This window comes from Choloepus didactylus, chromosome 21, assembly GCF_015220235.1.
Source record: "Choloepus didactylus isolate mChoDid1 chromosome 21, mChoDid1.pri, whole genome shotgun sequence".
NCBI lineage: Eukaryota > Metazoa > Chordata > Mammalia > Pilosa > Megalonychidae > Choloepus > Choloepus didactylus.
This window is the reverse complement of record NC_051327.1, coordinates 8618129-8670960: the sequence shown is the minus strand read 5'-3', so window position 1 is coordinate 8670960 and position 52832 is coordinate 8618129. Positions and strand designations below refer to the sequence as shown.

The window sequence follows — 52832 nt, the reverse complement described above, 5'->3', positions numbered from 1 at the left end:
TTCCCAGCAAAAATTCATCTTTGTTACTCTGGCTAAAAAAATAACCAAGATAAACAAAAGGCTATTTATTTTATAGAAATTATGGGAAAAACATTAGGCTTACTATTTGATATGGAACCATGGAAATTCACATACCTTAATGGGTGACCACCATCAGCATCACCCCCCCACCCCCACCCCATCACATCTGGTTTTCAAATGCTGCAAAATATCAATCACACCTTTGATTAATATAATGAAATAAAGTCTGAAGAGTCTTGATGCTTACTAAGTGTTAAGTTCTAGAGAGATTTACTCCCTATAGGGGAGATGATAAGAGGGGAAAAAAAATCTCTTCCATGTGTTTTAGATTGCAAGTCCCTCAGATGTTGTGTTTATTGTCTCTTGTCTCATTTCCAGGTCTTCCTTTCCAAGCTTTGGGCTGAGATGTTACTTCTGGGACTCTATCCAATGCATTCCCCAGATGTTCTTGCTAGCTGTCCTCCTGTTAGTTCCTGCTAAGTGGAAGAACTGGAGGTGGAATGGGAAGGAAGGAGCATGGGAGGATTGGTTAGATGTGGAAAGGAGAGGAGAAGGGACTTCCTTCTTGTTTTCTCATTTACTGTCTGTGTGAATCCAGCAGAAATAGGTATTTTGCACTGGCTAACAGTGTCTTATCATTTCACCACTCTCTTCATAGGTTGAAGCAGCAGACTTTGGTCTTGATAAGACCCTACTAGTACATGCCATTATAGTTCTGAACACTGCTAAGGCCTAATCCATACACAGAGGCTCAGACACCTGAGAGCAACACCCCTTCCTCAAGACTTAGCAGCGGAGTGCAGAGCTTCCTCCAAGCTCTGAGATTCTGGTAACAATTCTTCTTCCCAATTGTCTCCCAGTATCAAGTATAATAACTGTTTTCTGAGTCTAATTATCATTAAATTAGTACATTGTGTATTTCAGCCTTCCAACACCTAAAATTTCATGTACTAAATCCCTCTGGGGATTTTAATGAGTGGACCCTAAATGATATAATACTCATGGCAATGTGGGACTATTTTAAGTCAATTCCTAATTCCTGAAAGTCAACATAGTGCACTAAATTCTTATATTAAGAGTGCTATGGATACCATTTATTCACCAGTGTTTATTCATTCATCCATTTAAAAAAAAAGAAAAATGAAGAGAAATTGAAATATGCCAATGATAGTCAAAGAGAAACAGATAAATAACCCTAGGCCTTAAATATGCAATTTGCACTGATATTAACTGAGTACCTCCTCTGGTCCAGTGAGCTGTTATATGTCTAATATGTTGTCAAAATTTAATCTTAATATAATGCTGTGAAGTAGGCAGTATTATCCAATATTTTAGTTAGGAAACCAAGGATAGGAGAATTCAAATTACTCACCAAATGAAAAATTATGATCAAAACACCAACCCGTGTTTTCATGAACTCAAGCTCACGAGCTCATTATTGGTAGACAGAGAGAATCTTCTTTTAAAAAAGGAAATGTAATGTAGAAACTCACATGAAACGCAATGGAAGTACAGCTAAAGCCTCAATCGGTGCATGTTAATTGTGACTGAGTAGAGCGGTGTGGTTTAGGCATGTTGAGAAAGGGGGAAGAAAGGGCAGCTCAGAGAACAAAGACATGCAAAGAACATGAGAAGAGACTAAGAAGTCCACTTACAAGCCACAGGAATAATTTGATCCACTACAGTTAGATATTAGAGTAACTATGAAGACAAAAAGGAAAACATAAATTGAGACAAATCAGAAATGCTACTACTGATAATAATGATTATACAAACAGTTGCAAATATATATCTTGTGGAAAATAAGAATATAATTTTGAAAAGAATCATAGTTTCCATAGCAGATACAGAAACCAGGTCTAATTCTCCTGAGTTACTCATTAGATTTATGAAGGTTTTATAGCAAACTAAATGCCTGTGTGCTAGCAGTGCTATTTCCCACATCCAGTTAAAGCAAAACAGATTGAAGAAAAGCAAAATATGGGATTAACACTTTGAAATATTCTCAGTCCTATGTCTGGAACTTGAAAAGGCACAAAATTTGCAAAACAAAAGGACTCATTCATAACGACCTAGCAACTGACTGTTCTCTCCATTCTAACACTGCAACCCATTTACTCACCCCTCCACCACCCTCCACTTGGGAAACTTGAGTCCTGTTAAAAGAAACATTCTCTAAGAAGATATCTTGGAGCCCAAATTTTCCTGAGTGCTGCTTTCACATCCTTATTCCTCAGGCTATAGATCAGGGGGTTCAGCATGGGAAACTACAGCATAGAACACCATGGCCACTTTATCAGTTTCCAGACTGTAGTCAGAACTGGGCCTGCAATAAAGAAAAGGATTGTTCCATGGAAGACAATGATGGCTGTGAGGTGGGAGGTGCAGGTGGAAAAGGCTTTTTGCCTTCCCTCTGCAGAGCACATCCTCAGGATGGTGATGAGGATAAACAAATAGGAGGTGAGGAAGGTCACGACGGTGATGATCTCATTGAAACTGGTCATAGCGTACACCACCAGTTCATTCATAGACACATCAGAGCAGACAAGAGCTAACAAAGGGGGCAAATCACAGAAGTGGTTAACCACATTTGATCTATAGTATGGGATCTCAAGAGCTAAACATATGTGAATTAGAGAACACACTGGTGCACAGAGATAGCAGACAGACACCAGTCCCAAACAGAGATTCTGGGACATGATAACCATGTAGAGCAGTGGGTAGCAGATGGCCACAAAGTGGTCACAGGCCATCACAGCCGATAAGAAGATCTCAGTGATCACACACATGCCAAACAAATAGAATTGTACCATACACCCCTGGAAGAAAATGGCTTTTTCCTTGACTAAGATATTGGCCAGCATCTTAGGCACAATGATGGTGGAGTTGCAGAAATCCACAAAGGACAAGTGTCTAAGGAAAAAGTACATGGTGGTGTGAAGCTGAGAGCTGACCTGGATCACTGTGATCATGCCCAGGTTGCCCATCACTGTGACTCCATAGATGAGAAGGAACACCAGGGAGAGGAAGATGCTCAGCTCAGGGAGGTCTGATGACCCCAGGAAGATGAACTCTGACACAGCGCTGCAGTTTCCTTTCTTCATGTCCCCACTTTATTTGGACTTGAAAAAAAGGAAAAAATTAAAACTAAAAGTCATTGTCCATTATAGGATCCAAAATTCAGTTTTTGCTCTCTCCTAAGAACAGACATGAGAATAATTAGGAGAGTTGATTTTGACAGCAAATAAATAGGACATTGCTGTTGTGAAATTTAGGAGGAATTCAGAAATAATAGAATACAGATGTACGAGGTTCACAGTTTACCTCACAGATCATAGAAAATTATGAAGAAACAAATGATGTTGAATAAATAGAAAGAAGTTAAAGTATTATTTAATTTGCTTTATTTCTCCATGATTTCAATTCCATTTCTCCTTAAAAAGCTACATAACTTTCATAACTTTGTAAAATCGTATTTTATAGCATCAATGAAGTGTGAAAACACTTTTTTCATGCATTCAAATTCCAAATGCAGATACTTTTTTCAAGACAACAAAGAATATTTAACCATTTTTGTCTGCAGTTATTTGCTTATTCTGAGATAGACTGTGGGGCAAACTTCCCTAAGACAGAGTCCCTAATGGGGCAAAGGAAATCTGCAAAGCTTTGGTGAACAATGCTAAGATGACAAGTATGAAATTTGAAACTACAAAAGTACATGAGTGATTTCCAATGTGAGATGATTTTGGAACTGAAACTAGGGTTAGAGGACTAAACAAACCTGTAAAATGCAGAGCACATTCTTTTTTAGTCTGACCAGTGCGTTAGAAATGAAAATTTTCCAGAAAATGCATTAATCATCAAATTTATATGAAAATGAGGGCTCAGAAACAGCTGAAGTCTTCTAAAAACAAAATGAGAAATACTACTTTCTCTAGATGCCAAGACATATTAGGAAGAAGAGAGTATAATAGTATCACAGAAATAAAAACTTAGGTCAATGGAACAGGAGGAAGATCAGATAACCAGAAGAGAAGAGAGATCGTTGAGTCAGATCCCTTCCAATTTTATCAGCTGTTAACAGAGACTTGAAAATGAACAAAAATGTGGATACTATAAATAAATTTTATTTGCAAGATAAATATATTATCCGCAGCACTTTTGGCAATACATAATCATTTTTAACATGATAGGAAGGTACCCAATCAAAAAATCCATCAGTACAGAACTGAAGGTCTGAACCCTTGGGGAGGCATCAGATTTGAAGATTTCTGGATAGATGTGTGTTTGTGTGTGTGTGTGTGTGTGTGTGTGTGTGTGTGTGTGTGTCATAATCTTAGATGAAGTTAAAGGGGATTCTTCAAAGGACAGTTGGGGAGAGTACTAACTTTTGTCTCCTCCAAAATTAATTTTGTATCATTTTAGACATGCATCTAAACATTTTTAAAGTAGATTCCTTATTGCAAGCTGAGAATTTTAATATGGTCATTTGCTCCCAACTCCTTTTTTGTTGTTGAGGGCACTGCGGTCTAAAAACAGGAAGAGAAGAAGGGAAATAACTAGTAGGTAGAAATCACATTTAGAATCAAACCCTCCAATTCAGTTAACTTGGAAATTTACCAATAATTATAATTGAATTTAAATTTTAAGAACAAAGACCAGTAGATCTCTTAATTTTATGAATTATTTTAAAAACATTTTCCTTAGAAAAAGTTCTAACCCTATATAACTCTAAAATGAAACATACACATATATACTCAGTAATCCAAATATTAGAAAATATACATGCACTTCCATCAGATTGATTGATAGATTCAAATATTAATGGCCTAGGACCTTAAGAGTTGAGTTTTAAATTACTATTTCTAAAATGCATCTATTCACTGTCCCTTTCACTTTCTAGGCGTGTTTCCTCATAGGAAAGATGAGTTTGTGGAATAATATTATTTGAACAATCCTTAGAAATTCTAGAATTCACTGAATTCCTGTGAATGTTAACAAGTGGAAAATTGACTGGTGGAATATTGTAGGATAAATAGTGACTAGAAATTAACAAGAGAAATTCTTCATTTCTATGGCCTTTTTCACAGCATCCTTTACCTCTTTGTTTCTCAGACTGTAAATCAATGGGTTTAGCATGGGAATTGCCAGTGCATAGAACACAGAGACCACCTTCTCCTGTTCTACAGAATACTGGGAGCTTGGCTGAATGTAACTAAAGCTTAGGGTACCGTAGAATATGGTCACAGCAGTCAGGTGAGAGGCACAGGTGGAGAAGGCTTTTTGTCTGCCTGCTGCTGAGCAGATCCTCAGGATGGCAACAACAATGAACATGTAGGAGATGATCACAATCAAGAAGATGGCCATGCAATGATGCCAGAGAAGGTTAATAGCAGCAGTTCATTCATGGAAGTATCAGAACATGACAGCTTTAGCAGGGAGGGAATATCACAGAAGAAGTGGCTGACAGCATTCGGACCACAGAAGGGCAGTCTCCCCAAGCTTATGGTGTGTGTCAGTGAGTTAATCACTCCACCTGTGTATGACCCAATGACCAGCAGTACACATTTTTTCTTAGACATGACTGCAGTGTAAAGCAAAGTTTTCACAATGGCCACATAGTGGTCATATGCCATCACTGACAGCAAGAAGCCTTCTGCTGCACTATGCAGGCAGAGAATGAGATGGATTCTCTCACAACAAAGAAGTTGATTAGCATTTTGGGTGCAATGACTGATGAATAACAGTCATCTATGAAAGAAAGTCAGCTGAGGAAGAAATACATGGGTGTGTGGAGTTTGGGACTGGTTTGGATTAAGAAGATCATGCCTAGATTTCCCACCAAGGTAATGAAATCAATCACCAAGAACAACAGAAAAAGCACAACTTTTAGTTCAGCATGGTCTGTCAGTCCCAAAAGAATAAATTCAGTAACAACTGTGAAATTCTCTTCAGCCATTTGTTAAATCCTTTTCTTGAAATCTGGTGTGGCAAACATAAACAGATTAGAAGGGATATAGGAGAATCAATTATATAATAATATCAGATGGAAGCATTTATATTCATCTTGTTGGATAAATACATTATTTCACTAAACATAAGTTTCCATATTTATAATGATAGGAGACTGACTAGATTGTCTCAATTTCTTTTCTGTGCTAATTAGGTTTCTGTCCCATTAAGACAGGTTTGAAATAGTGTTTCAGCTCACAAAATTTCAGACTGCTTCAAAGTGTCTGCCTCCATAGGATGGTGATACCAGCATGATGAACACTGATGGCCATTGAAATGAGGTTGAAAATAGAAATTTAAGCCCTTTGAAGAACTGACTGTTCATTTTGGATATGACTGGGGTAAATGAAAAGATCTAACATAAGCTCTTCTATTTAGTTAATCCACAAATGACTATTGCATAACTAGAGAAGTAGCAAGCATCAGAAGATGGGCAATGTGTCCTCCAAAGATGATGACGTGATACTCTAAAAACATCAAAATATCTGGACTTTTCTGATGCTTCCCTGTAGACATAATAGAGAAAGACATGTCATGGACACCACAGAGACTCACACAAACACACAAACATATTTGAACTAACCTCACTTCAAGTGCTCAATAATCATTCACTGCTAGTGATGACCACATTGCACATAACAGATTATAAAATGTTTCTATCACTGTAGAAATTCTTATAGGTTAAAACTATCTTCTGACATTCTGCTTCATATTTTTGAGTAACAACTGAATAACATTTCCCAAAGAAAAAATTATCATAAATAATTTCCATTGCAATCACATCAAGGAAATGAAATATCCAGATAAAATTTAGAAATTCAATTGTATTACTTATTCTGGTTTGCTCATCCTCTGCAAAATTTGAGATGAAGTTGTAAACAGAATTGGATGATAGGATGTGCAGTTGGAGTAAATGTCCTCTAATATTCTCAACACTAATATTATTGTACCAGATTTACAACTTAAACTTTGTACCTGATTTACCAAATATGAGGATTTTAAAATAAATAGGGGAAAACATTTTTATAAAGTAAATTAAACTTACCAAAATAAAGGATTTTAAAATTCAAGCCTTAGAGCCTTCATGTCCATTTCATTTCTACCTTTACTTAAAAACAATTTTAGTTACTGATTATCTGATATGCTGAATTATTAAGTACTTTAATAGTATGTAGCTGAAGATAATTTTAGGTAAAATAATTGAAAGTAAATCTATTCATTAAAACAAATAAAACAGAACAAAAAATAATAGATATGTTTTAATATATTTATTATTTCCTCTAAGAGGACAAATTTGGAAAAAAGGGACAACCATATATATATATATATATAAACAGCACACATACATACATATTGTTTTTTACAATAGCCACTAATGAGCTCTATCACTGACTAAACATTATACTGTCCAAGTTGAAACTTTGGAAGCACTCTATTTCTTAAGGGAAATCACATTTTCCCATGAATCAGCTCTCTCCCTAAAGTGTACAATTTACCAAATTGTTATAAAGTGCTTAGGAAAACAAGAGAAAGACAGGGAATTTTCTGATTCAATAAAAAACCAGGAAAAGAAATAATCAGAAATAATTGGCTTGAATAGAACAAAAATAACAAATGGTTAGATGTTACTAGGCTAATTCAAAGTCTGTCTTTAGACCTACATGAATGAGAAGTATTCATGAAAATTGCCAATATTTTAAAGACTTCTTTAGAGGCAATACAGACGCAGAAAGTAAATATATGAATTTCTGCCAGTTGCCTATCTCTACTTTCATTTCAGTGTGCAGCTTTTGCAATGGAGGAATTCTATGACAAATCAGGTTTAGATTCAATATTTAGATTCATTAAACTAATATTTGCTGAAGGATGATATACTCTAAGTATTTTGTTGCCTACTATCAACAAAGGGATTGCAAAACATTCTTGGACATTTAAAATTGATAGTTTAAATCACAGGAAAAAATGAATAATCACTATGAGAGTAAAAATAAGAAAGATGCATAAAATTAGGCTAAGGGATTTGTCAATGTTTGTAACTGGTTTGGGGATTTAATAATTCTGCTGCTGAAAACAACTGGATAATTGGAGAAAATATATATAGCAAATATTCTTAGACACTTCACAAATGTCAGTACAGGACTATTATCTATGAGAGAAGGTAGACATCCAGTGGTCACTGACAAGGGGTGGGGATTGGGCACAAGGGTAGATGAGGAGACAAACAGGAAATCTGGAATATGTGCCTGGAATACATGGAGATGAGTAATGGATTAGGGAAAATTAGGCAGCAAAAGATGGAATATTCTGCAATACAGAATTTAGGGAATAATAACTAGATCTTAGTAAATTTATAATATTCAAAATCTTACCGAGTGCCACATCACAGAAGAAGGCAAAATCAAATATTTGAGCTGTCAAAATCAAGTATTTTGGAATGCTGGAGTCTCGTCAAACACTTGTAATAATGAGGGGAGGGCTGGATGAAGAAATAGCCTGGCAAATTTCAGTGAACATTGGTGTTTTGCATAATAGTGCCAAGCCCTAGCCCCCCAGCCCCCAGCCCCAAGGCAGGCAGCTAAGGGGGTGGCCACCTGCATTCCTGTCATGACTTGTCTGTTCCAGGATGGACAGTAAGGTCCTAGTTGTCCAAATGTTGGTGCTGTGTGTTTTGTTCTGACTTATGATTCACTGAGTAGCTGGTACAGAGCTGGCCATTGTTTTAAACCCCTCAGGATGAAGCAGCTACTGAGAAACATCCCTTGAATGTCTCTTTAAAGAGACAGATAAGGTTTTATTTTTCTTTCTTATTGAAACCAGGAATCTAAGGAAATCATTGTTAGATCCCTGGATAGCCCCAGAGATAATCAAACAGAAAGTTCAGTGACCATACATGCATAAATAGTTTAGAAAATCACTAAACAAACTGGCATCTGCAGCCCACAACTAGGCTCAACATGGTGGATAGGGAAGAGAATTTATTTCCAGATTTACCACATTTAATATTCAAAATATCCAATTCTCAAAAAATTACGGTGCATAAAATGATACATGAAAATAAGATCCATTCAAATGAAGAAAATTAATTAAAAGAAAATGTCTCTGACGAAGCCCAGACATTGAACTTACTAAACAAAGGCTTCAAATTAGCATACTTGTCCTTCTGTTATCAGTCATTTCTACAGTGGTAAACATGTCATGTTATCTATGCTGTACTCAATTATGCATGGAATAGACTTGACAATTTTTATACACTAGCATCTGATTTTATTTACTTCCTCCTGAAATACCTAGTGCCCTAAATGATGATTTTATGGCCATAGTTCATACGCATGGATTGTAGTTAGCTCAGAAAGGAATTAGTGGCCAAAGTGAACAAATGCAGAGAACATGGAGTATAAAAAAAGAATAAAAATAAGATACTTAGGTTATGTGAATGGAAAGAATAAAAGGTTTTTAAAGGTGATTATTCATGGATAATATGATGAATTAAAGCTGTTGTAAAAACCAGGAGGTAACCTGGGCATGATTTCTAATATTATTTTAATGGATTTTGAGAATGTTTTATTACTAACAAAGGAATAACAACATGATTGAGGACAAATTACCCTAAGATAAAATATTTTTATTGCAGAGAACCCAAATAACTCAGGAGAGCCACTGTATGGGAAATAGGATTTTCATTAATAGATGATACATAAAAGGATGGTAAGTTGAATTCTACTCTATTAATATTTACTCTATTGACATACTTTTCTCTTTATTTCTCTTTATTTTACATTTAGTCACTATGAAACTCTTCTCTCTTTCAAACAAACAAAAAAAACAATAAAATAATTTCCTATATTTTATGTTTTCTCCATTTTAGTGATCTAATAGAAGAGATAGGGGAAATTCCCAATCATAGATTGTTTTTTCTATTGTTTTGTTTTCTGTGTTTTTTTTTTTTTTTTGAGTTATTAAACAAGATTGCTGGAAAAATACAAAGTAATTAAATGTTAGCATCATACTGATCATCCTTAGCCCACCTGTTATTGTTGTTATTGTTATAGTCTTAGACATTTGGGCCATTGTTATGGTTTGCTTATGCTGCTGTTTTGCCAAACACCAGAAATGGATTGGCTTCTATAGAGGGGGTTAATTTGGTTACAAATTTACAGTCTGAAGGCCATAGAAATGTCCAAATTAAGGCATCAACATGAGTATGCCTTCACAAAAGGAAGGACAATGCCATCTAGGAAACCTCTGTTAGCTGGGAAGACATGTGGCTGGCATCTGCTGATACTGAGTTATGTTCCAGCTTCTCTCTCAGCTCCTGTGCATTATTCAAAATGTTGCTCTTGGAGCATTTTGTCCTCTCTTAGCTTCTCCAGAGCAAACTCTGGGCTAGCATAATTTTGCTTTCAACAGCGATCTCCAAAATGTCTCTTTAAGCTGCTCTGAGTTTCTGGGGTAGTGTGGTTTTGCAACAATCTTTATTGTGGAAAGCTAAACATTTACTTTATTTCTTCTGTAGTTAGTTGGTAATCTCTGGATAGTGGAAAAAAAAAAAAAGGCAAGCTCTGAAGACAGGAAACTATCTCCCAAATCCCTAAGATTATATTATTTTCGTTTGGATCTTCCACCAAATGCCAAGTGGTGTACAGTTAATCAGAATTCCAATGGTTTCTAAAATGAATTGTTTTCATTATTTTCTATAATCTTGCATTTATTCTGTTTCAAATACTCCATTTATATTTATATTTCCCAAATTTACCAATATCTTCATAAGGATCCATGTCATTTCATAGATGCTACCTTTATTTGGAGATGAGACCAAAGCAAAATACTAATGTGTCTCTTTCAGTACAGCGTGCCTCCAACACAACATAATGCCTCATCAGTAAGAAGACTGTCCCTCACTCTGACCTCCTGTGTTTGGAGGAGTCTTTGAAATGATATCAAATGATCACTTGAATGACTGAATACACGTATGACGGAGATGAGAACTAAGATTAAAACATGCATAGCTATGGGTTTAAACAAATAATGCTCCTTGCAAACTTGTAAAGCAGGAATATGTATTTTCCTTCTCCATATATTCTTTCTTTCAGTTTCCACTTTAAAGACAAAAATAAAAACAAAAAACATATTAAATAAATGTATTGAAATATTTATTTTCTTCATTTCTCATTATAAAAACACATTTAGTGTTACCTATTTAGCATTGAAAGTTATATGGGAGAGCACTGGGGAATAATTTAACTTAAACTCACCTCATTACATAATTTTATACTAAATGTATAATGGTAAGCCCTGTGCAAAGGATTTTTTTTTATGTTTTGAAATTTGATAAAATGAAGATGTAATTTTCTTGAAAAAATACAGTGTTAAATCAGAACCAGGTCATCTTCAATAATCATATAAAATAATGTAAATAACCATATTAAAATTTATAAAAAATTTAGTACTTTAAATAAAACTCTAAAGATGATGAGAGTAATGTTTTTTTTTTTTTTTTTTTTTACTTATTTCTTAATCATTTTATTTCCAATGCTACCTTTGAGAAGACACTGAGCAGTTCCATTATGTGTTTTAAATTACATTTTTAGTCATTAATACATAGGCAAAATGACGTCAGGACCAGATCACGTATCTGTTGGGAGCTGAGGTTTGCGGTGATGGCATCTGGGCACCTAGTGATAGATAGAACTGTATCACCAACAAAAATGCATCTATGTTCATTTTCTCAGATCTTTGGAGCTGCACATGGTTTGAGTAAACATCACATTACTACTCCGTTGTCCTACTTGTGTTCACCATTTCATCCAAAGATCATTCTCCCCATTTTGTTTTGGTGCTGGCAGGCAGCATACCACTAGGTTTTAGCAAGAAGCAGAGTTCTGTATACATCTTTCCATGTCAATGTGGTCCTGTCCCTGGTCTTTGTTGAGAGTAATGTTTTATGTGTTTTTCTCATAATTAAGGAAACTGGTATTTATTGGCATGGTTTGGAAAAGTGCACACTTGTTCTACTTCTAGGTAATTCTGCCAAACATGTTTAATACTGATTTCTTTTACATTCACTGAAAATTGTCCCTAAATGCATCATTTCTTGAGTATTAAATTCAGCATCCCTGACGTACATCATGTAAGATAGTTAATAGCTTGGCTATTACTTTCATAAGTCTGAATGCAACTCTATGTTTTGATTTACAAAGTACCAAATCACTCAAACCCACTGCTGCTGGGTTTTCTTCATTTATCTACATTTTTAAGTCAATTCTTACTATGAATATTTTCAAACATAAAGGAAAATAGAAAGAACATTACTATTGTAATCCATATACCAGCTCTATCACTTAAGTAATTACTAAAATCCATCCTGTGTATGGGCATAATGTAATGTAGAGTGACAGACAGAGAGAGATTAACTGGCTGGAGCATTTGAAAGCAAGTAACAAACATCATTAAACGTCACTCTCTTCAAATATCAGCTTTGATCTCATGACTAAAAGCTTTCTCAGCCTTAATATTTTCACACTCAAAAAAGTAACACAACTTCCCTAGTGTCACCTGATTTACTGCTCTTAAATGAGACTCCATTAGCCACATGAATGTCTTTTGTATGAATCAATTCCGTCTCTCTCCCATCCTCCCTTCCTCCTTCCTTCCTTCCTTTCTTCCTTCTTTCCTTCCTCCCTCCAGTCCCATTCCCTCTCTTCCTCTCTCTTTCTTTCTCTTTCTCCCTTTCTTTCTTTCTTTCTTTATCATCAGAATACAATTAAAATAATTAAAATTTCTTTAGAAGGATTGCATAACATTAATGATTATTAATGAGGTTAACATCTTTTTAAATGCTATTAAATGTTTGAAGTGTGATGAGGCTTGTTATCTCCTCAAATGTTTTGGCATTATTTCTAGTGATATCTACCTTGTTCCTCTGTCTACTGTATTGATTTTAAATTGGAAGTAAGCTATAAAGTGCTAAATATATTCAGGATAAAAATCTTTGCCAATAACATTTCATAATTATGCTGGGCTGTCCCTACTTTAATACACCAGGAGCCACAGGATATCAGGATATGGTAAGTTAGATGGCTAGAATTCTGATAGTAGTATCTCTTCAAAAGTATGATTTCTGTTTTGTAACTAACAGGTTAATATTTGAAATAAATTTTTCACACATTATGATTATTCTATTCAAAATAAATTTCTATCACAAATAATAAAATTATTGATTGAAATATGTGATGTATTTTCTGTTGCATTTGGACTTAGCGTATATTCTACTTATGCTGTACTTACATCAGTCTGTATTGTGGTAATTATGCCCTTCATTGAAATATAATATTTACTTCATATTACTTATCTAACATTACAAATATGATATATAATTTACTTTGATGTTATGAATTCACAAAAAATAGTATTTTTTCTTAAATTCAATATTAGAGGAGGGAATTTCATCAAAACTCTGAAATTGATGTTTTATGCAAATATGTTATTATATTATATTATACTATATTATATATTATTACATTGTATTTTTATAAATATTACATATATAATGAGAGTAAATGATCATTCTTATATCCTTTCTCAGTATAATTTCAGAGAGGACTAGATAGACAAGCAAATTTAACAATGTCAAATGAGTTCCTTATAATAGGAATCACAATCTGCCCTGAACTGCAGACTACCTATTTTGGGCTCTTCCTCATTGTTTTCATGGTTTCCATGATAAGTAACCTGGTTGTTGCGGTTAAGTTCATGTTTTAGCTTGGTGACATTATGGTGCCCAGTCTGGTCAAGCAAGCACTGGCCTAATTGTTATTGTGTGGATATTTCATAGGTTAAATGATCAGTAAGTTGATTGCATCTGTGGCTGATTACATCTACGATCACCTGAGGAGATTGCAGTCAATAGTGACAGAAGTTTCATCCAATCAGTTGAAGGCCTTATAAGAAGTGGTAATGTCAGCAGTCATAAGAGAGAATTTCCATCTCTATTGAAGCCAGCTGCTTCTGCTGGTAATTCATCAAAAACCTTCTTCAGAGTTCCCAGATCGCAGCCTGCCCTACAGAATTTGTACTTGTTCAACCCCATGGTAGTGTGAGACAATTTTTATAAAAACCTCAAATATTTGCAGATGTATATGTAAATATCTCTTGTCAGTTCTGTTTCCCTAGAGAACCCTGGCTAATATACATTTGGCTTGATCATCCTCACCGTGATATTCTTTAAGCCACACACACACCCACGTACTTTTTTCTCAGACATCTGACTTTCAATGATCTTTGTTATGCAACAGCTGTAGGACCCAAAATGTTAATTAATTTTATTGCAGATCAAAATACAATCTTCTTTAATTGGTGTGTTACCCAACTCACTTTCTTCGGTATGCTTATCACAAGTGAATTTTTGTCATTTTGGTCTATGACCACTATGTGGCCATCTGTAACACACTGCTCTATACAGACATTGTGCACAAGCAGCATGCCACTTGCTGATTTCTTATCTCTACAGTTTCTTTTTGTCTTTGCCGACCATTATAAAACTTTTCATTTCTTCATTTTGTGGCTATAATGTCATCAGGCATTTCTACTGTGATACTCAGCCCTTGATATCTTTGCTCTGCTCAAACACATATGAAATTAAATTGGTAATACTGATCTTTTCAGCTTTCAATCTGGTGTCATCACTTCTGATAGTCTTCATGTCCTACATGCTGATTTTTATGGCCATGATAAGGAGGAGCTCTACAGGGGGCAGGCACGAGGCCTTCTCCACATGTGGAGCTCATCTGACAGTGGTGGTTTTATTCTATGGAGCTCTGTTCCTGATACAGGTGCAGCCCAAATCCAGTCATTCATTTGATTCTGATAAAATGACATCTGCAATCTACATGTTGGTAATTCTCACGCTGATACACATGATCTACAGTTTGACGAACAAAGAGATGAAAAATGCCTTACATAGAACCTGGAAAATGTGTGCACATGTTCAATTTAAAATTCACCGTAGAATATGGTAGAAATAAATTGTGTAATAGGCAATGTATACTCTACCAGTCATGCCTTTAGCCTTGTTCTTTCTGTGGCAATGGAGATAATCAAGAATTAATGCAGGAGGAATACCAAGATCCAGAAATTTCTTCCATATTTTCAAACTGAAATCTATCCTGGGCTGTACTAGAATCAAACTTGATTGTGGTTACAAGGAAGCTCAGTACAGTGTGGTGATTTGAAGTACTCAGTCACTTCAACTTGACCAAATGCCCCTATTCCAAACCTTACAGTCCCACTCTTTCCTTATCTGTGCCTTTAATTTTCTGTGTGACACCAAGAGAATCTAGTAACTCAAAATACTTTGCAATGCTGCAATCCACAGTATGATCTTGGCATCTCTCTCTCTTTCTTTTTCTCTAAATCAGCCCATTGTTTTCTATATCAGTGGATATGACAATTAAGGAAAATCTATAGAGGTTAATAAGAGAAGCTTCCTGAGTTTTACTTTTTTATTTTTCCTTTCAGTAGGATCCTGTTTCCTACATGCTTATATTGTCATATGTATTGTTACCCTTCCTCATCTCTCCAGAAAACAATTTTTTTTAACAAAGTCTTTCACCAGTTGTTTTTCATATCCTTGCACAACAATTCCATTTGTGATGAATTATGTTTTTTGCCTTTCTTCCTGTGGCTGTCTTTTTTCAAATTGGGCTCATATGAGTATGTACTGTATTTTGATTAGGATCTTTTGTTAGCATTGATTTGATAATCTTACTTGGAGGAAGAAAAAGGAAATGATCTCGTGGTTTGGACTATGCTGTATTTCTAGTGAGAAAGGGGCAAAATATGTCCCATTTTGTAAACTTGTCATCTACTGGATATAGTTGCCCCATTTGTAAATTTTCCCATGTAATTTTGTTTATAGTTTTTTTACTATTCATAGGAATTCATTTACATGATTTAGAATCTGAGCTGTTTGCATGGTCCACCATCATGGAATAAAATTATCAGCATAGTCAATAAATGTTGAATTAATGTAACTTATTTGAAATAAGAAAAAAACATTTACAATATATGGTCATGACAATATAAATATTACTAAATACTTCACATGGATGATTTCTTTTTAATTTTAAGATAAAATTATATTATATATATAAACATGAGTGGTGGACATGTGAATATAAAAAATATTTTTAACCCAAGGAAAAAAATGTATTTTGCAGAGAGCTAGAGTGAAATATTATTAGTTATTGTTGGTAGCTGAAATAATGGAAATTTCTCAGTTTTATTTTGCTTATATGACCTCCCTAAATAAATCATAAATAAATCATAATGGAAAAATTATAGAAACAATAACATTTCAGAGATGTCATTTTCAAAAAGCTGAAAAATAAGTAACCAGAAGCCTAGATAGGATATATCTCCATGTATTCTTGTCTGTGTAAATAAAATGGAAAATAAGAAAAAAGTGAACACATGGATGATAGAATTAATAAGTTAAATTACAGCTTGATAGTATAGAGAGAATGATCAGGGTTGTGGGTAGAATTATTTATTATTAAGATACAGGAAGAAATCTCACGTTAAGGAATCATGAAGAGTAATATTTGATTCCTCAATCTTTTCTGTTCAGTGCAAGATATAAGATATTGAACATGGCTTCAATGTTTGCAAACTAATAACATAGTCACACTTTTATAAGATTGTGAGGAAATAAACATTCCACAAATGATGCATTGTGCTGGATCATATCCATAATTTGCTTTTCTCTCTCCCAAATGATTGCAAAGTTTATCAAACTAAAGGCTTGAGTTTAGTAAATGAGTTATACTATTGCATAATAGGGATATCTCACCCTAGGAGTTGTCCTAGCTATCTAAATGCAGTCCTAGAAAATAATTCCTTAAAGTCAGTAACCACTTCTTTTCTTGTCCAAACAGATGAATTTACAACTCTTACATGGCTCCTGAAAACTTCATCCGGGTGACAGTTTATTCTCATTGGTGTCTCAGTGTCCAGAGCTCCAGATTTCCCTCTTCCTGGTCTTCCTAGTGATCTATGGGCTGACAGTGGCAGGGAACCTGGGCATCATCACCCTCACTAGTGTCGACTCTCGACCTCAAACCCCCATGTATTTTTTCCTCCAACATTTGGCTATCATCAGCCTTGGTAATTCTACCATAATTGTCCCTAAAATGCTGATTAATTTCTTGTTAAAGAAGAAAACCACCTCCTACTATGAACATTTCACCCAACTGGGTGTTTTCCTGCTTTTCATTGTGGCTGAGATTTTCATGCTAGCTGTGATGGCCTATGACCTCTATGTGACCATTTGTAATCCCCTGCTCTACATGGTGGTGGTATCTCGACGGATCTGCCTTCTGCTAGTATCTCTCGCATACATCTGTAGCTTTTCTACAGCTATTGTGGTTTCTTCATGTGTATTCTCTGTGTCTTATTGTTCTTCCAATGAATCCGTCATTTTTATTTTGATAATTTTCCTCTATTAGCCTTATCCTACTCCGATACTTAACTTCCCAGAAACAGTAGTCTTTATTTCTTCAGCTACAAATTTGTTTTTCTTCATTACTATAGTTTTTAGTATCCTATCTCAACATTGTTTTGTCCATTCTAAGAAACATTCATCAGGAGGAAGGAAAAACCTTTTCTACCTGTGCTTCACATATGATGGCAGTCACAGTTTTCTGTGGGACACTGCTATTCATATATTTGCAACCACAAACTAACCATTCATTAGATACTGATCAAATGGCTTCAGTGTTTTACACCCTGGTGATACCCATGCTGAATCCCCTAGTCTACAGCCTGTGGAATAAGGATGGGAAGGCTGCCATAAAGAAACTCCTGAAAAATTCATGCTCTTCCTTTAAATCAGTGTCATTTTAGAACCCTACAAGTAAATGAAGACATGGTTGAGGAAGGTTGCCATTATGTCACTGAAAGTCAAAGTTTAGGAGCCAACTTAAAGTTACAAGGAAGACTGGGAATTAAAAGAGGTTAGGATATTGAGAAAATCAAATTAAAAAATAAGCTGAAGTTCTTGAAATTGTGCAGTTAATAAACAAATGGGGTATTCACTAACTTTGCCCATGAGTAATCAGGAAGCCAGTTTTGGAATAAATATTTCTAGGAGTCAAAGGAAACATAAGTTAAAAAAAATCAAATAAATTTGAATAGAGCAACAAAATATGGATGAGAAAATTAAAACAATCTTATTCTTTTGTTTCCTTCTTACCTTGTATCTATATATGGTTTCTGAGTTTCTTTCAAAATCTTCACAAGTTTCTTTAAAAAATCAAGAGTAAATATTCACCAATCCTGTCTGATTTATAACTCCTCTCTGCTTTCAATCAGGGGAATTAGGTTTCATCTGTTTCTTTCATTTGTTGTTTGTGTTTAAAAAAGTGTCACATTAAAAAAAAGTAGGAAAGAAAATTCCTAGAGGAATTAAGATGAAACCCTGCAAAATCACTATATCTTTAACTGTATAGACACCCCTTTTACCAAGTAAATACTAAGAGGTAGTCTTCTAGGAAATATAGAGAGAAGAAATGAGAGGTTAAAGAAGGAAGAAGCATTTCCTCATGCGGGTAATTTAAAAAAAAAAACATATTGTTTCATGTCAAACAGAATGATAAGAGAGGGTATGGTCAAAGGTGGCATCACTTATGAAAACAGAATCACAGTATGAATGGGGTGAGATGGAAAATCAAAACAGGATGAGCTGGAGAGTAGAGGGGTTGCATGAAAAAGATACGGTATAGTATGTGCTATGCTGTATTTTCTATGTATTCATGGCTTAAATATCACTTAAGGATCATACATAATCAGAAAGACTTCCTAAAACAGCAACATATTACAGTGACAAGCAACACAGCACAAAAAACCACTGTGGTATTTCTGGTATGTGACTTGGGCACGTTAAACACTGAGGGAAGGAAAGAATCAGGAATTAACATATCAAACAGAAACCTCTCCTGAAAACTGGTGGCTTCTAATGTCCAGCCCACTCATCAGAATCTGCCTATTACTATAGTGGCCAAATAATTCCCTTAAGGAAAGAAGAAGAAAAAGATTATGATCTGTGGAAAGACAAAGTTGAAATGATTCTTAGACCAAAGTCAAATACCATCACAATTCCTAAAACAGGAAAACATTATGAGCTATTTACCATCTCCCGTGACCACAGTTTTGAGACAAAAAATCCATTTCTGACTTGTAAAATGATTTATGGCAAAAGTCTTAATAAAATCAGTAGTAAAAATGGAAAGGATTTAAATTTCCAGATGTTATATTTTTTTAGGAAGTATTCTATATTTCTGTCAATGTGCTAAGTAATGTAGTATAGGCATTATGTAGTTGAACGATCATAACAATCTATTCATTCTTTTAACCCTATTTAAAATAACATTTTCATTTTAAAGCACTTTTGCAGGTAAGGTAACTGAATCTTTGGGAAGATTAAATAAATTGCCAAGGTCTTACAACTGATAAATAGCACAGATGGGATTCAAACCATGAGTTTGACTCAAAAGCCCACACTCTTAACCATTACATAAAACAGCATAGACATAAAATCTAATTTGGTTCATAGTTTCATTACACAAAATTCAGCTGTATTTCAATATTTGTAGAATAGGTGAAGTGATAAATAGGCTACAGATTTTATACCAGCTGAATAAATTGAGACTTAATCATAACATCAAAAAAATCACAATATAGCTACTTTATGGTGCTTTTAACGGTTTTCTTGAGGTTTAATTTATATACCATAAAATTCATCTTCTATAGATAAATGGATTATAAGCAAATTGAGTAAATTTGCAGAGTTGCACACCCATCATCATTATCTATTTCTAAACTTGTAAGTTTACAAAATCAACAGTTTTAAATAATGTATACTCATGTAAAAATAACCATGATCCCGTTATAAAATATTTCTTTCCCCACAAAAATTTCCCTGTTGCTAATTCTCAGTCCCACATAAAGCTTCAGGCAACAGCTGATCTTCATTCTGTCTCATGGATTTACTTTTGGGGAATTTTCAGATAAAAAAAATCATACAATATGTATTCTTTTGTGTCTGGCATCTTTCACTCAGCATAATGTTATTTTGTGTGTGCATTTCATCTGTGGTATAGTATATATTATAAGCCCATGACTTTTTATTGCTGAATAGTATTTGTATGGATATTCTATATTTTTAAAATTTATTTATTAGTTGATGGACATTTGGAAATCAATTATGTAGCTGGTTTCAAGATTTTCTTTCTTTCTCTCACCAGTTTAAGAATGATGTGCCTATGCATGGATATCTCTGTGTTAATAATACTTGGCTCTTGTTGATGTTCTTGAATGTTATAGATTTAAGTTTTTCACCAAGTTCAGTAAGTTTTCAACAATTATTCTGCAGTTATTATTTCTGCCCCCTTTTCCTCTCTCATTTTCTTCTCAAATTCCCATTAGGTCCCACAGGTCTCAAGGCTCTGTTTATTTTCCTTCAATTTTCCTTTGTTTTTAGCTTAATCTATATCCATCTATTTTCAAAAGTCTAATAATTCTTTATTCTACAAGCACAAATCTGCTGGTGTACCCATCTAGGGACCTTTTGATATTTTCAGTCACTTATTTATCAATTTCAGAATTTCAATTTTTACTTGAGGAATCATTGTAACTATACTTTCTTTTGACCTTTTAAACATAATTCCTTTTAATATTTTGAACATTTTTATCATGACTGCTTTGAAGGCTTTGTCTACTAACTTTGGACGTCTGGGACCCTAGGACATAATTTCTATTAACAGCTTTATTTCCCCCTATTTATGGGCTGCTATATTCTTTGAATGTCTTGTAAATTATTAAACCAGATATTTTGTATAATGTAATGTGGATTCTGATCCCCTGATCTTTAGATGCATCAACTGTAATATCACCCAAATATAAGTACTGTTTGCATCTTGGCATATGCAATTTCAGCTTTTCTGTTTTGTCTTTGATCCAGGGATCATGAAGTGAACATATAAAAACCAGTTAGTGTTATAATATTTATTTAACAGGATTCACTTTTTAACTAATTATATTGTATTTTAATGTCAATAAATGTAAACATGCTCTTTAATACCCATGTATTATTTTACTATTAAGGCATGCAATTACTTAGTTAAGTAAACAGCTGTTAGAATATATTTAGGTAGCTGCCACTTTGGGCAATTTTAAAAATAGTTAAAATATTTTATTTTCATAATTTTATTTTGAAAAGTTCACAGCATTAGCATTGTATCTAATGGTAGAGATATTTTATATAAATTCATCATTATATCAGCTTCCTGAAAGCTACCATAATGAGGGCTATTTATAATTACAAACAGCAAAATATATTTTAAAAATTTATATAAAAGTTTGAGAAAGGAATGTGAGTCACTTGTGTGCTGTTAAATGTTTAACAATCAGCTCTCTGATAAATAAGCTAAAAAGCCCTGTTCTGTAGCATTTGCTGATTTCCATGGTGTGAATATTCCAAGCATAGCCAATTTAAATCTCACAATGAAATTTCTCTGAGGTATAGTTGGGTAAACATGAACACAATTGGATCTCAAGAGAGAATAAAAATTGGCTTCAGTATACCTCCATGGTATTTATACAAAAATTGGATTGGCCTTAAATATAAAGTAAATAAAATAACATAGTATGTAGAAAATAGATATTTATCTGATATGGTGTATAAAAATGTGGCCTTCAAAATCCATGATGATAGACTCAAATGGTACCTTGCTCGGTAATTTTAGCATTAGTCAGTGTGTGTGTTCTGCAACTATTTTTGGTCTGCAGTTCTATTGCTAATTTTTCTATTTCCCTCATTATTCCTTCTATGTTTATTATATAGAATTCCACAACCCCAAAGTTTTCACATAGCAACCCCCTGTCATGACTCAAGAGGGAATGTGAGATTAAAAACGGCATCCCAGTGGAAACTTCTAAGAAGAGGTGAGAGTCAAAGCATACCTGTTTCATACTCTCCACAGTTTTCAAATGATGATTAACAAAAGTCCCAAAAAACTGGTAAACTCCACCTACACAAGCCAAGTGACAAACACAGTGTTGAAGCAGTACAAAATTCTCCATTAGAGGAGTTGAGAGAGCACTGAAGTTGGTTAGCAATATGATGTGATTATTGCTATTATTGAAATAATAATAACTAATAATGTGGTCTGGTCTCTGATGACAAAATTAAATAAAATCATCAACCTTCATCTACATGAGAGAACTGAATTTGCAAGTAATGATTGTTTTAATAGCCACATCAAATTCCAAGTTGGCTAATGAACACTGATTATTGATTTAGGTTTCATTTCTTTTCCTGAATCAGACAAAATGAAAAAAAAACATAAGATAATGTACTAATCAACAAAATGACCATGGGCTACATGAAAATTTACATATTATACTTTCTCAAAAATCTTTATTGTTTACTAAATTTGACGAGAACATAACCTAAGTTACAAGAATTTAATGCTGAACAAAGCATTTCCTTCCCTTGTGAAGCTTCTGTTTGAGTGGAAAGTTGGATAATAAAGAAGCTAGTATATAAAACACTATCAGATAATGAGGAAGCCTTATGACTATTTAGAGGAGGAGGACAGAGGCAGTTGCTGTAGCACATACATTGAAACTAGAACATGATTGACATGTTTTAGAAATTGCAGAATGCTAGAGTGTAGTGATCGAGGCAGAGAATTTTAGGGGATGAGTTTGCAGTGAAAAAAAAAGGCACTTTAACATGATGATAAATAGAACCCTCATTCTAGAGCCTTAATCTATGAGAAAACATTGAGTGCCTAGGTAAGATATTAAAACCTTGGTAGTTTCCCATGGCCATTGAGTGCCATCATTGTGTTGACACAGACAGCAATGCGATTTTCACCATCATGTAAGAGGAGTGTGAAATCAATAAAATTCTTTCTACATCCTTTCTTTTACTGGAATGTCTTCATCTATCAGATAGATATCAATGAGAACAGAAGGAACTAATGAAACAGACTCTTAATAAACTGCCCTCTTTTAATTGATAAGGCATCCAACAGGTTATCATCTAAACACCCCAACTTAAGAAGAAAAAAAAAAGTTTTCTTTAATCAGTTAACTAACATTGTGATAAAGCCTTTAGTTTATACTTGGCATTAGCTCATGTTTCCTTTGTTATTTATAAACTTCTAGATGTCTGGCTAGTTGTAAAATGGGCAACTATGATAGATGCTTTAGTGAGCAAGGAGTTCACATAGACCTTTGGAATCTTTTTATTTCTCTGAAATATAAAATATTCTAATTATGTACATAGAATCATAGAGACACTAAAAATAAGAACTATGTATTATCTTTTAGTATAAATTTACTAGTGAATCAAAGTTAAAATATTGTTATATTGTTTTCAGTCTGATGGTAAAGGTGATACCTTTAATTGACTACACTGGATTTGTTATACTGAGCAGCCAAGCTCTGTTCACTGGACATGATCTTTATTACATGTTTATTCATGATACTGTGTACTATACCCTTGTTTGGAATGAGATATGAGAGAGAGAAAAATGATGCAGCAGTGTAGCATAAGCTATGAGTCACATAGGGACACTCACAATGATTAAAACCACTATGAATTAGAAGTCTGTGAACTTCTATTGAATGAGGCCATTGGGTGAGTTTATGCATAAGTCCCTATATAGTTTCTGAACTCTTGAATAAAAAACTGTGCTTTTGGCATTTCATGCCCCTCTGCAGTCTTTATTTAATTGTATAAACTGATTTTATATTTTCAGCCACAATAAAAATGAACTTGGGGATTAAATGTAATTTTTGACTGCTAAATATTTTTATTTCATTGGATTCATTGGTAAGATTTGTCTCTTTATTACATTTAGAATAATATGCCTTGTCCAGGGATGCCACCATGCTCCTGAATTGTTTGTTGTTTGTTTTAAGTATTTTCCATAATTATTGAACTAGTATTTCACTTGCGGGTTCCTCTTCCTCATCTGTAAAATGGGAATAATAATATGTTTACAAAAGGGATTAGTGAGAAAACAATGAGATGAATACTTGCAGAACAGTTCTCATTCTTTCTCCATAAAGACTCACATTTTCAGTAGTTGCAATATTGACATAATTGTGAAAGTTATTAACAACCTATAGTGTCCTCTATGTGGTAACTGATTGAAAAAGAAATATACATGACCGCATTTCTGCCAGCGTTGTGGCAATGTGAAGTTCACGTCTGCACTGGAAGAATGATAGATCTGTCAGAGCCCTGCCAGCACAGCTTTGTTTTCCTCTCTGTTAATAATAGTAACATTTCTTTAATCAAAATGATAGTTGAAACATTCTAAACAAGTCAGGTAGTATAGCTTTAAATAATGTGATATGCAAAAGTTTTGAATAGAAACTAAGCCAATGTGGACTGTTTCACAGCTTCTATATAAAAATCTTGGGGGATAGAATACTCCTTTCCTACAAATATCTCTTTCTGTATTCTTTCCCATTCATAGCTCCCAGTTTGCTAACAATCCCTACATTAGCAACAGAACTCTTATTCCTCATTAGCAGACATCCTGGAGAGACACATGGCTCAGATTAATTGCACTCAGGTGACAGAATTTATTCTTGCAGGACTTACAGATCACCAGGAATTGAAGGTGCCCCTCTCTGTGGTTTTCTTGTCCTTCTATCTTTGCACAGTAGTGGGCAACCTGGGTTTAATCCTAGTCACTATGACAGATACAAGACTCAACATGCCAATATACTTCTTCCTTAGCAATCTGGCTTTTGTCGATTTTGGTTATACCTCAGTCATTATTCCCAAAATGCTTGGAAATTTTTGTACAACCAAAATATTATCACTTTCAAAGAGTATGCTGTTCAATTAGGCTGCTTCCTCACTTTCATGGTGTCAGAGTGCTTGTCACTGGCTTCCATGGCCTATGATTGACAGGTGGTCATTTTTAATCCCCTCCTGTATATGGTCACAATGTCCCCAGGAATCTGCATTCTTCTTGTACCAGCCCCCATAGCTGCAGCTTCCTTATTGCACTGTTCCATACCGTCCTCACATTCTGCCTCTCCTACTGCCACTCCAGTATCATCAATCATTTCTACTGTGATGACATGCCTCCCCTCAGGGTAACTCACTCAGATACTCACTCCAAACAGCTGTGGATTTTGGTCTTTGCTTTTATTACATTTATTATTCAGTTCTGATTGTTTTTGTTTCATAAATGTTAATTATATATGCAATCCTGAGGATGCGCTCAGGTAAGGGCAGGCTTCTCCACATGCGGTTATCATCTGACAGTGGTGGTTTTGCTCTATTGGACCCTAGTGTTTAATTATGTGCAGCACAAATCTGGTCACTCCATTGATACTGATAAAATGACCTCTGTGTTTTACACTTTAGTTATCCCCATGCTCCTTGTTCAATAGCTTAATGAATACAGAGGTAAAAACTGTCTTACACAGAGTCTTGAAGAATGCATGCAACCTTTGTATTTAATATTCATTATAGAATTTTTTCTTAATAAACTGTGGCAAAGGCAAAAGTGTACTTTATAATATATTTAATAGATATAATTTTATTATCTTTGACTCCTGAACACAAACTAATTATAAGTCACAAATAGATTTTTCCCTGATATACAGAAATTAATCCTCATAAGTTAGATAACAATTAAATATCACTTCTACCCCACTGTATTAGTCAGGGTTCTCCAGAGAAACAGACCGATAGGAGATTTATATTATTGGATAAATATTAAGAGGTTTATTATAGGAATCGGCTTTCTTCATCATTGGATTGTCAATTCTGGATTCTGTAGGGCAGGCTGAAAGTTGGAAAATCCAATAAAGGTGATAATTGAATTCCACAGAGGAAGAGGGCTGGCTGAATTAGTGATGACAATTCTCTCTGACTACTGAAATTCTCATTCCTCCCTGTAAGGCATCCAACTGATTGGATGAGGAGACTCCTCTCACTGCCAAAGGCAATCTCCTTTGTTGGCTGTAAATGTTATCAGTCAAACCTGGTTACTATTGCCTTCACAGTAACAATCAGACCAGTGCTTGCTTGACCAAACAACTGGACACTATAACCTAGTCAAGTTGACACATGAAATTAACCATCACACTGATCATCCCTGGCTTCTGATTATATGATTCATTATGTGATTTCATAAACTTCCCACATGCTCTGATGGGAAACTTATTCTTCACCTACAAACTCTGTGCATGCTTATGTAAGTTTTATTTAAGGACACAGATTTTTCTCTATCTTTGTTTCATTTTGTTGCTGACCTTAAAATGGCAGTGCCAACCAAGTTGGAGAGAAAGAGTTATCTGTGCCTCCTGATGACACAACAAATTATTTATGATGATCATTCCTTATTATCTATGCTGTCCTTAAACATGTGTCCCATAGTTTCCCTTTTCCTCCTTTTCTGTTTCCTTTTAGATTAACTAATCATTTATCTTTTTATTGTGGCCTTACGAACTATATTTTTAATATTTTAGTGTTTGTGTTAGGGTTCATGGTATAGATGGTACAGACCTTTTACCTGTTGCAGTCCACATTGAATGGCAATCATATCACTTCACATGCAATTTTTGTCATGCTTTTATTATTATTTAAGCAGTTAATCATCTTTTAAATAATCTTTAAAAGAGGTATAATTTTATTAAAAGATCATATATTTAGTTATCATTTCTGGTGTTCTTCTTTCTTTTGTCTAGATCCATATTTCTATCTGGTATAAATTTACTTCTACCTGAAGGGCAATCTTCAACATATCTTATATTACAGGTCTTCAACTGATGGATTATTTTGGCATTTGTTTCCTGAAATTATTTTGCATCGCTTTGTAAACTGTATCTTCCCTGGGTAAAGAATTCTAGATTTGAAATGGATAGCACAATACACTTTGATGGTAGCACAATATTGTAAGTACACTGAAGAAAGATGACTGGGAATAGGGTTGAAAGAGGAAGGTTAGGGTTCTGTATGACACCAGAAGGGAAGACAGAAGATAAAGACTGGGACTGTATAACATAGTGAAACCTAGAGTGGTCAATGAATGTGATTAAATGAACAAATATAAGAATTTTTATACAACTTTTATTCATGAGTTGCAACAGTTATTTCTAAATTTTGGGATTCTGAGCTGTTTGTGTGTGACATGGTCAGTCCCTGGAGCTTCAGGTGTCTGTTTGGCAGCTGGGACTTAGAGCCAGAGTTCAGCAGTTGTGAGTGTTGGCATTGCCCCATGAATCAACTGTGAAAGAGGCTGAAAAGGAGATCAGACTTTGATTGGAAATATGAATGAAATGGACTTGATTGAGATTGGAGTAGATCAGACTAAAAGGTAGATAATGACATTAACCATGTTTTAAAACTTTGGCTTCTGTGTGAGACCAAAGGAAGAGATAGTTATATGGTGTAAAATCTATATTTTCTGTAGCACACTATATAATTTAACTTGTATGATCAGTTTGCTCAAATGCCATAATTACATGGAACCTTGACTAGGGAGTGAGACCTTGTTGGTTTTTACAGGTTAGCATGAAGCCCCAGTACAACCCAGAGTAATCTGGAAAGAGAATATAAAGTATTTGCAAAGCCATCTTGAGGGACTATGGAAAAACATGGAAATATTAAAGTTCCCCAGCTGGGGAATTCCTGATATTCTTGCAAGCATTGGGGACCACCAGCTTAGTAGGCCAAGCCCTCAATCTTGGGATTTGGCCTTATGAAGTTTGTTATGGCAAAGGAGAGGCTAAGCCTACTCATAGTTGTGCCTGAGAGTCTCCCCCAGAGGGCCTCTTTTGTTGCTCATATGAGGCCTCTTTCTCTAAGCCAACTCAGCAGGTAAATTCACTGCCCTTTCCCCTACATGGGATATGACTCCCAAGGGTATAAATCTCTCTGGCAATATGGAATATGACTCCCAGAGATGAGCCTGGACCCTGCATTGTGGGATTAAGAATGCCTCCTGGACCAAAATGGGGAAGATAATTGAAACAAAATAAAGTTTCAGTGGCTGAGAGATTTCAAATGGAGTTGAGAGGCCATTCTGGAGTAACTCTTATGCATTATATAGATATCCCTTTTTAGTTTTTATTTTATTAGAATAGTTAGAAGGAAATAACTTGAAACTGTTCATCTGCAATCCAGTATCCTTGATTCTCGAAAGTGATAATGTAACTATCTAGCTTTATATGGTGTGATTGTGGAAATGTTATGGCTCACACTCACTTTGTCCAGTGTATGGACAAATGAGTAGAAAATTGGGACAAAAAGTAAATGAACCACATGGAAGAGAAGGGTATGGGAGGTTTTGGGTGTTCTTTTTACTTTTATTTTTATCTTATCTTTATTTTTTAGAGTAATGAAAATGTTCAAGAATTGATTGTGGTGTTGAATGCACAACTGTATGATGAAACTGTGAACAATTTTTGTACCCTTTGGATGATCATATGGTATGTAAATATATTTCAATAAAATTACATTAAAAAAAGAATTCTAGATTCACAGCTACTTTTATCAGTACTTTAATGTAGTTGCTCCACGTTCTTCACAACTGCTTGGCCTCCAACAAGAAATTTTATGTCGTGCTTATTTTTCCTCCTATGCCTTTTTCTCTTTTGCTATGTAAGTTTTTAGTTTTTATTTTTTCCCAATGACTGTAAGGAATTTGGCATGATTTTAGGTAGGTTTTCTATGCATTTTATATTTCTGGAGTTTGTTAATCTTGTGCTTTTTACTGCATTTGGAAAACTTCCAGTTATTAATTTTTTAATTTATAGTTTCTTCATTTAGGAACTTCATTTACATATATATGTGGGCTTCTTGAAGTTGTCCCAAAACTCATTATCACTCTCTTCATGACTTTGATTGTTTTTGCTGTCTGTGTTTCATTTTGGATAGTTTCTGATACTATATCTACAAGTTCATTAATCTGCAGTGTGCAATCTAACTCAGGGATTCTGTTTGACTATGACATTTCCCCCTTTTACAGTGTGGTCTGGAAAATAATTGAAGGTAGTAAGTTTGTTCAGTCCTAAGGCTCCCCACATTTCTTTTCCATAAACCATGGAAACTTTCCTTCAGTTCCTGAGGAGAGTGTCATGGCATGAATATCAATTTTTCAAATATTTGGACTTAGTTTTCCAATTCTTGTTTCAGATGGGAGAGTAAATAGGGTTCCTAATGTTTCCAATTAGTTGGAAATGGATGGTGAGTTCTAGATTTGGCATTTTCACTATTTTCTATTCATTAATCTACTTTTAATAAACCCCTTATATCCTACATTAATATGAAGAAATATCATTGATACTTTCTTTAATACATGTCAATAATTGGATCATTTCTCATAACACGACTGCTTCCATTATGGCTTTAGTCTCCACATAATCCTGAAAGTATGTATAATAAATAGCACTTAGATTTTTCCATTTTCCAATCCCTGCAAACTATTATTTACACAACAGCCACAGCAATCCTGTACCTGAGGATACATCACGTCTCCTCAGTACAAAATCCTCCAAAGTTTACATTTTTCAATCAGAATAAACAGAAATTTTACAATGGCCTATATAGTAAGGTAATGGTAATCGTGAGGTCCTGCTTTAAAATATATCATTATCACCTATATTTACCCATCATATCCTCAGCTCCAAAATTTGATTCTGTTTCTCCACAACATAATGGTCATACTATCATTTAAGAGCTCCTGCAGGGATGTATTTCTCTCAATGCATGTCCTAATGCCCACTCATTCAATTCCTCATGTATTTGCTTAAATGCTATCTTCTCAGAGAGCTCTCCTGGCTAACTTAATTAAAAATGCATCCCCCATTCTGACTACATGTTCTATTTCATTTTCATATAAATCATTTTGTTCAATAATACTGTATAATTCATTTCTTATTTTGCCTATTTTCTGCATCTTTCTATGGGAATATAAGACCCATAAAGACAAGAATTGTGACTGTTTCAATTAATAATATGCATTTGTTGCCTAGAATGGATCAATTCCCATAATCTTTATCAGGAACTATTTTGTAACTTTTTCTTTGGTAGGAACTTCAGATTAAATAGTGAATGGACTATGCAAAGTCCCTAATTCCATGAAGACAATTGTTTAGTGGAATAGATATGAAAAGAGATTCTTTATGAGAAAATGGAAGAATGGAACATAACCCATATTTAAAACTAAATATACACTCATATCTGGAGTTTGAGCAGAAGTTAGTCATCTCTTAGTGTTTGACTTGGTTTGAAAACAAGGAAATACTTTCTGTATTTCTACACATCTTACTGATGGATTCCTGCCTATCCCTAGGCTAAAGAAATGTCACATGTAGTTTTAAATGGCTATAATATAATTTATTGTTACCAAATACTACAGTGAATTTTAAATAGAAAATTAGCACATATTTTCAAGGTTTTCTTCAGGGCCTTTTTCACCTCTTCGTTCCTCAAACTGTAGACCATGGGATTCAGCATGGGTATCACTAAGGTATAAAACACAGAGGCCGTTTTATCAGTATCAAAGGATTGACTGGATTTGGGCTGCAAATACATAAAGAATAGAGTTCCATAGAAGACAGCCACCACTGTCAGGTGAGAGCAACATGTGGAGAAGGCCTTGTGCCTGCCCTCTGCAGAGCTCATCCTGAGGATGGCCATGAGGATCAGCATGTAGGATGTGAGGACTATCAGAAGAGATGACACCAAATTAAAAGCTGAAAAGATCAGTACTATCAATTTAATTTCATGTGTGTCTGAGCAGAGCAAAGATATCAAGGGCAGAGTATCACAGTAGAAATGCCTGATGACATTATAGCCACAAAATGAAGATAAGAAAAATTTTAGGATGATCAGCAAAGACACAAAAACACCATAGAGATAAATTATCACCATCAGCAGGTGACTTGCTCTTTGTGACATGATGACTGTGTAGAGCAGTGGGTTACAGATAGCCACATAGCGGTCATAGGCCATTGCTGATAAAATGAAAATTTCAGCAGTGATGAAAATACAGAAGAAAGTGAGTTGGTGACACACCAATTAAGTGAGATTGTATGTTGGTCTGCAAGAAAATTAATTAACGTTTTTGGTCCCACAGCTGTTGAATAACCAAGATAAGTGGAGGCCAGATGTCTGAGGAAAAAGTACATGGGTGTTTGTAGCCTAGAGTCTACCATGGTGAGGATGATCAAGCCCAGGTTATCCACCACTGAGGCCATGTAAACAAGGAGGAAGAGCACAAATAGTGGAGTCTGCAGCTCAGGCCGATCTGTGATTCCCAGTAGAATGAATTCATTCAGAATTGTGAGATTGTTTGTGTACATTCAGGCCACTCAATAGAAAACCTACATTGCAAATAATTATAAGAAGAACCAATAACTTTAGGGAAATATGATTAAAATATGCACACAAAAACACATATAATTTGCATAACATCAATCCATAACTTCCAAGTCCACAAAAATCTTTCTTCTAATTTTGGTGGCCAAAAATAACTCTCACTCTGTAAATTGACAAAATCATTACATAGAGTAAACAGTTATTAAAAAAAAATAGTTGAGTGGTGTCCTTCACGAATAAGACAAAGATTTTGTAATCTTCATTCAGAGATTTTACTATCATTTTGGGGAAAATTGTTTAGAAGATCATATTCTTACTGTGTCAAATTTTATCCTTCATATTTTTAGTTGAAAATGAAAAGCATACCATGGAAGAGATCTTACCATTAAATCCTTAACATTGAATTAAGTTAACACCAATAATAATACAACAACCTAACATCCTGTGCTTCCTAATGATATGAAGTATGTATTATGCACCATGACTATGAAATATTAGTGACAAAAACTCTTATCATAAATATAATCACAATTGAGACCTTACTTCCTGTTTACAGACAACACAGTTGGTGGAGGAACTATGTAAATTTTACTAGAAATAATGTGAAGACATTTGAGGAGATAATATATCTTATCTTATCCAAAAGTTGATATCATTAAAGAAGAATTTATCATTAATATAATTAATACAGTGGAAATCTAAAATAGAAATCCTAAATGGTTTTCTTGATTGGATTCTGGTAGGAGAGAGAGAGAGAGAAAGAGAGAAAGAGAGAGAGAGAAAGAAAGAAAGAAAAAAAAGAGAGAGAAGAAAGGTGAATGATAGTATATATACAACATATTTTTGTGGCAAATGGCTTCATTTTAATAAATTAGGCATTTCTACTTTGGGCAGTATCTTTTGCATTTGTTCTTTGGTTTGAAAGTGATATGAAGTTCTATGAAGAGAATGTTTTGATTTATGAGATCAATGCTGAAATATTAAGGGAGTGAAATTGAATGAGGTTTGCTGATTACTTTCCGATGCTCCAGCATATCATATCCGTCTAATCTCTCTCTCTCTCTACACACAGACACACACACATACACTGAATTTTCATAATTGTTGAATTGATGGTGCTGGTAAATGGATTACAGTTGAGTTTCCATTTCTATTTTATTTCATGCTTAAAATATTCATAATAAATCCATTATACCTCCAGATAAAATAGGTTAAAACAAGTAATGTCCTTAAAAGTGTTTGAGAGGCAACACAAAAAGGAAAACTGTGACAGATTATTTTATAAATTTTTCTTCTTTTAAGGTAATTTCAAATGACAAACAGAATCTTTATGTTGTACCTTCCAATTAGACACAGAAAAGGCTGAACACTGGGGGATAAAGTAGATCTACAGAGGAAAGTATGATAGCCATTTTTAAACTTTCTTAATGTGGGAAAACATACAGGGGGTTTAACAATTAAGTGTGAAGACTATATTACAGTGAAAAGAACCTGCCCCCTAGCTCTACATATCAGCACCCATATTCCCTTTGCCTAGATTGTATGCTCATGAATCAAACGTGGATGGAAAAGATCATATTAACTGCTTCTGCTTTTACTTTTCCTCCTGTTTGTAGCACTTGTAAAACATTTCTTAAGTTATCATTTCAGATGTTGCATTTTGAATATCTACTATGACAGATAACAATTTAGCAAACATACACATCTTCTTTATCAGCCCTAAATATAATAAATAAGTAAATTAATTTTCTTTGAATTGTCATTTAATCTATGACACACACACACACACACACACACACACAACAAATAGTTTGATGATTTTTCCATAGCAACCATCATCAATGTAGTCTGAGAAAGGTGAATTGAAAAACAATACTTAATTCTTTTTATTTATCCATAAAAACAAAGATTTAAAGTGTGACTATAATTATTTTACTTTATACTAAGGTAGATGTACAACTATTAAAAAGCATGATGATTTGCTTTTTCCTAAAGTCCTCATGTGAATCTCCAGTATTAAAGGTCACAGAGCTATAAAAGAGCAATGCTCAAACCTTAGATTCCTCTGGGGACTAGATGACAACATGAAATGTATCAAATAACCCAGCGTAGGGAAGCAATGCTGACTAAGCGAAACAAAAGTATATGCCTCACTTGCAAACATTAAACTTTCAGTTTTGTTTTAATTTAATCTGCACGGCTCAGACAAGAGATATTGCTACACGGATGTTGTCAACAACATACCACTTAAACTATTCTGTAGAATCTATGTGTTCATAGATTCAAATACTATCTTCCTACCTTTATTTTATATCCATTAAATAAAGACACTACCCCTTGTAATAGAATTGAATTGATGATTGAATTACAGAGGAATTGACAATTTTGTGAGACATAGGTATTATTAATTAAGAAATGCCTTTCACAGATAGATGTTAATGAAAGTGGCAGAGCAGGGAACTCAGAAACCCCAACCTTCCACTAAAGAAGGGATTAAACTGTCAAAAACTGTCATAAAGAATCAAGGTTTTGGGACCTCAGGAATCTAATAAAACATGTCCAGTGTCCATGTAAATACTGAATGAAGTAACTGGTACATTTTGGTTTGAGAATGCTGTGGCACTTCAACTTACCATTCTCCATTCTCCACCTCCAAGACAGCCAAAATGATGTTGGCCCATCCTCCTGGGGTTTCCTGATGGTTCCAGGGGGAAATATTGATCGTATTCTCTAACTTTAGTAGTGTGTCTTGATCTGTCTGATAGCTACCTGAGGGATCAGCCCAAAGGCTTACATAGATATAAAAAATGGATACCACTATATGTTGTCTACATGATTCTCATTTTAATTCCAAAGTCAGAAACAGGTAGAAAGAGAACGGATGAATAAAGATAGTAACCAAAAGAAAAAACTTAAATATATAACCGGGCTAGCTTCGCACTGTCATGGCACTATAAAACCAGACCATAAGAGGAAATTAGGGAAGTCAAATCATTCCCCAGGGCCAACTCCAAATTCCAATGCAGCTTTCAACAATAAAATAAAAATAAATGACCTTACACATAAAGCATAAGCAGCAAAAGAAAAAATAGATAAAGAGGAACTCCTCAAAATCAAAAGCTTCTGTACCTCAAAGGAATTTGTCAAAAAGAAGAAGGAGCAGCTGGAAGGAGGTAAATGACAGGTGGAACTGTAGCCTATAATGTCCTTTGAAATTTGCTCTACAGCTCTCCATTGAACTGTGCTTTGAAAGTCTTCACCTTCCTGTATATACCCGATATTGCATAATAAGGAGAGAACTGAAATGGTGGAACTGTAACCCATAACAATTTTTGAAATTATCTATATAACTGTTTGTTGAGCTGTACATTAAATGATAACACCTTTCTGTATGCATGTTATAGTTAACAATAATGAAAATGGCTAAAGTCGTGGAACTGTGACCCATGATATTCTTTGAAATTTGCTCTTGAACTGCTTGTTAAAATGCACTTTGAAAGTTATCACTGTTATGTATACATGTTAAAGTTCACAATAAAAAATGCATTAAAGAAATGTATTTCTACTACAAGAGAGCATGAAAAATACACATTTAACACATTTATTTAAATATCAATGTACTTTTTGAGTGAAAGATAATGGAAAAAAGAGCTGTAGCCACTTAATAAGTAGTGGACAACAATACAATTTAAAGCCAAATATAATGTTCCTGCTCCATAATTTTGCAAGGATAGTTTTTTGCTTAAATCTATAGTTGAACAGATTTCAAACTTAGTTCTCATCTCCTTTAGATGTGTGTTAGTCATTCAAATGATGATTCAGATGAGTTTCAAAGACTCCTCAAAGCTTTGCAGGTAATGTCCAGGGGCAGTCCTCTTACCCATTAAGCATTACTGTGTGTTTGAGTCACACTGTACTGAAATTTACACTTTAATATTTTCATTTGACCTCACCTCCAACTAAAAGCGGTGCCTTGCAATGACACTGATCATTTGAATTATACTGGTAAATTTGGAAAATATGTCAAATATACAGAGTATATTCAAAGCAGAGTAAATGCAAGGATTGTAGAAAATATTGATAATACTCTTTCAATTAAAAATAGATGGAAAGCACTATTGGAAATTTTGAGGTTAATTCTGAAACAAACCTGATTACGGATGACAATATCATACTTGATATCTTGGTTGTGGGTCCAAATGAAAGAAAATAATCATGAAAATTTTAGGAATGTTGGTATGGGATTTTTCTCCCCTCAGTGAGTGAATCTTTGTACTGTCCAAAAAATATCAATTAACTAGAGAAGACTTGGATGTAGAAGTCTGCTCTAGCTTTCCTCAAAGACCATAATAAATGTTGTGGACATACTGCACTAGTCCAGAAAATCATGTTTCAAGGCAGATTGTTCATGCATATTTCTAAGTCATCTAGATTAGGCACTAGAGAAAACAGATTAAATGGAAAATGTGGGTCATGAAGGGCACTGGAAATTGGAGGGACAGTCCCTGTTTTAGTTTCCTAGGCTGCTCAATCAAATACCATGAAATGGGTCACAATAAATGGTGGGAATTTGATTGCTAAAGTTTTGAGGCCAGAACAAAGGCCAAATCAAGACATCATTGAGGGAATGCTTTCTTCCCAAACACTGGTGTTCTGGGGCTGGCTGCTGGCAATTCTTTGCTCTTCTATCATATGGTCTCTCCCTTCACTTAGGGTTAGCTTCTTGCCCCCTGTGACTTTCTCTGATCTCTGTCTGAATTTCACTCTACTTACAAAGTACTCCAGGATAGGATTGTGATCCATCCTGATGGAGATGGGCTACAGCTTCTTAACTGAAGTAACTTCATCAAAAGGTCCTACTTATGAAGGTTTCACACCCAAGGAATGGATTGGGTTTAAGAACACGTTTTACTGGGATACATACACATCAAACTACCACTGTCCCATGAACAGGAGGGGAGATTACTTACCTTTATTGAGAATTATGTCTTTGTTCCCCAAGTGCTCTCAATACAACCCAATAAGAGGAATTTATGGGTTTCTCTCCTCCTTTGAGACTCTCCCTTAGGAGAAGGCATACAATTTATTAATTTTGCCTAAAGCATTTGAAGTCTTACATGCAAGCCAATGGGATATATACTAATTTCAAATGACACCTATACATCCCAAGAAGAGAAAAGATATTTTTGATAACTTTCCACAGTTTCTTTTGGTTAAGTCTCTTCTGCTGCCACCTAGAGATTTGGAATTAAAATATTGTACCTGTAGGACAGGTGTTTTAGTCTGTTTTGTAACCCTTAAAAGTCCACATTTGTTAGAGTGGCTTATGCATTGTTTTATGGCTTAGGAAAAAATGGAGACGTGATTAAACATTGCCTATTATATTGTTTTGAAAATTCAACAAAGGAAAAATAATATATGTCCGTGTAGTCATTTTTTCTTTATATTTTGCATTTTTAACTTATTGAAATATACATATAAACAAATGTAAGAATTTTATAGATATCATTTATTAGATTGGTAAGTTGTTTTATACTATTTTCCTAGAAATTTTATTATAAACTGATGTTGAATTTTATCATATGCCCATTTTAATTTTAAATTATGATTTTTATTGCATAGATTGATTTTCATAGATGAAATCAACCTTGAATTCTTACATGTATGCCATACTTCTTTAGCTGTATCATACATCTTTAAATATGTATAACTTTTACAAACTGTCCAAATATAGGAGTAGTACTCAATATGTTTCAGAATAGTATATCCCAGTGTAAATTTTTAGGGGAGTTAGCATTTCTTTCATTTAATAGTATGCATGTGAGATTCATCCTTCTGCTTCTCCTTTTCCTTCTTCAATCGTGGTATAAAATTCATTGTAGGAAAGCCTTAGCTTTCCAGGAATACTGTAAAAAAGTACCATAGACTAGTTTCCTTAAATAAAATAAATTTACTGTCTCAGAGTTCTGGGGGCTAGAAATCCAAATCAAGGTGTTGGTCGGACCATGCTGGCAGTGGTTGACAATCCATGAGGTTTCTTCACTGGTGATACAATTATATCTCTGCCTCCATCATACAGCCACTTCCGTTCCTCTCTTATTGTTTCAAAAATTCCTCTTATACAGCTATCAGTGTCTAATGCATGGCAAGTTCACCAATACTGATAAGCAGAATTTGCACACCTGACACAATTCATCTAAGGACTGACCCTCCCTCACCCTTTAATTGTGCTGATTTTAAACTCAGTTTGGCCATCATTAGAAATATATTCAGAGATACTTCCAAGGCTTGAACCTCAGTATCCATATGGAAACCCCTGCAAATTTAATACAAAATAGTATGGTACAAGTCATTTTATTATTTTGCCTAACCCCAAATAATTAATATTTTATTTTGACTTTGCCATCAATTTACCATTGTAATCACAATTGCAGAAACATCTGTCTCCATAATCCCTATCATATTGGGCCAGCTCTGCTGTGCTTTGCAGTTGTGTCCAAACTATAGCTTCTCTGATCTTAGGACAAGTCCAAGAAGATTTCTGCAGAGCACATCGAAGCATTTCAAGTGATTGAGTCTCACTTGCTTATAGCACTAATTTGCTTTCTATGACACATTGTTAGCTTTTTTCCCTTCCCTGTCCCACATTCTTCATTTCCACATTTATACTTCCTGGAACCACCTACCAATTAAACATCATACACCCAAGTCTTTCTCAAAGGGTCTGCTAAGGAGGGAATTTAAACTCTGACAATTCCTTGTATTGTATATGGTATTGGTAAAATGAGAGCACAGATATCCACGCCACAAATGAAACTGTGTAGGTGCAACCAGTAGGAGACAATGATAATGCTAATATTACATTACTGAATTACTGAGAGCTTTCATTGGAAACTATGAGTATTTGAAACATAAACCTTCTTTAGCATCAATAACCCCGACCTGACCAACACCATCTTTCCTAAGGCCAATTCTAGATGAAACTTTCAAATGGTGCTTTCAACTTTCCCTTTCAGAATTTTCATTGTTTAGATTTCCAGGATTAATAAAGAAATCATAAATATAGAAACAGAGTCTTTGCTTTCTTCAAAGAGCATAATAATGATGCTAAAAATACCAAGTTACTCCAGAAAACATCATTTAAAATAAGAAAATATGTATAGCATGCTGTGCTGAGTCTGGCATTGGTATTATTGTCATTTCTGTAATTTAAATTGAAACCAGGAGCCAAGAATTGTCACTGGAGCTAATCTGACAGTCATGACTAGAGTCCTCTACTCACCTTAAATGAAAAAATGTGCTACTGCTCTCTCATGTATTTGCTAATCTCACTGAAATCAGAGAAATTTATGAGTATTTCTCCCCTTTGAGACAGATACCTGGGAGCTTGAATGTAATTTGTTATTATTCCCAAAGCATCTGAGAACAGGAAATGATGCCACTTGGTCTTTGTTAATTACCCAGGTTAACTTTGATTTCCCTATTGAGAAACATTAATTTACGTACAATTTCCTTGTGTTCCTGTGTTATTTTGTACAATCCTCTCTCAAGCACCTTGATATAAGTATTATTTGTTGGATACACAACTTTAATTTACCAAAAATTATTTCAATATTCAGCAGTTTACACGTGGCTTTTTCCAAGTTTTATCTCTGAGGATGAAGTTAGACTTCTTTAACATGCCCTAAAATATTTTTTAAAAATTGAGAAAGAATACAAATTATGAATATGTGTGTTACTCATTTTATACCTTTCTTTTAATCTCACAAATAAATTGAGTTCATCCTACCTTCATTCCTTATTCCATAATCAACATCAGTCTTCATTCCCAATTCCACTTCACTTCTTATATATGCAGCTTTTCTAGGAAGGTTGATTTACATCCTTAAAAAGGCATATCTCTGTGTGTGTGCTCATGGCTGGCCACAGCCATCTGCTCTGATCCTCCTCATCACTGGGGAAGTGCCAGGGCTGCTGCCAGGAGGAATTGTAGGAGGAATCATAGGAGGTCTCCTGAAGAACTGATATGTTTTCTTTCTCAGAACAGAACATGAAATTAGAACCCCAAATCTCTCAGCTTCATAGAAATGTTTGTGAGCCTCATACATGACCAACTCCCTGACTCTCATCCTTCTGATGGGCTTGCCAGCCTGGGGCAAAACATACCTGTCAAAGAAACTCACACACTAACTCAGATGGATTGTGGTTCCCACCAAGGTGTTCAGTTTGGAGTGTATCAGTATGAAGCAGTCAAGACCTATGAGTCCTATGACTTCCTCCTACCTGACAATGAGGTCTTAAAGGAGAATTCCTTTAAGGTATTGTTTGTGGAGTCTGTCTGTGATGATCCTGATGTCATTGCTGCCAATATCTTGGACATAAGGATGTCGAGCCCTGACTACCCTTAAAGGAACAGGGAGAATGTGATGAAGACTTCCTGGAGAGAATCGAGTGCTACAAAGCCACCTCTCAGCACCTCAACCCAGACAATTATGACAAGAATCTTTATTTGATCAAGGTGATAAGTGTGGGCCATCAATTTGTAGTGAATAGAGTCCAAGAGTATATCCAGAGTAAGATAGTCTACTACCTCATGAATTTCCATGTCCAACCTGACACCATTTACCTTTGTCGGCACAGAGAGAGTGAGTTCAAAATCTTAGGGAAGATTAGAGGTGATGCTGGACTCTCATTGCAGGGAAAACAGTTTGCTCAAGCTTTAAGGAAGTTTCTGGAGGAAGAAGACATAGTGAACTTCAAACCTCAAAGGACAAGCTAATTGGAGAGGATTATCTAGACCATTGAATCCCTGGGGTGACTTATGAGCAGTGGAAGATTCTGAATGAGATTGATGCTGGTGTGTGCAAGGAGATGACATGCAGAGATCGAGAAGCAGTACCCAGAAGAGTTTGCCATTTTCTTTCAGGGAAAATACCTGTATCAGTGTCCTGGTATGGAATCATACCAGGACCTGGTGCAGTGGCTGGAGCCTGTCTTCATGGAGCTGGAGAATCAGGCTGATGCCCTCATTATCATCCACCAGGCTGTCATGCATTGTCTTCTGGCCTACTTCTTGGATAAGACTGCCGGCAGCATTGTTGGACTGCCAGCAGCCACTGAGTCAAGCACTTGCTGAATTAGCTCTGCTGGTACAAAAGTCCCGGTGGAGGGTGGTTGATGCTGGAGCTCCTCGGTCCTGTTTGGCTATAGGACCAGCATTGAGCTGACACTCCTGGCAGCATCAGATAAGCTACCATACTTGAAGTGCACTCTCCACACCATCTTCAAACTTACAACTCTCTACGGGTGCAAAGTGAAAACAATTAAACTCAATATGGAGGCTGTGAACACTGATCATGACAAGCCAACCAACAATTTCCCAAAGAACCAAACCTCTGTAAGGAAGAGAAGGAACAGCTTTATGCCTCAGTCCCATTTGGACACAATAAGGCATCCAAGAAAGTACAGTGTTGGGAGCTGGCCTCTCAGTCCTCTGAGCCCTCTTCATTCCCTAGATATGCAAGAAGGTACTGACCAGCTGAGGACCCAAGTCAGCATTCCAGTGGCATAAGCACCTGCTTCCTTCCAGCCCTGGTCTCCTGCTCTTGTCACTAATCACCAAAAGATCATTGAACTTCCAACCTACCCCCCCCCCCACACACCCACACTCTCCCCACCATTAATCTTAGCACAGAACATGAGGACATGTGTTTCTAGCCCAACTTTAGTTATTCTCCATTTGAAACATCTTTCCATCCAAGGGCAAGTTGGGCCTTTTAGGACAGGTCCTTGGGTTGTTGTTGTTGGTGGTGGTGGTGGAGTGATTTGGAAAAGGAAAAGGGACACACTCTCCTGGGATGATTGGTGTAGCTGGGGCCCCATATACTTACATTTGGTTCTTCTCTCTATCCCCTAGTATCTAATCACCAATGTTTTTGTGTGGGTGAAATAGGAGTGGGGAAGAGGGGACACACACAAGACCCTTGTTCCTTCACCTTTGTCTCTTTAATGTGTTTTACCAACAATCCTTACTTGCCTTCTTTCTTCCCCTTTTCATCTCCCCTTTAGATTGTCCAATGAAATGTATGGTATTCTGATGTCTGTGTGAAAGGGAAGGGGAGATTGGTGAAAGAGAAGTCTAAGCTCAATTATTGCTCTCTGCAGTGGGCCTAAATGGGTCTGGACTTTAGAGGAGCCTTCACTTTTTCTCATCCCTCCTGAGCTAGGTCCTACAAGGTCTCATGCTTGGGGCATGAGAGTAGACCTAACCATGAGAGTTCTTGCCTGCTTCATGAGAAACAATCCTAAATCTTCCTTGTCCGAGGGGAAGCTGTCTCCTAGTGTGTAGGAAATATCTAAATATCTTTTTTTTTTTTAAATTTGAACAGCCTGGCATGAGATCTTTCAGCTAGAGTGGAAAGGGGTTTAGGAGGGTAGGGAGGTCTCTAGCTTGTAGGGCAATGAGATTTTCTCCCTTCCAGAAGTTTCCTTATTTTTTAATTATTGAAGGGGTTATTAGTATATTTTTTAGTGATTTTTCCAACTTATTTGTGCAAAGACTGTGTTGCTTAATGTATGTGATCACTTATGTTTCTGTTTCTTTAGCTTGTATTGAGCTAGTGTTTTGAAAGGGATTCCTTGAATTTCAGGAGCTGAATGAACAACAACAAAATACAACAAAATGCCCCTCCTTCAGTTTTGTCAGATCAGTTTTGTGCTGAGTCTTTCCTTTCTAGCCTATTTTCCAAATTCACAACATAATTCAAATGATCAATGTCATTTAATAGGCACCACTTTTAGTTGGAGGTGAGGCCAAATGAAAATATTAAACTGTCTGTTTCAGTACAGTGTGACTCAACCACACTATAATGCCTAATGAGCAAGAGGACTGCCCCTGGATGTTACATCCAAGGTTAGAGGAATCTTTTGAAATGATACAAATTATCATTTGAATAACTAATACACATCAAAAAGAGATTAGAACTAAGATTAAAATCTTTATGACTATAGGTGTAAGCAAAGAACTGTCCTTGCAGAATTATGGAGCAGAAATATGCATTTGGCTTAAAATTGGAGTGTTATCCACACCTTATTTATTAAGTGGTTTCAGGTGTTTTGTCTGTAAATTAATTTTTATTTAAATGAATGCATCAAAATGCATGTTTTTCTAGATCTCTCATATAGAAATATAGATATTTCTTTTAGTGCTGAAAGTTATATTAGGGTTAGAGGACTGACTCTGAAGAATGATTTGACTTCTCTAATTTCCTCTTATACTCTGGTCTTATAATGCATGACAATGAGAGGCTATGCTCTATTATGCATTGAATTGTGAACCCCCAAAAATATGTTTTGATGTCTCCAACCATTATTGTAGAACTGTCTATTTCTCACTTTAAATTTGTCAAATTTTATCCCATGTAGACTGTGTTCTGTTGTGAGGTGTGATTACATTTATAATATTTTCATCTTATTCATGTCTTGATGGATAATTTTTCCTCAATTCCTCTTTTTCTCATTTCATTGTGTTTACCTAATTTTTCAACTTTCATTTCAATTTCTTTCTAATATTTTTTCTGGAGATGTTTTATTAATTTTCTTTGTGTTTACTCTGGAGAGTGCTATTAATATTTTTAAATTTATAGCAATCAAGTTTGAGTTAATACCAGCTCAACACAAATAGTACACAAAATACCTGCTTTTATACAGCTTTGCTTCCCCTTGTTATTTCACAATTTATACCTTTATATATATAGTGTGTGTCCTATATATAATAGGCACCACTTGTAGTTGGAGGTGAGGCCAAATGAAAATATTAAACTGTTTCAGTACAGTGTGGCTCAACCACACCATAATGCCTAATGAGTAAGTATACACACACACGCACACACACACACACACACACATATACATACACACACCCACACAAGAGCTACAAACCAAAAATGAAATAGTACTGTTTTTTAATCTATCTATGTAGTTAAGTTAATAGTGTATAGTATATCATTTTGAATTTCTGAGTTGATCCTACTTGAAGTCAATTGACCTTATATGTACAGCTTCATGTCTTTCATCATATTTGTTTTCAACCACTACCTTTTCAAATATTCATTCTTTCCCTACTTCCCCTTCCTCTCCTTCTTGGACTCTCATTATGCTTCTGTTGGTGTGTTTGATGGTGCCCCACAATTCCCTTACGCACTGTTTATTTTTCATCATTCTTTTTCTTTCTGATCCTCATAGTGGATATTTTCACATGACCTATCTTCAAGTTCAGTGCTTCTTTCTTTTCCCTATCAAATCTGCTGTTGAACCTCACTAGTGAATATTTTGTTTCAGTTGTAGCACTTTTTATTTCTAAATTTTCTATTTGGTTTCTTTCATAATTTCTATTTCCTTAATGTTGCTCTCTATTTGGTGAGACATAGTTCTCCTGGTTTCCTTTAGTTCAGTTTTCAACATACATAAGACAGTTGATACTAGTCTTTCTCTAGTAATTCCAATATTTGTGCTTCCTCGAGGATACTTTTCCTTTTTTTCTTTTCATATGAATGAGCCATATTTTCTTGTTTCTTTCTATGTCTCATAAATTTTTCTTGAAAACTGGTATTTGTGTGTCTGAATACTATATGTGGAAACTCTTGAAATCCAATTCTTCTTTCCCCTCATGGATGCGTGTTATAGTTGTTTGTTCACTGACTTTTTAAAACTATTTTTCACAAACTATCTTATTTTAAATGTGTTTTTACTTAAGTTCTTTCCTACTATTTGAAGTGATCAGTTAATGATTTGGTCTAGATTTCCTTAAATCAATACAAAAGAAAACTGCTGATATTTGCAGACTGACTATGTGTTTAGGCACTCCTTCCACATTTTGCCAGGCCATTTACAACCATGCCATAGCCTTCACTTTTTTGCTTGCACAAAATATAAAGGTTAGTTGGAGGTGAAAGCTTAGGGTCTTCTGAGATATTTTCTGTGCATGCTCCTAGTCCAATGTATACATATGGTTTTTGGGTTCCCTAATTGATGCAAAAGTGTTCAAATCACTTATATCCCAAGTATGTCCAACCCTAAACTCTTCCTTTCCAGGATTTCTTCTGTTGCTTGCCCTGTATGTTATCCCTTCCCCCAGACACTTCAGCTAGCATATTCTCCTTTAAGTATTTTTGACAAATGTTAGTCAGGTGGACTTGATAGACCTTAGAAAGCTCTAAGATGGGTGAAACAAATGTAAGTCTTTGAGCTGATTCTTCAGGGATCTACCAGAAGATCAAAACACACTATCATGGTTTTTTACAGAATAGGATGGGTATTTCCCCTGGAGCCATAAAGAGGCCTCTGAAACATGGAACAACATCCCTTAGGGGTGGCTTTCAGCTGGTGAATGGGGGATGGTAGGTGTTTTAATGTGTTAAAGCTGAATTAATGCAGTATACCAGAATTGGGTTGGCTTTTGCAAAGGGGATTTATTAAGTTATATGTTTACAATTCTGAGGCCATGAAAATTTCCAAATCAAGGCATAAATAGGGTAATACCTTCTTCTTGAATAATGGATGCTGGCAATGTGGGGTTCCTCTGTCACATGGGAAGGCATATGGCACAGCTGCTAGTCTCTTCCTTCTCCCCAGGGTTTGCTAAAGCCACCAGAATGCAAAATACCAGAAATGGATTGCTTTTTATAAAGCTGATTCATCAGGTTACAAATTTACAGTTCTAAGGCCATAAAAGTGTCCAAACTAACGTATCAATAAGAGGCTAGCTTCACTGAGCAAAGTCCAATGACATCCAGAACACTTCAATCTTCTGGGAAGGCATGTGGCTGCTGTCTGCTGGTTCTTTTCTTCTGGCTTGTACTGATTTCAACTTCTGATTCCAGTTGTCATCTCCTTAAGCATCGTGGGTCCTCTCTTAGCTTCTCCGGAGCAAACTCTGGGCTTCATCTCTTAGCTTAGCAACTCCAGATGTCTGGTTTCACCAGCTGTCTTGAAAATGTCTCTGCATATTTTCTCTCTAAGTGTCTCTCTGCTCTCTTCAAAATGTAAACTAAATAAGACCCACCTAGAATGGGTGGCATCCCACCTTCATGGAAGTAATCTAATCAAAAGGTCCCACCCATGAAAAGTTGCACCCACCAGAGTGGATCAAAAATACATAGTCTTTCCTGGGGTACACAACAGTTTCCAACAGGCACACCAGGTTTCATTGCCTCTAGCTTCTGGTTTCAGGGGTTTCCTCTCCTAACCTCTCTATGTTTCTCTCTTTTAGGTTCTGTCTCTCTTAGCTTCTGTATGTCCTTCTCTCTAAGCTTCTCTGGCTTTTCTTTCTCAGCTTCTCTGTCTCTCTTGTCCTTTCTGTGGCTTTTTTCTGTGTCCTCTCTCTCTTTTGTCATCTTATAAGGTACAACATAAGAAGATTAAGACACACCTGGAATGAGGTGGGTCACATCTCAAGTTAAGATCCTACTCACCAAAAGACCCTATTAAAATGGATCCACATCCATGGTAATTAATTAGCTTTAAGAACATGCTTTTTATGGGGAACATACAGCTTCAAACCATCAGAGTAGGCCAGTAAGTTGAAATGCCATAGCATTCTCTAACCATAATTTGAAAGTCTCTTTCTTTATTAAGCATTTCCCGGACATTGGGTGTTTTTTATTAGATTCCTGTGTTCCCAAAATCTTAATTTTTTATGAGAACTCTGACACTTTAATAACTTTTTAGTGAATGGATGGAGTTTTGAAGTTTCCTATTCTGACATTTTCATTGACATCTATCTGTGAAAGGAATTTTTAAAATAATAATATCTATGTCCCACAACATTGTCAATTCCATTATAATTCAGTCATCAATTCAATTGTATTGTATGGGGTAGTGTCTTTATTTGATGGAATATAAAATAAAGATAGAAAGATAGTATTTGAATCTATGAACACATAGATTTTGCAAGAGTCTCAGTGGTATGTTGTTGATCACATCTGTGAAACAAATATCTTTTGTCTGAGACATGCAGATAAACAAAACAGAAATTGGAAGTTTAATGATTGCAAATGGGACATGTAATTGTGTAATTGTGTTTCTCTTAGTTAACACTACTTCCCCACACTGGGTTATTTGATGAATTTCATGTTGTCTCTCTACCCCACAGAGGAATCTATGGTTTTCATCATTGCTCTTTTATTGTACTGTGACCTGCAATACTGGAGATTCACATGTGGATTTTCAGTAGAAAAGCCAGTTGCCATGTTATACACACACACACACACACACACATACATACATATATATACCTTAATTCATAATAGAAAAAAAAATTGTCACAGTGTAAATACTTGCTTTTATAGATAAGTCAGAAATTTAAGAATTGTTAGTCAATCCACCTTTCTCAGAATACAATGATGATCGTTGCAATATGTAAAATCATTAAAAGCATTGTTTTGGTGTCTAATGTTGATTAAGTGAAGATCTAAAGGAAATTAAATTAGTTACATGACTCTAGGGTTTATTGAAGGAGATGATATATGCTTGCTAAATTCTTATCTATCATACTAGATATTCAAAACGTAACATCTGAAATGATAAATAAATATTGAAGAAATGATTTAGAAACAATGATGTAACCATGAGGAAAAGCAAAAGGAGAAATGGTTAATATTATCTCTTATTTCCATCTACATTTGCTCCATGAACCTGCTATCTGGGCAAAGGAATGGGGATGCTGAGAGTTAGAGCTGGGGGCAGCTCCCTTTTATTATAATATATTCTTTACACATAATTGTTAAATCTGCTGTATGTTTTCCCTTATTAAGAATGATTTTAAATAGGCTATCACAATTTCCTCTGTAGATCTACTTTATCCCACAGGGTTCAGCATTTTCCATGAATAATTGGGAGATAGAGAAGAAAGATTCTTTTTGCCCATTTGAAGTTACCTTAAAAAAGAAAAGAATATAAAGTAATCTGTCACAATTTTCTTATTTCTGTTGCTGCTCAACCATTTTTAAGGACATTACTTGTTTCAAACTGTTTCATCTGGGTGTATAATAGATTTCACATGGCTACATTATGATATAGAGCTTTCTACATTCTTCTATAGGTTTTTGTCAATTTCTTATGAATAGTTTTAAGCATGAAATCAAATAGAAGAACAAAACATTTGTAATCCATTTACCATCACCATCAATTCAATAATTAAAATCCACTGTGTGTGTGTCTGACACAGAGAGATTAAAATGCTAGAACACTTGAAAGTAATTAGCAAACATTATTAAACATCATTCCCTTAATATTTCAGGATTGAGCTCATAAATCAAAACATTATCTTAGTAAAATGTCATACAATTTTCATACCAAAGGAGAAACAAACACAAAAGTTACTGCCAAAAGTATAAATGCCTAATTTATTGTCACAATTTACCACAAAAGATGTATTTTACAAATTTTATCATCCACTTTTTTCTCTTCTCTTCTCTTCTTTCTTTTTTTGTCTCTTTCTTTCCTTCCTCCCTCCCTCTCCCTCTCTCTTCCTTCCTTCCTTTCTTTATTTTCTATGTCTTCCTTTCCAGAATCCAATAAAAAATCCATTTAGATTTTCCTTAGAAGATTTCCAAATAGTAATTATATTAATGATAAAATATTTTTCAATTGTATCATCTTTGGGAAATTTTAATGCTAGGATCTCTTCCAAGATATGTTTATTTTGTGACTAACAACATGCAGGAAATATCACTGGTGCAATGATATATTCTAAACAACTCTCCTCATGTGACACTAAAATTATTGAGTGTAGCTAATGATATCTTTATCCTACTGATGAAGCACACCACTAGAATGTTTTTTGGGGGATAATTGATCTATGTACTGATGTTTTAAATTTACAAAATAATAGCAAATACTCTGAAATTGTTGCTATGGATTTGTCTTAAGGAAATTATATAAATAAATGTTTTTCAATCATATATCCCAAAAGTTATCAATTCCTCTCATAATTGTTTCTGATATAGTTTTCCTGTTGAGTGGTCTGGATGGACAAAAATAATCTCACAATTCTGAATGAATTTATCCTAATGGGAATCATAGATCATCCTGATCTATTTAGGCTGTTCCTCAATGGTTACATGGCCTCAGTCATGCATAAACTGGACTTGATCATCCTCAGCAGCATGTTAAACTGTAGGTTACAAACACCTGTGTACTTTTTCCTCAGATATCTGGCCCCCAATGGTCTTTGTTACTCAACAGCTGTGGGACCAAAATGCTATTTAATTTTCTAAAAGATCAAAATATGATCTCACTTAATTGGTGTGCTACCCAGTTCACTTTCTTCTGTATTTTCATCACTGGTGAAATTTTCATTTTAATAGCAATGGCCTATGATCACTGTGTGGCCATTTGTATCCCACTGTTCTATACAGACATCATGTCACAAAGAGCATGTCATCTTCTAGTGGTGATAATTTATCTTTTACAGTGTTTTTGAGTCTTTGCTGATCATCCAAAATACATTCTTTTCTTCATTTTGTGGCTATAATGTTGTCAGACATTTGAACTGTGATACTCTGCCCTTGATATTATTGCTCTCCTCAAACACACATGAAATTAAATTGATAATACTGATTGTTTCAGATTTTAGTCTAGTTCATCTCTTCTGAGAGTCCTCGCATCCTACATGCTGATCCTCAAGGCCATCCTCAGGATGAGCTCTGCAGGGGGCAGGCATAAGGGCTTCTCCATGTGTGGCTCTCACCTGACAGTGGTGGCTGTCTTCTATGGAACTCCATTCTTCATGCCTGTGCAGCCCAAATCCAGTCATTCCTTTGATACTGGTAAAATGGGCTCTGTGCTTTACACTTTGGTGATACCCATGCTGAATCTCATGATCTACAGTTTGAGGAACAAAGAGGTGAAAACAGTCCTAAAGAAAACCTGGAAAATATGTGCAAATTTTCTATTTAAATTTGATTGTAGGATTCATAAACAATAAATTATTTTATAGCCATTTTATACTGTATCCGGCATTTCTTTAGCCTTGTACTCTGCCTCCATAGGGATGGGCAAGAATACATCATTAAGAGGTATAGAAATAAAGAAATTATTTCCTTGCTTTCAAACCAAAATCTACCACTGAGATGACTAACTTATACTCATACTTCACATACAAATTTATATGTAGTTTAAAGTCCAGATTAGGTTCCATTCTTAGTTTTCCCACATACAATCTGTTTTAATGTATCTTTCACTAAGCAACAGACTTAATGGAACTAGGGACTCTGTATAGACCATTCATTATTTAATCTGAAGTTCCTATGCAGAAAAAGTTGCAAAATAGTCTGTGATAAAGATTATGAAAATTGATCCATTTCTGGCAACAAATATGCATTGCTAATGAAACAATCAAAATTTCTATCTTTATGGGTCTTGTATTCCCTTAGAAAGATGTAGAATATAGGCAAAATGAGAAATGGATTATATGGTATGATTGAACCTAATGAGTTTTATGAAAATGGAATAGAACAAGTAGTCAGAATGGGGGATAGTTTTTTTTTTTTTTTTTTTTTTCAGAAAGATTTCAGTTAAATTTTTATTTAAGGTAGCCAGGAGCACTCTCTGTGAAAATAACACTTAAAAGTAGAAACAAATGAGTGGGCCATATGGATATTCACTGAGAGAAATACAGCAGTTCAGAGGTTCTTAAGTGATACTATCACTGTTATGTTGAGGAGAAACAGAACTGAAGGTGTTTTGAGCTGAGGACATGATGGGTAAATATAGGTGATGATAGATTTTAATGCAGGACCTCATCATGGAGGACTGTACAGGCCTTTGTAAAATTTGCTATTTTCTCTGATTGAAAAATGCAAATTTTGGAGGATTTTGGGCTCAGGAGAGATATGATGCATCATCAGTTACAGGACTGCCAAGGCTGTGGTGTAAATAATAGGTTGCAGGGGACTAAGATTTGAAAATGGAAAATTCTGAAGAGTTTTTATTATACTTTCAAGGGTATATGGATACTAAAGCAATAACAGAAGCAGTCAGATTATAATACTTGCTTTAAAGAAAATATCAATAATATTTCTTTGTATTAGTATGGAATATAAGAGTTTATTAAAAGTAGATTAATCATTAGAAAATAATGGAACTACTAAATCCAGAACTCATCTCGAGATATGTTGAATCCTCATTCCCACTTCCAATTAATCTGAAACATTAGTTAACCCTATTTAACCTCCCACCTGAAACAAAAGTAAGAAAACTAAGACTAAATATTTGAAAAATTGATATTCATGCCATGACACAGACATCAGGAACTGAAGGAAAGTTTCCATGGTTTATGGGAAAAAAAGAGATGAGCTATATGACTGAACAAACTTACTGCCTTAAGATATTTTCCAGACAACAACTGCAAAAGCAGGAACATATTCGAAGCTGCACAGAATCCCTGAGTTTGAATAGTCTTTCCAGAAATCTATTGAATTTGTAGATATAGCAATAGAAAGTATCCAAAATGAAAGACAGAAAAAAAATCAAAATCATGAAAAGAACAATAATGAGCTTTGGGGCAATTTCGTGCAGCCATGTGTATATGTAAATGAAGTCCTTAAATGAAGAGGTTTTAAATTATTTAAAGAAATAATAGCTGGAAGTTTCCCAAATGCCACAAAAATACCCAAGATTAACAAACTCCAGAAACATGAATCACATAGAAAATCTACTTAATGGTATATCTTAATCAAATTGTCCAAGGTCATTGGGAAGAAAATAAACACAAAAAATAAAACTTAGACAGCAAAAGAGTTAAAGGCACTTTGTATGCCTAAGGAACAAAGAAAAGTATGTCAAGAGATTTCTTGTCAGAAGCAAAACAATTGTGAAGAATGTGGAGCAACAGCATTGAAGTACTGGAAAATAAACAAACTGTGACTCTAGAATTCTGTACCCAGGGAAGATACATTTCAAAAAAGAATGCAAAAATAATGGCATTTTAGCCACAGAAAATGACATAAGATTTCATCATTTGCAGACCTGCAGTATAAGATACGTTGAAGATTGCCCTTCAGGTATAAGTAAATTGACACTAGATAGAAATATTGATTGAGACAAAATAACGAAGAACAGGCAAAATGATAACTAAATTATTGATATTTTAATTAATTATATCTCTTTTAAGGATAATTAACTACTTCCATAATAATAAAAAATATTTTAAAAATTTAATGTGAAAAGGAATAATTACCATTTCATACAGACTGTGACAAAATATCTATACCACCTACACAATGAACCCTAAGGCAAACCTAAAATAACAAAATAAAATATGGTTTTTAAAGCAACAATATAAAGAAACCATAGAATCACAAAACAAATAATCAGTTAATCAAAAGAAATTAGAAAAGAGTGAAAGGGATCAAAAATCCCATGGGGGGAATGGAAAGCAAACATCAATGATAGACTTAAACCTAATTTTATCAATAACCACATTAAATATAAATGGTTCACATAGTCAGAAAATGGCAAAGATTGTCAAATCAGATTTAAAAAAAGTAAGACCCAAGTGTATTTTGCTTACAAGACATAATTTAAGTAAATGGACACAATACATTTTTAAAAGAGTAGAGAATATATAACATACTAATGCTAGTCAATAGAAAGCTGAAATGGATATACTTTGATTTCAGGGAAAGAATATTATTATGGATTAAAAAATACATTTTATGATAATAAAATGGTATATTAATGAAGCAGACATAATACTAAATGCCCATGTTTCTAATAACAGAGCTTCCAAAAACATGAATAAAAAACCTGATAGAAATGTAAGGATAAAAAGACATCCACAATTACAAATAGAAATTCCATAACCCTCTCTTTTTTAATGCACTTTTTTATTGTGAACTTTAACATATATACATAACAATGATAACTTTCAAAGTATGATTTAACAAGTATCTTAACCCTCTCTTGAAAGAGAGAAAGTCAATAACTCAGAAAAATTTTAATAGAATTGCTCAGTGTTATAAACCAACTTGACCTAATTGACATTTATAGAACATTCTACTCAATAGCAGCAGAAAACATATTCTGTTTGTAAGTGCACACAGAACACTTATTAAGGTATCCAAAATTCTGGCCTATAAAACAAATTTCAGTAATTCTAGTACATAAAACAAGTCTAAGTAAATTTAATAGGTTTTAAGTTACACAAATATTATTCTTTGTCTTGAGTGGAATTCAATTAAAAATCAGTTACCAAAGATTTCTGGAAAACATCCAAACATTTGTGAACCAAATAACATGCTGAAAATAACCAGTGTGTCAAAAAAAAAAAAAAAAAAAAAAAAAAAAATAGGGAAATTAGAAATTATCTTTTTCTGAGTGA

General features: G+C 34.8%; 6 pseudogenes; 3 read left to right on the top strand and 3 right to left on the bottom strand.

The window, feature by feature from the left end:
- Positions 1 to 2180: 2180 nt before the first annotated feature.
- On the bottom strand, positions 2181 to 3125 carry LOC119518097 (annotated as a pseudogene).
- A 1945-nt stretch (positions 3126 to 5070) lies between these two features.
- Positions 5071 to 5980, bottom strand: LOC119517546 (annotated as a pseudogene).
- An 8776-nt stretch (positions 5981 to 14756) lies between these two features.
- On the top strand, positions 14757 to 17931 carry LOC119518096 (annotated as a pseudogene).
- A 6725-nt stretch (positions 17932 to 24656) lies between these two features.
- On the top strand, positions 24657 to 25512 carry LOC119518095 (annotated as a pseudogene).
- Positions 25513 to 30472: 4960 nt separating this feature from the next.
- LOC119518094 lies at positions 30473 to 31434 on the bottom strand (annotated as a pseudogene).
- Positions 31435 to 38233: 6799 nt separating this feature from the next.
- On the top strand, positions 38234 to 41021 carry LOC119518093 (annotated as a pseudogene).
- The last annotated feature ends 11811 nt before the right edge of the window (positions 41022 to 52832 follow it).